The sequence below is a fragment of the Canis aureus genome, chromosome 8 (genome assembly GCF_053574225.1).
Source record: "Canis aureus isolate CA01 chromosome 8, VMU_Caureus_v.1.0, whole genome shotgun sequence".
Classification (NCBI taxonomy): domain Eukaryota; kingdom Metazoa; phylum Chordata; class Mammalia; order Carnivora; family Canidae; genus Canis; species Canis aureus.
The window spans coordinates 35,569,503-35,638,527 of record NC_135618.1 but is presented as its reverse complement, the minus strand read 5'-3'; the positions used below and the strand labels follow the sequence as shown (position 1 = coordinate 35,638,527).

Here is a 69,025-nt window from a genome sequence, read left to right as displayed (position 1 = left end):
AAGGATGTCCAACATCATTAGCCATTAGGAAAATAGTTATTAAAACTTCAATGAGATAACACAACACCGGGATGCCTGCATGGCTCAGCAGTTGAGCATCTGCCTTTGGCTCAGGGTGTGATCCTGGGGTCCTAGGATGGAGTCCCATAGCAGGCTCCCCGTGGGGAGCCTGCTTCTCCCTCTGTCTATGTCTCTGCCTCTCTCTGTGTCTCTCATGAATAAATAAATAAAATCTTTTTTAAAAAATGGGAGAGCATAACATATGTTGGAATGGCTAAAATAAAACCCCTGACAATACCAAGTGCTGATGAGAATGCTGTCATACATTGGTAACATGGTTCCAATTCATTGCTGGTCAGAATGTAAAGGGTACAATCACACTACAAACAAATGGATAAATTATTATAAAATGAAACACAAATTACCATATGACCCACCACTTGTGCTCATGGGTGGTTACTCTAGAGAAATGACAATTTATGTTTTCACAAAAACCTGTACAGGAATATTTGTAGCAGCACTATTCATGATTGCCAAAACCCGAAATAATCCAAATATATTAATGGAATAAATGGATTTAAAAAAACGGTGGTTCATCTATACAATGGACTAAAAAGGAATAAACTATTGATACATATATCAACTTTGATGACCGTCAAAGGTATTATGCTGAGTGAAAGAAGCTACTCTCACTCTCTTTTGGTGTATTGGCATGGTATATCTTTCTCCATCCCTTTGCTTTTAATCATATTTATTTGTATACATTATCTACATGATGTTTAAAATGGGTTTCTTATAGACAGCATTTAATTGGGTCTTGTTTTTTGATCCATTCTGAAATGTCTTTCAATTGGCATGATAGATTATGGACATTTAAAGTGATTATGGCTATAGTTGTTTTAGTGTCTACCATATTTGTTGCCATTCTCCATTCATTACCCTTGGTCTTTGTTCCAGTTTTTGTCTTCCACTCTTTTTCTGGCTTTCGAAGTTTTAATCGAGTATTTTATATGATTCCATTTTCTTAGTCTGTAAATTATATTTCCTTTTTTTTTTTTAAGATTTTATTTATTTATTTATTCATGAGACACACAGAGAGAGAGGCAGAGACACAGGCAGAGGGAGAAGCAGGCTCCATGCAGGGAGCCCGACGTGGGACTCGATCCCGGAACTCCAGGATCACGCCCTCGGCTGAAGGCAGGCGCTAAACTGCTGAGCCACCCAGGGATCCCAGCTTCAAATATTTCTTCTGTTCTTTCTCTTTTTCATCCTGTGGTAGTCCCATTATATAAATGTTACCCCTTCTGTAGTTTTTTCAGTCTTTTTTCCCTTTGATTTTTAGCTTTGGAAATTTCTATTGACATATCCTCAAGCTCAGAGATTCTTCCCTCAGCTGTCTCCAGTCTACTAATGAGCCCATCAAAGGCATTCTTTATTTCTGTTACTGTGTTGTTGTGTTTTTTTTTTAATCTCTAGCATTTCTTTTTGATTTTTTTTTAAGATCTTCCGTCTCTCTGTTTACATTACCCATCTGTTCTTGCACGTTGTCTACTTTTTCCATTGGAGCCATTAGCATATTAATTGTAGTTGTTTTAAATTCCCAAGCTGAGAATACAACACCCTTGCCATATCTGAATCTGGTTCTGATGCTTGCTTTGCCTCTTCAAACTGATTTTTTTTTTTTCCCTTTTAGCGTGCCTTGCAAAGTTTTTTTGGTTGTTGAAAGTCTGACATGATGTACTGAGTAAAAGGAACTCTGGAAAATAGGCCTTTAATGGTGTGGTGGTCAGGTGTGGGGAGAGAAGGAGCACTCTGTAGCCTGATGCTTTGATTGAGGCTGTACTCCTGTGTCTTTTAGTGAAACTTTCTCCAGGGCTGTGAACTTCACATAGGCTTCTCAATTCTTAAAGACTTTTTTTTTTTTTTTTTTAATGATAGTCACACAGAGAGAGAGAGAGAGAGGCAGAGACACAGGGAGAGGGAGAAGCAGGCTCCATGCACCAGGAACCTGACGTGGGATTTGATCCCGGGTCTCCAGGATCGCACCCTGGGCCAAAGGCAGGCACTAAACCATTGCGCCACCCAGGGATCCCAGGCTTCTCAATTCTTTCTCCCTTTAGGTGGAATAGGGGGCTGGAGTTGGGTACTTCTTTTCCTCCAGTTAAGGATTAACCTCTGGGAAAGCCCCAATAGGTTAGGCTCTGGTAAAAGAGTTTCTCTTGGGAGCAGGCCTTTGTTAAGCAGAATGGAATGCTCTGGCATAATTCAAAATGGTCACTTTTCCCCTTCTGCCAGAAGGAGACACAAGGGGATTTTTCTCTGCTATTCTCAGCAATAACCTGATGAGGTTATGGCTGATATGGTTTCTAGAGCTAAAACTCCTCAAAGCATGGGCATCCCCCATGATTACCCCCCTGGAATTTTAAACTCTCAGACTTGTCCACACTGAGCCTCCAGCAACTTGTCAGCTACAGCTTCGGGTTTCCTCCCCCTGGACTGAGTCCCACAGAGGTTTCTGCTCCACAAAGTAGTGATTCTTTGTGTCTACCTGTCTGTCTCTCCATTCTGGAGGGCGGCAGTTTGCTCTGTGACCTCACTTTTCTGATGGATCTAAAAAGAGCTGATTTTTCACTTTGTTCAGCTTTTTACTTGGTTGGATGGAGTGATGACTTCCAAGCTCCTCCCATACGGAGTGGAAGCCCAAAGCCAACTTACATTAACTTAAAAAACAAGACTCTGAACATGGTTCAAAGTAACTTTTATGTTAGGTATATTTTATCACCATACTTTTTTTTATTTTTCAGAAAATAACAGTTAAAAAAGAAATGAATGAGACATTTAAGAATGAGACATTATAAATGAGGAACGAAGTGTAAGGGATAAGGTGAGTATTCCAAATGCTTGCAAAAAAATCTCTATGTGATATTGCCATCAATACATCAAACTCAACATAGTTTGAATTTCTTTAACTTACTTTACCTCCTCTGTTCTTCACTTTCATTATAGTGCTACCTTTCCCTTGGTCACCCGTACTCCAAACCTTGGGCCATCTTTGGCCACTCTGTCACTCAATTGCTATGTCGTATCTGTTATGTATCTGGAATTCAGTTGTACATCTGTTTCTCTTTTCCTTCCCTCCTGCCCCTCTTCTAGTTCATCACCACTTGTCAGGATTTTTCAATTACTTCCTAACATCTCCCTCCCTTAAGAGTCCACTTTAGACCAACCTGAGTTTAAACCCTGGCTCTGCCATTTAACACTTTTTTTTTTAAGGTTTATTTATTTATTTGAGAGAGACAAAGAGAGAGCATGTGCATGAGAGAGGCACAATGGAGAGGGGCAGAGGAAGAGGGAGAGAAGAGAATCTCAAGCCGACTTGGTGCAGAGCCCGGATGTGGGGCTCCATCTCATGGCCCTGAAATCATGACCTAAGCTGAAACCAAGAGTTGGACGCTCAACTGACTGTACCACCAAGGCACCACTGCCACTTAACACTTCGATCTTGAACATCATTTACTTAACCTCTTTGCACCTCAGGCATTCTCTGTAAAATTAATAATAATATTCGACTCACAGGGTGATTGTGGAGATTGGAAAACTAGGACCCAGGCACTAAGTCTTAAATGCATTATCTGTTACTTTTATTGAATGAGACAATGTGTATAAAGGGCTTGGCATGGTGCGGGGCGCATAGTAAGTACTCAGTCACTACTGGCTGCTCTGTATGATTATTCTTCATAAAATTAATTTTCCTAATGAACAGTTTTGATTACATTCACCTTGCTCAGAATCTTTCTTTGACTCCCTCCTGCCTGTTGAAATAAGCCCAAACTCCTGTGCCAAACATTCAAGGCTCTTGATCTGTTCCTTCCTACCTTTCAAATGTTCCCTTCTGAATTTCAGTACTCACTGGACCCCATGCTTGGTTTCCCCTCTCTTTAGCTTTGTTCAAGCTGTTCTCTCTCCCTGGAATGTCCTTCCTCCTCCCATCTTGCTCAGTAAATATTTGCTGAGTAAATAGATAGCGTCCTTTGGAAAAGCTCCCCCAGAGAAGACAGTTCTAATCCGTGCTGTATGCCCCTCCTGTGGTAGAGACACACAGGACAGGCTATGTTTATTTTCAGCAGGACTCTGTGGGAGAGACATATATACAAACAAAGAGGTTTTAAACAAGTCAACCCTGTTCTGTGTCTCCTAAACCCCTCCTGAATACTGATGCCACATAAAAGTAATGCCAAGAGGTGGTATATTGCTCGCTCTTGCTCAGCTAACCTCTCCATTTGGGGCATATTTATTGAATACCTGCGAGGTGCAACTTATTGGAGATGGTGGCGGGGGTGGGGTGGGGAAGTCAGAACACAGTTAAGACCATCTGGTTGACAGAGAGAAGGCTGGCACAACAATGGCCAACAGGGCCTAGGAATTCAGAATCAGGTTCTACCCTCTGTGATGCCCAAGAGAACTCTCTACAGGATGAGCCTGTGCACTAGAGAAGGGGTTACAGAGGCTACGGCCAGAGGAAGCTTTGTGACAGCTGCGCCTAGGGAGAGTCTTCACGACCCCTGTGCTTGGAGAATGTACGGTATGCTAAGGCAAACATCTGGTGTGTGCTGGGGAAATGCAAACCAATGACATTTTCTATTAGGTGAAGAGCCAGGCCCAGGGCAGTTTCCAAAAAGGTGGCTGTCCTCAAACCACGTGACTTGCTGCTGCTGGAGGGATAGGTGCAAGGGGAGTTTTTTTCCCCCCAAAGTCCACTTCCCCACACCCAGTGCAGTCCATGTGGTCCAGGCGAACTCAGTTGTTTAAATACTAAGACATCATTAATGATAAGCATGAGTTCATGAAAAAAATGAGTGTATCTGTTCTTGTAATTTTACATAAATTAACTCAATATCCAGGTTCTTGACAGGTTTCTTACCTAGGTTTTACTCCCAGAATATTCTTACCTCCTGGGTTACTCAGGATAGGGTAGGAGCTCAAACCTAAAGCAAAGCTTTCTTTTTTTTTTTTTTAAGATTTTATTTATTTATTCATAGACACAGAGAGAGAGAGGCAGAGACACAGGCAGAGGGAGAAGCAGGCTCTACGCAGGGAGCAGGATGCGGACCCGATCCCGGGTCTCCAGGATCACACCCCAGGCTACAGGCGGCGCCAAACCGCTGCACCACTGGGGCTGCCCTAAAGCAAAGCTTTCAAGATGGATTTGCATTGAACTCGGCTTAATCACCTACTACCTCTGTGATCTTGAACCTTAGAGAAGCCTTTGTGACTTCTCATTTGACAAGAGGGGTAATACCAGTGATACCACCAGTGTTAAGGGGTTTATTGTGAGGATTTAAGGAAAGGATGTGTGTGGAATGCCTGACAGTCAGTGCTCGGTATCTGCTGGGTATGATCACCACAGCAATTATCGGAGGTCTCCCCACTATCTGTCCCACCCCCAAACTCTCCTCCAAAGCTACCTAAACTATATATGTAACAGCTTCCTCCATGCTTCCCTCACAACTCTAAATAACCATAGTAGTAAATAATAAATAATAACAGCAGCAGCAACACGGCTATTAGAGAGGGCCTAAGACACACCATGCCCTGGGTCTGGGGGGGGGGGGTACTTGGCAAATCTCATCTCCAATCCTTTTATATCTACTCTACAGTGCAAGACACCGAAGCTCAGAAAAGGGAAGTGACTTCTTCAAAGAAAGTGGCAGAGTTGGAATCAGAACTCAGCTGTGTTCTCTGTCCAAAGCCTATGCTCTTTCTGCATTTTTCTCTTCCAGAAAAATAATCTCCTTTCTAGAAATGAAGATCAGAGACACCAGCTAACCCTTAGTAACATTCAGAACTTTTCTAACAGTCTTCCTACAGACCATGTGTTCATTCACTCACTCCTTCACTCCGCAAATGTTTATTCAATGTTTACTAGGTGCTAGGGATATAAAATTGATTAAGATAGTTCATGTGTCTAAAGAGTTCACACTGTCATGGAAAAGAGGGATGCATAAATGGATAAATGGGGAAGCCAGCAGTTAAATAAAAGAGCATGGTGGGCCGCCTGTCTAGGTAGGGTTGAAGGGAGCAGTGATGGTGTCAGGAAAAGCATCACAGGAGGTGATCTGAGTTGATTCATTATTCTGCTCTTTATTTCATTCATCCCAGAAACACATTTTAAGTGACAACTATGTTTCAGGCTTTAGGCTAAATCCTGGCATTAAGTGTTCAGTCTACGCCCCTAAGAAATTCATGTCTAGCCAGGAGGGATGGATCATAAATCAATCAATGTCACTAAAATTGCATTGAGGGGCACAGGGTCATGGTTAATGCTCTAGGCCAAGGGTGGCCTCAGAGGCCTAGTTTCTTTTAAAAGAACTGTTTTTCCCCCTTTTTCCTGTCTTATTGGTGTTTAGGCACTTTAAACACCTTTGAGGATATCCCACAGATATGCCAACTAAAAATAGCATATCCAAAACTAAATTTATATTGTACGATATTCTCCAGGGAAGGAAGCCATAATTCAAAGTTCCATCTCCTTCATTTCTCCAAGATGTTGTTAGTTATAGAGATATCACCCCATCTTGACGTATTGTAGTTCAAATCTTTACACAAAATGCAGTATTATGTTAAAAAATAACACAATAAGAAAATAACTGCCCACAATTGCCCTCTCTGGAGTGAACCACAGTACCGGACAAAGTGGAGCTCTGTTAACTGCGTGACTCTCCTCTCGTAAATCATCCCTTCCATTGAGTGAGTCTCAGACCCAGTAAGTGAAAGCAGGTTCAACAAAAAGTCTTCAAAAGTGTGACATAAGACATCAATTTAAAAAAAAAAAAAAAAGTCTTCAAAAGTGTGGAAACTTAATATATGATAAAGGTGTCCTTGCTCAACTGTGTGGTCATTTGGAACAAAAATAAAGTTGGATCCAGACTATATGCCTTTATACCAAAAAACAAAACAAAACAAAACAAGACGAATACGGGATATTTAAACTTTGAAAAATGAAATCTAGAAGCACCAGAAGGAAACATAGGAAGGTATTTTTCCTCTTCATAATCTCAGAGTAGGAAATGGTTAAAGCCATAAGAGAAAGTATTGATAAATTCAGTCACATAAAAATAAAATTTTTCTGCATAGCAAAAAAATCACCATAAGTAGTCAAAATCAAATAACAAACTGGGCAGAGGGGAGTATGTGAAATTTAGAATATAGCAAAAATAATATATAACATCATTGATATGTAATATATATAATATATATAATAAAATATGTCCTTATCCTATAGATATATATTATATATCCTATATGTATATAATTACATTTTATATATATATATATAATTATCCTTTATCCTTTTTGGATATTGCAGGTATATCTAAGCAATTGTAGGGGAACTATATGTATAAGATTTATAATTTTACATAAAATGTATATATAAAATTTTCTTCAGAATTGCTTGGAGCTGCTTGGCTCTCCAAGACCTCAGTTGCTTGCTTGGTGGAGTCCCCTGGCCACTGCCTTCATTGCTTTGTCCCCAACACACTGCCTGGCTTGTCCTCCACCAGCATGAAGGCCGGGCAAAGGCCACAGTTGCACTGGTGTTCAGATCTGGGAGATATGCCTCTGCCCTTTTCTGCACTCAGAGAAACACCAGGCCACAGGATGTGAGATCTGGCTTCCCCACCAGATGTGCTGGGCCAGCAGAGCAATTATCACCCTGTGGGGCAAATATTGACCCCAGAGAGAGATTGCAAAGGGTGGGGGGGGACTGACAGGGGATATCCTTTTCTCCTCATTCTCACCAGCTGTGGCCCCTGATATTCACATAACTGTGCAATGGTCTGTTTCCTCGTGAAGCTGTGACCAACTTGGTAATGTGCCACCTTGTATTTCCTTTCCTTCCTTCATTTTTGCTGTCCTGGGATTGCACTCCCCCAGGAAAGCGTTAGCATGTAAGCTTTGTCTCAGCCTGTTTCCTAGGGAATCTGAGCCAAGACCATGTATAAAGAACTATTAGAAGGCAATGCAAAAAATCCCAATGCTACAGAAAAATAGGCAGATATGAATAACTAGTACACAGAAAAGTAACTGCAAAGGCAACTGTAAATAACTCTTTAAAAACATGGAAAGACCCTCAACTCTACTCACAATAAGAGAAACACAAAATAAAATGATAATGACCTATATTTTTTTATCTATCACACTGAACAGTCTGATAACATAGTATGCCAGCAAGACTGTGGAAACCATAGGCACTCTTGCTGCTGGTGGAGATAGATATTACCATGACCTCTATGGAGAGTAATTTAGTAATACCTTTAAAAATAAAAAAAAAATTCACATGCTCTTTAACTTACCAATTTAAGCTCATGGTTGTTTTCTTTGTAAAAAGATTGGGAATAACCTAATGTCCATCACTTAGAAACTAGTTCAGTAAATTATGGTACAGCCATAATGGGACAATTATACAGCTATTAAAAAGAAGAAAGAGGAGAATTTTTTAAAAAGTGCACTGATATGTAAAGATCATCACTTTTTATTATGTAAAAATACCTCCAGAAGGGTACACAGGAAATTGGTAACAGTGGCAACCACTTTGCACCTTTTGTACCAAATGAATCTATTTTTCCTTGCCTAATTTATTGAGCTTGTTGTACAGCCAAACCACATCCATTTAAAATGCACAATGCGATGAGTTTTGAAAATTGTATATGCTGTGACATCACCACCATAATCTGGATACAGAACATTTACCTCATCCCCCAAAGATACCTCATGCCCTTTTGCTGATGTCCAACACTCTCTCCACCCTGGTCCCCTACAACCACTGACCTACTTCCTGTCATCAGAGGCCAGTTTGTGTTTTACATAAATGGAATCAAACAGTATCTCTTTTGTATCTGGCTCCTGTACACTGTGTAATAGCTTAGGGATTTATTCATGTTATTTTGTGCATTCAATAGACTGTTCCTGAATAGTATTTTCTTGTATGATTTTTACCACATTTTGTTTATCCAGCCAACTGTTGATGAATATTTGGGTTGTTTACAGATTTGGGCCATGCAAATAAGGCTGCTGTGAACCCTTGTGACTAAGTCCTTGGATGGAAATATGTTTTCATTTCTTTTGAGTAAATACCTAGAAGTGGAAATGCTAAATTGTAGGTGTGTGTATGTTCACTTCTTAAGAAATGCCAGTTTTCCAAAGTGATTGGACGCTTCTCCATCTTACCAGCAGTGCATGAGAATTCCACATCCTTGCCAATACTTGATGTTGTTGGTCTCTTAAATTTTATAATGAATGTGTAATGGTATATTACCTATTTTATTTGTTTATTTTTTTTTTTAAATTAGAGAGATTGGGAGTGGTAGAGGGAGAGGAGAGAGAGAATCCCAAGCAGACTCCATGCGCAGTGCAGAGCGTGATGCAGGGCTCGACCTCATGACATGGAAATCATGACCTGAGCCAAAATTAAGAGTCAGATATTTAACTGAGTGAGCCACCCAGGCGTCCCTTACCTATTTTAAAAGATATAGTTAAGCTCAAAATAAATAAATAAATAATAACTGATAGCCTCTACCCTCGAGTCTGTAAATAATGTGATAAGAAAAGTAGGTGTTGAAATTTTGAGAAGGGAGGTGTATTATTTTTCTATTGCTGTGTAACCAATTACTGTAACGTAGCAGCTTAAAACAACCTGCATTTATTATTTCACAGTTTCTGTGGGTCAGGAGTCCAGGCCTGGCTTTGCTGGGTCTTCTGCTCAGGGTCACACAAGGCTACAATCAAGGTTTTGGCCAGGGCTACATTCTTTTATGGAGCCCAGAGTCCTCTTCCAGCTGACATGGCTATTGGCAGAATTCAGTTCCTTGGTTGTACGACAGAGCTCCCTGTTTTCTCGCTGGCTGTCATCTGGGGCCTGCTTTGAGCATCCAGAAGCCACTCACATTTTCTGGCATGTGGCCCTTTCATAGGCTTCCACGACATGGTGGCTTACTTTGAAGGCCAGTGGGAGACTCTCTCTCCAGTCCTCTAAGAACTTGGGCCATGGTTCTCAGATTTGGGTGTGCTTGAGAACCACCTGAGGGGACCCATTCAATTAAGATGAAGTTAAGATTCCTGGGATATATTGCCAGAGTTTCTGACTCAGTAAGTCTGAACTGGGGCTTAGAAATTTGTTTTCTTAGTGAGCAGTTCCTGTCTCAGATGTGTCTGAAGCAGGTGGCCCCAGGCCACATCTATAGAAACACTGTCAAGGAGGTTACTTCATGGCTTTGGAGAGGGGCACTCTTGGCTCTGAGCTTCCTCTTTGCCAATTAGCAAGTGAGATTGACCGGTTCCATCTTTTCTTCTTGAAGACCGAAGGAGAGGCTGGGTACAATTTACCAGCAGAACCCTACAGAGGAAAAGACCACAACCACAGACAAAGGAGACCAGGAAGCAGAGAAATCCTGAGGACAAGGTAATCTAGTAGGCCATTGCTGAAAGACAAAGACAAGGCTAATGAATCAAAGTAAAGTCAACTGGTAATATAGTAAAATTGGTTACTATGGTTCTATCACTTATTAGATGTAAAACGTTGACGAGTCACTTAACCTCCCGGAGTCTCAACATCTGCAATATGAGGATAATAATACCTGCTTCCTAGATCTGTTACCACATATCAGTGAGATACTGCTGGGGGAGAAAGAAAAAAGGCTGCATTCAAATATCTGTCAAATCTTACCTGAAAAACTAGAAACTCAAAAAGGATTCCAGACTGTCAAAATATTATCACAAAGGTTGGTGCTTCCATTTCTCCACAGAGACAAAGTAAAGAAAATAGTAAAGTCAAAATAAAAAGCAATAAAGATAAATGTAAAGGGCAAGGAAAGATTATACAAGTATATCATTTATATTACATGTCAAGGAGATAAGCCTCCCTATGAGAAGAAAATAAATTTAAAGTCTACGTTACAAATAAATACAACTATTCATTACCTATAAAAGAACTAATTAAAACCAAAAGACTTTTTTAAAAAGTGGACTAAAATGATGGCATATTCTAAGTTCTGCTATGAGTGCATAAAAAACTAGGTGTCAAATAAAGTAGATTTACAGGCACAAATATTAAGGATAATAACATACATCCAACAATGAGTGCCTAACGGTTCTCAAGTTTTAGGTCCTAAATGATGCAATAATAAACACAAGCCCAAAGCTGGTAAAAATTAAAGAGAAAGAAAGAAAAATATGATTGCATTTGAATCCCTTGGCATTTCATTAACTAGTTAATTTCCATTTTAGCAAGAGAGAAAATTGAACAAATTAAATCAGGAGTGAAAAAGAAAAGCAATTTTTATGTACTCGTTTATTAAACAATTGGTGAAAAGACAGTAAGTGAAGGCTAATATTTATTCCTCATTAGGGCTTTGAAATAAGATGTGGAGATTTTTATTCTTCAATGAGAAGAACAATGTACTTCTGAAGAGCCAATGTCACACTTACTGGAGATTGCGGACAGTTCCTTCCTTTGAAAGCAGGAGCAGAAGTTTCACCCAGCACTACTCTTTCAACATGGTATTGGAAATGCTGGTAATAGCTATTTGGGCAGGACATAAAAATATAAGGATAAAAAAGTACTACTTTTTGTAGTTGACATGTCAACTACAAGTTCCAAGAAAAGCAACCCCTAAATTACTAGAAATAATAAATGAATCCAGCAAAGATGTAGCCAAAAGAAACCACATAGAACAATTGCATTTCTAGCTTAATGAAATACAGCCGCATATTAATAAAAATATAAAATAAAAAAGAGAAAAAGATTCCATTTATAACCACAAACTAAAAATAAACTTGGTTGAGGATTTTCTTTGAGCCACAGTATTTATTCCAAGATGATTATTAAACCATAACAGGAAAAGGAAAGGAGGATGTGAACAAATGGAGAGATATAATGGATCATTACTGAAAAACAAAGTCTAGTAAACCTAACAGTGTTTTCAAAGTTGATAGATTTAATGCAATATTAGCTTAAGGCCTTATAAAATACTTACAGAAGCTGAATAATCAATATCAATCTTAGAGAACAGTGGGAAAAAATAAGGACTCTCTCAGAGGATTGAAAATGCATTATAAAAAGCACATTTATCAAAACAATAGGTCCCCAGGAGAGAAAAAACAAACAAACAAACAAACAAACAAACCAGAAGAACATCTCCACTTGGTATGTAGCATCTTAAGCTTAAAATAGAACCAATTTCTTTTCTCTTTCCTTCCTTTCTCTTTCTTTCTTTCTTTCTTTCTTTCTTTCTTTCTTTCTTTCTTTCTTTCTTTCTTTCTTTCTTTTTCTTTCAAGATTTTATTTATTTATTCATGACAGACTCAGAGAGAGGTAGAGACACAGGCAGAGGGAGAAGCAGGCTCCCTGAGGAAAGCCGGATACAGGACTCTATCCCAGGACCCCAGGATCAAGCCCTGAGCCAAAGGCAGATGCTCAACCACTGAGCCACCCAGGCGCCCCCAAACAGAACCAGTTTCAAATTCCAACTGTTCCTCCTTCAGTCTGTTTCATCACAGTAAATGCAAAACCACCCTTCCAATGGTCTGGCCAAACTATGTGGAGTCATCTTTGACTTTCTTTATTTCAGGTGAAAACTAGATCGAGAACCAACCACTGCTGGGCCTCCCCTCCCCCCGGCCCAGGCCCCTGGGCCCCGGGTCTGTCCCGCAGTGGGAGCTCCTTTCTCGCCCCCGCAGCTGAGCTCTTAAGCATCTTCCTCCGCGCTCTTCTCTTCTGGAACCTGCTTTCCCCCACATATTTGTGTGTTGTGTGTGTGCTTGTGTGTGTTTTAAAGATTTATTTATTTACTTGAAGGAGGGGGTAGAAGGGGAGAGTGAGCCCGCGCCTGAATGGGGAAGGGGCAGAGAGGGTGAGAATCCCCAAGCACAGAGCCTGGCTCGGGGCTCCATCCCACGACCCTGAGATCAGGACCCCAGCAAAAACCAAGAGTCAGTTGCTCAACAGCCCCCCAGGACCACCCCCCCGCCCCATATTTCCATGCTTACTCTCTCCTTTTCTTCAGGTCTCTGCTCAAATATCATATTCTCAGCGAGGTCCTTACGTTTGTCATTGAAAATTTAAACTTTTCAACCCCATGCCAGGCTCCTTAACATTTTTCTTACCTTACTTGTTATTTATCCATCTCTCATTTTTTTCCCTTTTGTTTCCCTCCGTCCACTCCTGCACCAGAATGTTAGTTCTGTGAGGGCAGAGATGCTTGTTTTGTTCACAGCTGCATCCTTAGTACCTAGAACAATGCCTGGCATATAGTAAGTGCTCAAAAAAATTTTTTTTTGAGTGGACAAAACAAAATAGAAATTCCTATAGCTCCTATATCGCTATAGGAGAAGCGATATAACAATGCAGAAAGATTTCATTGCTTACTAATTGTTCAAGCAATGGAATGATAGGATGATTTATTTATTTATTTATTTATTTATTTATTTATTTATTTGACTTTATTCATTTATCTGACAGAGAGGCACAAGCAGGGAGAGGAGTAAGTAGAGGGAGAGGGAGAAGCAGGCTCCCTGCTGAGCAGGGAGCCTGACCAGGAGCTTGATTCCAGGACCCTAAGATCATGACCTGAGCCTAAGGAAGACGCTTCATCGACTCAACCACCCAGGCCCCCTGCCATGTATTACTTTAGAGTAATACATTATATCATATTCCATAATAAATTTCAAAGTAAAACATACACTAATGTTTTTAAAAATAGGAAAAAATCTTGTGTTTGAAGGGGTGATAAAGGTCTGACTACTGAAGAAATGACAAATATTGAGGATAAGATAGAGAAATACAAATATATAAACATTATTCTTTTTTTTAAGGATTTTATTTATTTATTCATGAGACACAGAGAGAGAGAGAGAGAGAGGCAGAGACACAGGCAGAAGGAGAAGCAGGCTCCATGCAGGGAGCCCAATGTGGGACTCGATCCCAGGACCCTGGGACCTGACCTGAGCTGAAGGCAGATGCTCAACCTCTGAGCCACCCAGGTGTCCCTATAAACATTATTCTTAAGAAATAAAGATTATTTTAAAACTTATGGTAGACACAGGCTATAGAAAAAATATATGTGAAGAACAGAATTTTGGAAGCTTATTCCAAAATAGGAAAGAACTGCCATAATAGATAGTTGTGTCCGATTCCAGTCTGTAAATTGCCATAGGAGATGAGTAGTTTATTAACAAATAAAAAGGAAGAATAAATATCACATAGAAAAATATCACATAGAAAAATACACAGCCTTGATAGTAATAAAGAAAAACATATTTAAACAACTTTAAGATACCACTCTGGAACTATTAAACTAGTAAAAATAAGTAAAAATGATAAATCTCATATTAACAGAATTGTGGGGTAATATGTACTTTCATATTGCTGATGATGATATGTTTGTATAATTCTTTAAACAATCAAATGATATGCACCAAAAGCTATAACAATTTTCATATGGTCCAGTCATATCTTCTGGACTATTTATTCCATTGTAGGAAACTTACCCACAAGGAAGTAAATAAAACATTAAGACTCTTGTCATTATTATGCCCTTGGAGAGACCTGTCCACACAACAAAGTGCCTACAAGCAGAGTTTGGAGTGTCAGGACGGGCTGGATCATGTCAGAGCACCAAGAATTTATAGCCAAGAGTTACTAAGCCAACTGAGATTTTACTCAGACACATCTTTTTGGTGTTTGACCTTAATCTGGAGGGAGGAAGAGGGAAGACCTTCAAGGTGTTCATACTGGGGATGCTGGACTGCCTTGGGGAGGTTGCATGTTCCAGGATCCTGGGGCCACAGGCTGCCAAGCAGCTCAGCTCCCCTCACCTCTCAGAGTCAGCCTCAGGGCTCTGGCTGGAGGCAGTTCTTCTTGAATTGCTTCCTGGGACAGAAGGCTGGTCCTAAATATGGTCCAAATGGAATGTCTGGGAACTAGACACAATGCCTTGCAGAACCTGCTGTGTGGCAGATAGATCCAGGAACACACCCAGAATTTAGGAAGTGGATAGTGCTTCTTTTCTTCTTCTCTTAGTGAGAGCCTGCCTATTGGTTGAGAATGGGTATTGTCGAAATTGAATCCTGATGGTCCCGGGAACAATGACAAATCTGGCTGCTTGGGGCAGTGGATGCGCAGAAGAAGGGAGAGACTGAGTGAAGGGATCCAGAGGGAAGGGAGGCATATCTCCTGGGCATTTTTAGGAAGCTTTGCAATGTACTGTGCTGTGTGACCTCCTCCTCTACGTCCCCAAGAGAATTTTGCTAAAGACTGACTCATCTTTTAAGGCTTTTTGAAGTCAGATTTAGATTTCTTTGGAATGTTGTACTATGATGATCCTAGGGCAGAAGCAATCCACAAATCTGGGATTATTTATTCACATAGTCATTTATGAAGCCTTTACTGTATGTGAAGCCACATGTATGTGGAGCAGAAAATATCAAGGTAAATAAGACACAGTCCTTGCTCTCAAATTGCTCACAGCGTTCTAGAAAGACAGACACACAAAAAACGAAAAGGTAAACTGTCAGTATAATAAGGATAAATGTGGTAGGCTGTATAATGCTTCCTAAAAATATGTGAATCCTCCTCCCTGCGGATGTCCTCTGATCCAGGTGAACTTACATGGAATTGCAGGTGTCCTTACAAGAAAGAGGCAGGCGGAAATTTGACCCCAGAAGAGAAGGCCATGTGAGGGAAGAAGCAGAGGCCCAGGGATACGCTGCGAATGCAGAGGCAGGGCCACAGGGCCAGGGATGTGGGTGGTGTCCCGGCGTTGAAAAGGGCCAGGAAAGAGATTGTCTCTTTGGAGCCAGTAAGGGGCACAGAATGGAATGGATGCTCTGTTGCCCTGTTGACACACAGCGCATAGGCGACTGAGGGGAACTTAGGGGGGCGCCTGGGCGACTCAGTCAGTTAAGCATCTGTCTTTGGCTCAGGTCAGGATCGCAGGTCCTGGGATAAGCCCTGCATTGGCTCCCTGCTCAGTGGGGAGTCTGCTCCTCCCTCTTCCTCTGCCTCCCCCCCTCCCCTACTCCCTACCCTCCCACTTGTGCTCACTCTCTTGCTCTCTCTCTCTCTCTCTCTCTCTCTCTCTCTCTCGAATAAATAAAATCTGAAAAAAATAGTAAGAAGGGAATTCGAGAAGAGAGGTGTTACCATTGACTCTTCTCCCAGCACCCTGAGGTGGGGAGTGATGAAAGCATCGTCCAAGCCCATACACATGCATTCTCCAGGCAAACATTTATTATCTGCTCTGAGCTGGGTCCTCTCTTGAGTTCGATGGGGATCTGAAGATGAATAGACCAGAGTTCTTGTCCTCAAGGAGTTTCCGGTCCAGCAAGGGAGAGTCTGGCATTAAAAGCCCTGGGGTGTCCTTACGTTGAATCAGTTCCTTAACTTCTTTGGGTTCAGTTCTTTCTGTGTAAATCATAAAAAGAGCTGCTTCACCAGATGTTGTGAGGACCAAGCAATAAAATGTGTGCAAAGCTGTTTTGTAACTTATGAATCATATTCTAGGGCTGAATACCAATCTTTCCATAAACCTTCTAAATCTGGAGATCTCCCCGCTTCCACCACCTTCACCTTAAGGAGGCTCCCAGGTCCTCCTGAGGGTGTCGGGAGTTGAACCCAGGCTGTGTGTCTGCAATCAGGGCTCACCTCACCATCAGCGCTGTCTCCACAGCAGGCACAGTTAGGGGTTGGGCTTCGTTCATCCTTTTTTTCCTTTTCTTTAAAAAAATACGGCTTAGGTGAAAACTTTTTTTTTTTTTTAAATGAGGAAGTTGCTTATTGTCAAATCATGTGAAGGATGAAGAGAATAGTTCCTGGGAAAGATGATCTGTTATTGTAAGCTAGAAAATCAAATGCTGTGTAAAGTATGCTCCCTTTGGCCCTCTGCTAATATTCCCTTATCAGATGACCTGGTGCTGAAAAATTGATGGTGAATGTTTGCAGTGGAACAAAAGTCCCAGCTCAGAGTTTGGCTCCTGGTGAACAGTAAAGAGGAAAATCATTGGTTTACAAACTGTATTTGCCTGTCTTTCTGTTTTGTTCCTTTCGCCTCCACGGAGGTGAAATGAGTGCCTCCTCCATCCCGTGGTGTGCGGCGCGGTGGGCGGGCTCTGAGGTTGGAGTTCAAACCCAGGGAGGCTATGTGTCATATGTGCTTCCTCTACATCGGTGATTGAACTTTTAAATCAAAGGGCTATAATTTTTTTTAAAGATTTTATTCGTGAAAGACACACACAGAGAGAGGCAGAGACAGAGGCAGAGGGAGAAGAAGGCTCCCGGGACTCTATACCAGGACCCCGGGATCACACCCTGAGCCCAAGGCAGACGCTCAACCACTGAGCTACCCAGGCGTCCCAAAGGGCTATAATTTTTAAGGAAGATTCTAAAGAACATCCCAAATCTTCTTCCTCTGTGTATCTTCACTGATCCTTAGCTAGAACAACTCTGTCTCTTTTTCTCTGCCTCTGTTTCTTTAGGTCTCTCTTGCTTCCTCCTTTCCCATCACCCCTTCCTCCAACGGAGGCCTTTACCCTGTATCTCCCTGGACACTTCATATTTCAAATATTTTGCTCCACAATTCCTACATTAGAATGTACTAGAAATGCAAATATTTTGACAACCAAGCAACAACTTCTGAAATACTTTTGCATCCCCCAAATAATAAAAACAGCAAACACTTGCATAGTGTTATTTTCCAGGACACTTGAGAAATAAGTACCATTATCATCCCTACTTTACAGATGAGGAGACAGAGGCAGGGGGCTATTCGATGACTTGCCTGAGTCTCCTTGGTCAGATCTTGTGGACCAATTTCCAGCTCAGAAAATATGGTCTCCACAGTCACCTGTCCTGTCTCTTCCACTCCTCCTTGGCCTTGTCTGAAAGCTTTGCACATCTGTGTTTTCATCTGCTCATTGGGCAGAAACACTATTGTGGTCTCATCCCTCTGAATTCTCCACCGTGTTTATCTTGTCTATAGTGGAAGTTCAAATAATTGTGGATTAGGTGAATCAGCTGAGGAAAAATATAGAAGCCAAAAGAATAAAAGAATGTCTGGGGGCGCCTGGGTGGCTCAGTGGTTGGTCTCCCTTCGGCTCGGGGCGTGATCCCGGAGTCCTGGGATCGAGTCCCACATTGGGCTCCCTGCATGGAGCCTGCTTCTGCCTCTGCCTGTGTCTCTGTCTCTCTCTCTCTCTGTCTCTCATGAATAAATAAACTCTTTAAAAACAATAAAAAAAAGAATATCTGTAAAAGTTATAATGATGTGGGAAACATTTCATGATGACACTATTAAGTATAAAATTGATATAAAACTGAATATACATTATGATATTAACTATATAAAAATATAAATATAGTACTATTAATATTCTGGAAGAAAATACAAGAAAAGGTTGGCAGTAGTTGTCACTGAATGGTGTGGTTAAGAGTAATTTTTAATTTTCTTATTTATACTTTTTATATCTTCCTATTTATGTATATTTGGCTTAGGCTAACTTCATAAACAGGAAAATGAAAGTTTTCAAGTATATCATACACTCAAAGGAAAGCAAGGAGAGCATGACTGGAAGTTTGCTCTAGTGATTTGTGGTCTCCCCAGGGGATTGAGTGGAATTTGGGTTGTGGTGTGGATTTCACAGCTTCGGTGTATGTGTGTCTGTGACATCTGTGTTGCAATCTGATGGTATTCATGTCAGGACATAGTTTAAATGATTACTTATGAATGAGGAAGTGAAAGATCTCTCTCTTTAATATAGTTCAAATGGCCTATAGGCTTTGGAAGAAACAGGTCCTAGAAAAGACTGGAATGACAGAGCTGGAAAAAGGCCACAGAGTTCCTAAAATCTAATTTCCTTCTTTTATACATCAATATCTAATGCCTACTTTGTTCAGGGAATGGATCTGGGTTAACTAGATTGGAAAAAGGAGATTGAAATCATAAATGGAATTCTCACTTCTTGCTCTGTGTGGGTCAAACCTGCAGCCTGGTCCTGCTGTCCTGGCAGAGGTCCCCTCAGGCATGCCTCCAGCGGTGGGCTGCTGCCCTGGTCCAGCCCTTCTCCGAGCACCTGTAGCTGTCCCCAGTTGTCTCTGTTGCTGGGGGCACTGTGTCTCTGTGGCTGTGCGTGAGAGGTCTTGTAATGAGTAATTTGGAGAAGTGCACAGAGCAGTGGGACTGGGCTCTCTGAAAACCCAGGCCCACCGGCCCAGTTGGCTAAGCTAAAGAGTCTGCTCAGTTGGCCTTTCTGATTAAATGTTCTCTACTCTTTTTAGGCCCATGTACACCAGCAGTCTGCTGTTTGTGACCAAAATGACCATTTGGAGACATCAAACAACCAGTCCTCAACCAGCAACTGACCAGTAATTTGTCCTATTGGTCAAATTACTTTTGCATGTTTAGATCTTGCCTCAGAAGATTTTGTGGTCTAGCAGATGGCTTCAGGAAAATCACGTCTACTTTACACACGGAAGTAGACGTTTTACAAAATATTTTAATTATATTTTCTTATCATAAAAATAATATGAGAATTTTATTAGAAATTAGAAAATGTAGGGGTGCCTGGGTGGCTCAGCCGGTTGAGTGTCTGCCTTTGGCTCAGGTCATGATCCCAGGGTCCTGAGATTGAGCCCCGCATCAGGCTCTCTGCTCAGCAGGGAGTCTACTTCTTCCTCTCATTCTCCCTCTGCTCTGTCTCTCAACTAAATAAATAAAATCTTTAAAAAAAAATTAAAGACTAGAAAATACAAAGAAAAGAAAGAAAATAAATCCCTCATAATCCTTACCTTTAGTAATATCCCTTATTAACATAATTGTTTTTCCTTGCAATTAGTGGTTTCTTCTAATCTTCTCCCTCTGTACAGATATATAGCATACGGTATGTATTTTTTATTCCTGCTTTTTTCCCATAAAATTATATGATAAGCTTTCCCATGTCACTCAATATCCTTTGAAAACTACGCTAAGGACTGCATAAAATTCCATTCTGACAATGAACCATCATTATGTAACTGTTCTCCTGGTATCAGACATTTAAGCTGTTTCTATGTTTCAAAAATAAAAATGTCATGAAAAAAAAAAGAGACAATCAGCCCTAGATATCTCCTGATCAAAGCACACATCAGCACCTATGAAGAATGCCTGTCAAAAAATTGAACTTGAATCTGATAAGGTCTCTAGATCTAACCTCCAATTTATTAGAAATGAGTGACAGAGGAACACATGAGTGACATTATGACACCAGAAAAATCTGGGTTCCAGGAAACTACAGGACAAATTAACCAGATTTTTCAGGAGGGAAACTGCCTGGGGGAAGAGATAAGGGAAGGGGAATCTATGATGCCAAGAGGCTTAGAGACATAGCAACCAAATGCAGTATATGAATGATATTTGGGTTCATAGTCAAATTCTACAAAAATATTTATGAGACAAAATTGAAACGCTTACTTCGATATTTGATAATAATAAGGAATTATTAATCTTTCAGGAGTGATAAGAGTATTCCTGGTTATATTTTAAAAACAAATCCTTGGGGCACCTGGGTGACTCAGTGGTTGAGCATCTGCCTTTGGCTCAGGTCATGATCCTGGGGTCCTGGGATCGAGTCCCGCATCAGGCTCCCCAGAAACCTGTTTCTCCCTCTGCCTGTGTCTCTGCCTCTCTCTCTGTGTCTCTCATGAATAAATAAATAATATCAGAAAGAAAGAAAGAAAGAAAGAAAGAAAGAAAGAAAGAAAGAAAGGAAGGAAGAAAAAAGAAAGAAAGAAAGAAAGAGAAAGAAAGAAAGAAAAGAAAGAAAGAAAGAAAGAAAGAAAGAAAGAAAGAAAGAAAGAAAGAAAGAAAGAAAGAAAGAAAGAAAGAAAGAAAGAAAGAAAGAAAGAAAGAAAAGAAAAGGGGCAAAGGAAAAGGAAGCCAGCATCTCTGATGGCCAAGGGCTGAGCTGAGCTCTGGAGGAAAGAATCCTACACTTGAATAGGAAGGACCTCATTTTAGTCCCACCTTTCATACACTGGCTCTGTATTCCTGGACTGTTTACCTAACCTCTCTGAGCCCTAGAGCCCTCATTTATAAAATTGATATTATAATGTCTGCCAAAAAGTTGCTGTAAGGAGGAAACATGATCTTATCTGGGAAAGTGCTTGGAAAACTAAGTAACATTGGGTATTTTATCTCAAGAGATAAGTAGGACCTGAAGTCCTGGAGAATGTACCCCTTTCCTTCCTCAGGAAGTTAGGAATCCTCAGTTTTTTTTTTTCTTCCTTTTTTTTAAAGATTTTAAAAATTTACTTATTCATGAGAGACACACCGAGAGAGACAGAGGGAGAGGCAGGCTCCCTGTGGGAAGCCTGATGCAGGACTCGATCCCAGGACCCTGGGATCATGACCTGAGCCCAAGACAGAAGTTCAACCACTGAGCCACCCAGGTTGTCCTGGATCCCCAGTTTTTCATTGACAGCTAAGAGTGAGCTTTTCACAGAAAAACACTGGTACACCATTTTAATTCCCTTTTAAAAAATTATTATGTTTTTGCATTATTTTCTTTTTGGTTTTGGGGGGAGGGATGGTTGAATTTTTTTGCTTTGTTTTTGTTTTGTGTTGTGTGTGTATGCTGTGTGTGTGTGTTTTGAATTGTTTTCTTAATGGTTGTCCTGGGGATTACTGTTAGCATTTTAGAACAATCTGGCTTAGATTACACCAACTTAATTTTTTAAATATTTGTGATGTCTGACTTTTCTCAAGCATTATGATGTGAACAGTGAATTGAATGTACTATATATATTAAAATATTATTCTGAAAATTTTCAAAAATCTGCAAAAGCAGGGATTAGAGAAAACCAGTTCCTATCTGGTTTTCTGGCATCTGTCATTTTACCTTAAAAATTGTCAACTCATAAATGATTTGGGTCCTACTCGCATGGAATGAACCTACAGCAGATTCCAGAGAGTGCATGGTGTTTTTAAAAAGATATTTTAAAATTTATTTATTTACTTATTTAAAGAGCAAGTGTGGGGAAAGGCAGAGGGAGAGGGAGAGAATCTCAAACAGACTCTGTGCTGAGCATAGATGTCCATGCCAGGCTAGATCTTACAACCCCAAGATCATGACCTGAGCTGAAATCAAGAGTTGGATACTCAACCGACTGAGCCACCCCAATGCCCCATGTATGTGAAGTCTCTTTCAATCTCTGTAGCTCATCCATGCTGGGTCTTTACAGGACATTAAATATTTATAGATAAATTCATGCACTCTCAGTGGGCACCAGGGTGGCTCAGTTGGTTAAGTGTCTGACTCTTGATTTCGGCTCAGGTCATGTCAGGGTCCTGAAATGGAGCCCTGCATTGAAATTCTCTCTCTCTCTCTCCCTCTGACCCTCCCCCCACTTGTGTGTGTGCTCTCTCTAAAATAATAGAAAGGAAGAAAGAAAGAAAGAAGAAGAAGAAGAAGAAAGGAAGGAAGGAAGGAAGGAAGGAAGGAAGGAAGGAAGGAAGGAAGGAAGGAAGGAAGTCTTCAAGAAATAAAGAGACTTCACATACAGATCAATCACTTGTGAATTATGGAGCTTATAAAAATCTTGAATCAAATGAAATGGCAAACCAGGAAACAAACAAATGAAATAATTGGGGAAATTAACTTAATTTTGATAGTACACCAGAATTTTGCTCCTATACTGCTCCCATACTCCCCCTCCTTAATGCTGTTATTTTCACAAATGACATTTTTACACACTTTTTGCCCATTGACATAGATTTATAATTATTACTTTATGCAGTTTTCTTTTAAATCAGGTAGGAAAAAAATACTGTCTTTTGTATCTACCTATATATTTACCTTTACACACCACTTCTTCATGTGGATTCAGGTTACAATGTATATTTTCTTTTTTTTTTTTAAGATTTTGTTTATTTGAGAGAGAGAGTGTGCACACACATGCACGAGAGTGAGAGAGAGCACGCATGAGTGCACGAGTGGAGTAAAGGAGCAGAGGGGAAGGAAGAAGCAGACTCTGCTGAGCAAGGAGCCCAACATGGGTGCTAGATCCCAGGACCGCAGGGTCATGACCTGAGCAGAAGGCAGAACACTTAATTGACTGAGCCACCCAGGTGCCCCATTATGTAGCATATTTTCATTTCAGCCCAAAAACTCCCTTGGTATTTCTTGTAGGTCACATCTGCTTGGTGGAAAACTTTCAGTTCTTGTTTATCTGGAAAAGTCTTAATTTCACCCTCATTTTTGAAAGCTGCATATAGAATTTTTGCTGGATATAGAATTCTTGGTAGATAGGTTTTTTTTTTCCCCCTTCAGCACTCTGTGTATGTATGTCATCTCACTGTCCTCTAGCCTCCATGGTTTCTGATGAAAATTCAGCTGGCAACATTATTGAGGGGTCCTGGTACTGTTTGAGTCATTTCTCTCCTGCTGCTTTCCAAAGTCTTTTTCTCTTTTGAAAGTTTGATTATGATGAGTCTAGGTTTGGAAGTCTCTGAGTTTTCCTACTTGGAGTCCATTGAGCTTCTTGAATGTGTAGTTTAATGTTTTTCATCAGATTTGGAATGTGTCAAACTATTCTTCAAATTTCTTTCTACTGCTTTGTCTTTCCTTTTTTTAAAAAAGTTATTTATTTATTTATTTATTTGACAGAAAGAGAGCATGAGCAGGGAGAGTGGCAGGCAGAGAGAGAGGCAGACTCCCCTGTGAACAGGGAGCCTGATGTGAGGCTTGATCCCAAGACTCTGGGATCATGACCTGAGTGAAGTCAGATACTTAACTGACTGAGCCACCCAGAGTCCATCCTCTCCTTCTTGGACTCCTATTATGCATATGTTGGTATGGCTTGTTGCTGTCCTGTTGGTCTCTGAGGCTTCCTTGGTTTTTCTACATTCTTTCTGTTATTCAGACAGGAAAATCTCAATGCCTTTATCTTCAAATTCACTGATTCTTTTTTTCTGGCTGTTCAGGCCTACTTTTGAGTTTCTCTGATGAAATTCTCCTTTCAGTTATTGTGCTTTCCTTTTTTTTTTTTTTTAAAGATTTTATTTATTTACTCATGAGAGACACAGAGAGAGAAGCAGAGACACAGGCAGAGGGAGAAGCAGGCTCCCTGTGGGGAGCCCAATGCAGGACTCGATCCCAGGACCCTAGGATCATGACCCAAGCCAAAGGCAGATGCGCAACCACTGAGCCACCCAGGCATCCCTAGTTATCCCCAGAATTTCTATTTGGATCCGTCTTTATAATTTCTGTATCTTTGTTGACATTCTCTGTTTGGTGAGATATTATTCTCATATTTTCCTTCAGTTCTTTTTTTAAAGAATTTATTTTTAAGTAATCTCCACATTGAATGTGGGGCTCAAACTGACAACTCCAAGATCAAGAGTCACATGTACCACCAACTGAGGCAGCCAGGCACCCCTTCCTTTAGTTCTTTAGACCTGGTTTCCTGTAGTCTTTGAACACACTTTTAAAAAACTTGATTTAATGTCTTTGCCTGGTAACTCCAATGTCCGTGTTTCCTTGGGTATGATTTCTCTTGATTCTTTTTATCCCCTCATGTAAGGACTAACTTTCTTACATCTTTACACACCTTGTAATTTGTTGTTGTTAGAACTAGGTTTTCAAAAGAATATAATGCATCAATTCTGGAAATCCGATTTCTATTCCCTCTCCAGGGTTTGTTGTTATGGCTGCTATAGTAAAATATTCCAAACATAGCATAGGCCTTGGGCCAAATTCTCTTCAAGACTAAAGCTGCTCAAAAAAAAAAAAAAAATACGAAAGCTGCTCTTTGGGAGAGTATAGATAGAGCTTCTTGCATGTGAGCATGGAGCTCATTTGAGGAAAACCAATGTGGATTAAGTGTCTACAGTGTTTTCTGATAATGATGCCTCTGAAGCTCCCCCAATATCACAGGCAGAGGGAGGGTTATGTCCTCAGCCCTTCCCCTTTCTCCCCAGAATGACTAGAGTGTGTTGAACCTGCAGATGTAACACTCAGTGATCCTGATTCAGCCTTGCTCATGCAATGCCAGCCTATGACAATCTCCTCTGGAGATTTGACAGGTTGTATGGTGAGCAAATTTCCAGTCTCTTCTCCCAAGAAGGTCATGATCAGGCAAAATAAGAATAATATCAAAGCCTGCTGCCAGCTAAAGCAATCAGTGCCCAGATGTCTCCTGGGCCAGGGGCCCAGGAGACGCCCAAAGGGTGGGCAGGAAGCAAACACAAGGATCACAAAAGATCTAGCCAAAGGAAGTCAGTGAGGGAATTGGGAGTCAAGAAGGGCCTTTCCCGGAGGCCTAGGCGGTGGGCACATCACCCTGGAAGGGCCCTTCCCCTTTTCCTGGTACATGTGGGGTTAGCAGCAGGGCCAAATACAAATCTGAGTAGGGATCTGTCATAGGTACCCCTGCCCAGTGCCAGACTAAACAATCCTTCTCAGGGGAAGAAGAAGGAAGATGTTAAGGCCCTGGGGGACCCTGAAAGCCTGCCCGACTGGCGCGAAGTGTCCATTTGTGTAACAAGCACCTGTTAGATGCCTACTAGAGTGTGATCTGACAAGACTTTGAAAATAGCCAGATCGGAGTTCAAAGGTAGGCTCTGCCACTTACCACCTGCTGTGGCCATAGCCAAGTTTTAATTAAGAGTCTCTAAATCTTAGTTTCTACATCTATAAAAGGAGCATATTAGCACCCACTCATGGGCTATTGTAGGATGGAATGAGATTGCAATTTTATAGAGTGCCTCACTCACACCAGGCAATTAGTCAGTGAAAGCTAGTCATCTTGTTGGCAGTGTTGGAAAAGGAAGAGAAATAAACCACACTGCACTGCTCGAAATGCTATGGCTTTCTCTGCCTTGACTTTTCTGAAAGCCTGCATGGCCTGCGGCCTTGGTCAGGTCCCCTGTTACAGGCTCTCCCAGCACCTGTATCTGCCCTACCTCTATTTCAGTTTCATGGTTAGATACTTATTTATGTAACTAACTAATGCCTGTCTCCCTCACTGACTCTTTTGCTCCCTATTTTGTGCTCAGTGTCTAGCAATACATGGGGAAACGAATGAGTAAATGAGGATGAGGCTGTAGCCTTCACAGACCTCATTAGATGCACATACTTGAAGGGGCTAATTAGCAAGGTAGCTGGGGGCAGGTGTCCAGGGCATCAGAGCAGTGCTGGGACCTGGGGGCAGGAGCGGCTGAAGTCTAACATGGGGGTGTCACCCAGCTCTCCTCCAGGGGTTGTTTGAACAACTCCCTTGACCCACTCTCCTCTACCACCCCCATCTGTAACCTCTCCCACCCCAATGCCACCCTGTCCCAGAGCCGCCTCAGTGTGGACTCTGCACAGGGCCATGGGGGTCAACCTGTGGGTCTTCCTGTGGTCTCACACCAGAGATGGGGCCACAGCAGCCACAGCCCTGCAGGCTTCAGACTGAGCCTCTCTGTGGGTCAGTCACTTTGCCATGGAGCTTTCCCGAGTGGTGTGCTCCACCGTGTTCCCTCAGCAGTCCCAGCAGCCAGGCCAGCAGAACCTGGTCATCTCCCCTTCCCAGAAAGTGAAGTGGGAAACCAGGGGGCGAATGTGCTGCTAAGGCAGGTGGGGACTTCGCTGGAATAGGGGAATGTGGGCTCCTTCCCCATGCTGACCTGGGCACCGCCCCTGCCTTAATCACTCTAGCACCTTGTTCAAGGGGTCATCAGATGCCCACCCCGACCCCAGGCACCCCGCACCAGCTCCTTCCTCGCCGTGGCCCGCAGTCTGTACAAGGTTAACCTCAGGCCTCTTCCTGGTCGCTGGTCGCCTCTGATTCACTTTCCTGTCTCTGGCCGGATAATGGTTTGAGGTTTGGCTGGGCCATTCTGCTCACTTACTCAAAGACAAAGTTCCTGACCCTGCCTGCTGACTGGCACCTACTGCCTCCAGGGCCGCCTTCCCCTGGGTCTCCTACCTGTCTCCTGCCTCCAATCAGAAATCCCTGAGCTACGAGGTATCAGAATCCTCCCCTGGGGAGCACCCAGCTCTGCCACTTTCGGCTGAGAGGGGTCCGGGGGTGGTGGCCTCCTGGCTCCCCAGTGCCTGCCCAGAGGGGAGCTGTGTTTAGCGTGAGCCCCGTGGGACTATTTGGCAAGGGCAGCACCAGAACACGCTTTACTTGGGTGCAGCCCTTAGGAGTCCACACTGTCCTTTCCGATGTGTCCTCTCAGACCAGGTAGGCCCGGCTTGTATCCGAAATCAGTTCTAAGGATGAGGAGAAAGCTGAAGGTCAGGGATCTACACGCTTGCCCAAGTCCATACTGCTGGGCAGTAAGGGATCCAAGCAAACTACCTACCTTTTCCTGCTCTGAATCCAAAGTAACTGTTGTTCCATAGATACCCTTCTCAAGCAGCCACTTGCAGCCAGGGAAACCCAGGAAAGCCCTGCTGAGATTCTCTGGCCTTTTTTTCTGGATGCCTTCTGGGCCTTCTGGAAAGGCAGTGATGGGCAAGTGTGTTTTTTCTTGTTTGGTTTGTTTTTTGGTTTTGAGGTGGTTTTCTTTCTTTCTTTCTCTTTCTTAATTTCTTTCTTTCTTTCTTTCTTTCTTTCTTTCTTTCTTTCTTTCTTTCTTTCTTCTTTCTTTCTTTCATTTCTTTCCTTCCTTCCTTCCTTCCTTCCTTCCTTCCTTCCTTCCTTCCTTCCTTCTTTCTTTCTTTCCTTTCTTTCTTTCTTTTTTTGTCAATCCTTGCCTTGAAGTATCCATTCCATTCGCAGCCCAGTGATTTGTTGGGGTTCTAACCTAACCTCGTCACCATCAGAAGCTAGGGAGAACCTTCTGGCGAACGTCCCGCTACTTGGCTAATGAATTAGTATAGTTGATTGATATACATTCCATTGGTTGAGACAAGCAAGGCCCTAGAAAAGGACACCTGTGAACTCTGGTTGCAATTTGCGTTATTATGCCCTCATTCAAACGTTCAGCATTAACCTTTTGACATGCATTTATTAAACATTTACACTGTATGCGGGACACTCTTGGGCACTGGGATGCAAGGAGGGTTGCAAAACAGTTACTGCTACTGTTCATGGCCCAGTGGGACAGACAGACACATTTCCAGGTTCTCAGTCTGTGGAAGCACAGGGGAGGAGGGAACTAAGCCTAGGTGGGTCTCAGGGACTGGCGTTGGGCTGGGAAGGCTTCCCGGAGGAGGTGACTTTTGCATTGGGACTTGAAGGGAAAAATACAAGTAAGTTTCTTCAAAAATCCTTTCTGAGGAGTTTTTAATAAATTACGGGAAATGCTTGAAGGAAATGATGAGGGGATAGGGTGGTTGTAGGGGTTAAGGGGACAAAGAGGGATGACAGGACAGAGGCACCTGGGCACTTAGTCCCTGACCAAGTTTGTTTGAGGTCAGTCCTGGCCCCATAACCTTGGTCTCCTAAGTGCAAGGACCCAACCTTTTGAGTCAGCAGTGTCCAATAAGCTTTTGGCGATGGAGCCAAGGTTCTGTTTCCATACTCTCCAGCACAGTAGCCATGTGTGTGGCTACTGAGCCTTTGAAATGTCGCTAGCATGACCGAAGAACTGGATGTTTACTTTTATTTCATTTTAAGCCATTTGGACTTAAATGGTCACCATGTCAGACATGCACCTCTGTGTGCTTCTCACCCTGGATCACATTTGAATCACTTAAGATGTCTTCCAAAATTTCTGGTGCCCCGTGCCCGAGCCTTACCCCTGAGATTCTGCTTTTGTGGATCTAGGGTGGCATTTGAGTATCAGTATTTTTGAAAACAACTCAAGTGATGCTCACGGGAGCCAGGGTTGAGAACCTCTGATCTGAAGCTGTGTTCCCCACACTCACAGGTGGGGAGGCCCTGGTTTCACAGGGCTACTTAGGGGGAGTGTTTGGGTTTTCCTCAACACCCCTCTACCCCTCAAGCTACAATGCCCAGTGGGAAGATTTAGGCCCTAAGGCCCTTCCCAAAGCCTGCTGGCTCTCCCCCTGCCTGCCTTACCCACTTCCTAGCCGAGGCAGCACTCATCCACCTGAGCCCTGCTAGGACACAGCCACCTGCCTCCGGACAGCAGGGGATAGCAGGGGTCAGTGGTCAAGGAGCCTGGTCCTTGCAGGCCTAGGGCCCTTGGACAGAGCCCCACCAGCCATTTTCCCAGGCTGGGCGAGGCTGGGCTGGAGCAAGGGCCACTGGCCAGGCCTGAGGTTTGGCTGGTTCCTGTCTACTTTCCCCTGAAACAGATCTGCTGTTGAATGTGTTTGGGACAGCAATGATGCGGGTTTTGGTAACGAGACTGACACTTGGAGAGAACCCTCCTTCCCCATGTATCCCGGAAAAAGCTTCCTGAGCTGGGGCTCGCCCAGCAGCTGCTGCCCGCCCACCCCCACTTTTGCCACCCACACCCCAAAAGCACTTTTGCCATGACTCACACGTGGCAGCTTGTGCACTTCTTTTATTATTAAATATAAAAGCAGCTTCCTATTTTTTAAATAGATATTTCAATGACTTTATATAAAATAATTCATCACTTCCAAGTATAAAAACAAAATCTCACAGTGTGTGAGCCAATGTTCCCTCTCAGCTTTCTCAACGAAGGGATTCCTGTGCAGGTAGCCAGGGGAGCCACCCAGAGGGCTGGGGCCCCTCCTATGCCTGTGTCACCAAGTGCCCACAAAGAACTTCTGCAGTGGGTTGGACTTGCTTTCTTGACTTTTAAAATACTATATGTTTGGGGTGGGGAAGGAATGCCTTTTTTCTGTGTTTTTTTTTTTTTTTTCCCTTTCCCTTTTAAATACATATTTTCTAGCATCAAATATAGAGTCTGAGACTAGAAGGAGCCCCACAGGGCAAGTTCCCGGCTGCCTCCCCTTCAGCTGAGAGCAGCAGGGCCGGGGTGGCAGGAGCCACGAGACCCCCGCTTTTGAGGGCAGGAAGGAAAGTTCATGGGCCCCGGCTCAGCGGCCAGGAAGGGTGGCATCTCTCGGTGGAGGGCCCAGGGCAGCAGGAGAGGAGAGACACAGCAGCACAAAAGGACCACGGGCAATCGGCCCCATCGCAGACCGCCAGCTCTCAGAGCGGTGGCCGCGGGCCGGCCCAGGAAGCTGAGGCTTCACACGGACTCCAGCTGCCTGGTCCCTCTCCGTCATGGCTGGCCTGTGGCCCGGTGGGAGACACAGTGTAGGGGCCGGGCTGGGGGGATCCCTGCCTCCCCGGGGAGGGTGGGGAAGAGAGGGCGGGAAGGGGACCGGAGCGGCGCTGTGCTGGGAGGCTGGAGTGAGGCCTGCTGCTGGGATGGGGCCGGGCCGCATGGGGAAGGGGGCCAGGCTGCGGCCCGGGGCGCGGACGCCTCCCCCAGCTCGGAGGATGCCCAGGCCTGCAGAGACCCTTGGGCAGTCGGTGGGCAGCAGAGCCCCTGTGGGCCTATGCGCTCCCGCCTCCTCCCTCCCGCTTGTCACCTCCCCCTAGGGACGTCAAAGTGCAAGATGCAGAAACCTGCGAGCGACATAGCCTGAAGACCAGCTCCGGCCAGGGCGCCCCTGGCCCAGGCGGGGAGCCGGACAGTGGCGCTCGCAGGGCTGGGCGGCTGTTCAGCAGGCAGGTTCGGGGTTCACAGTGCAATGGCCTCTTAGCGGGCCTCGGCGCCCCCGGGGCCCTGGCAGGGCTGGGGCGGCGGCGCAGATGCCAGAGCTGGCCTGCCCTTGGCAGTGGAGCCAAGCCGCACGGTCCGGGGCAGAGCTGCGCGGCCGGCAGGGGCACCAGGCAAGCGGGTGGGTGAGCCCAGTGGCGCAGGCCTTCCCTTCCGGCTTTGGGCTGCACGCCTCAGGGAAACCCGGCCGCCAGCTGCCCTGCCCACCTCCGGCTTCTCTCTGGAGACAAGTCCCTGCTTGTTGGCATTGGGACCCCTTGGCACCAGGCGGTCCTCCGAGCCTCGGTGCCCACCCTGCGCTCCCACAGCCTAGGGCCTCTGGGTCCCTGGCCCGGGTGAGGCTTGGAGGGGAGACGCAGCAGGACACAGCCCCCGAGGTGCAGAGGGTCCTCGGCCGAGCTTCCTCGCCTTCCTCCAGTGGGTGGGCGCCTCCAGGGCCCACGATAAATATCAGCAGCGTGGGGAGCATCTCCAGCCCTCTCCTAGTCAGTCCAGTCTGAGGGGGCGAGGGCAGAGGGACCCCAGCCTCGCTGCTCTGGTCTAGTCCTGGCAGGCAGGAGCTCTTGTGGTGGGCAGGCCACACTCCCAGGAGAATGGCTGGGGATGGGTGGTGGTGGACACCCCCATAAGGTCTCCTCCCATGGAGAGACTGTCCTGTGCGCCCAGCTGTACGGGAGAGAAAGAAAGGCCAGTCAGCGAGTGGGAGTGGAGGGAGGGGTCACTGAGGACATGAGTGGGGGAGGCACAGCGTTCCTGTGGGCTGTTGGTGGTGCTGCAGGCAGGACTTCCTCCCATCCTCTCCCTCGCCTTCCCAGCCACCCCAGACACCACAAGGGACCAGGCGGCTTTTCCTGGCAGCAGCCCAGACCTCTGGCCAGACTGGCCTCACCTCCTACCTCCTCCTGGGGAGCAAGGGACCACAAGGGGAGGTAATGGGACCTGGTAGTGGCCTAAGCAGGGCTGGGAGAGGGGACTGGCCACCGTTCAAGTGGAGGAATCTGACAGGGAGGGAAGGTGCACCTGAAGAGTCCTTAGACCATCTCACTGGCCTTGGGCCAATGAACCCAGGGTGACTCCTGCTAACTCCAGCAAAGAAGACTTTCTCATTCCCCCCTCTACACCATTCATCATGAGGGGTCATCACACATGACACTCGGGATAGCAGGTCATAGGTAACTAAGAGGAAGAATTAGAGGCAGTTCTGGAACAAGGAAACTCCCATCCTGCCATGTGGTATGTTAACCCTGAAGCAACTCAACCTCCTTCCTGATGGACCAAAGGACTTGCCTCCCTGCATCATCCATGGGAATCAGGGCCCTGCTCTTTCCAACCCCACCCCCATCCTTGTCCTTTGCCCAGCATCCTCAGAAGGCTTTGTTCCCAGAACAGAAATCCCCTGGACTCCATCCAACAGTGCGACTTTGGATCCTGTGTGGAGCTTCCCTCCCTAACCATCCATAGGCCCTAATGGCAAAGTCCATAATGGACGAGAAGGGCAGATGGGACCACAGCTTCTGGCTCCCAGCCCATTCCCATGCTCTGGAGGGGGAAGAAGGGAGAACCATAAACTGGACACGAGCCATGCTGGGTATAGCTGGGCCCTAGGACTGGGCCCTAGGACCTGCTGGGATTAGGTGGAGTGAAGGGCCAAATAGGTGAGCTTCACTGCCCCTATGTCCCAACTCCTGGGAGTAGGGGGCTCGTGTCCGTCTTCTTTCTGACTGTCCCTCTAGCAGGCTCTCTGCCTCTGTGTTTTCCTTTCTCTTATCAGAGCAGTAGGTAGTCTAAGGGCTGGCCCTGAATCTCCTGAAGCTCCTGGGGCCTGGGCTGGACCTACTGATCCAAGCGGGGTCTGGATGTGGCCCCTGCCCTGGGTTCTCTTTCTAAGTGAAATCTTGAGGGGAGGAAGAGAAAAGCTTGTCAGGGCTTGAGAAGAGACAGGCAGGGAAAGCAGAGTAGGAGTGTGGAGGAGATGGGGCAGAGGGCCCAGACCAAGGGGCGAGGCTGGCAACCAGCCAGAGGTGGGCACAGCTCTGAGCTACACGGAGTCCCTGTGGACCTTGGTGCCTCCTCTGCTTTACCAGTCCTGAGGAGGTCTGGATCATCCTTACAGCCCTGCCAGTGTCCCATCTGACCCACTCATCCACCTTAGCCCACCCTGTGTTGCTTTGTGTTCTTTTCTAAATAGGCTCCCCTGGTTTTTTGAGCGTTCGTTATATCCCTCTTCTGTCTAGAAGTGGCCCAGACTTGTCACTGCACACATGGAAAGACCTTAAGACACTCACTTGCTTTTGGCATAGGGTGTGACTGGAAACTCAAATGGGTTACCCCAGCTAGTTGGCCAGCCAGCCAATCAGCAAACCAAGCCATTAGCCAGCTAATCAGTTAGCCAGTCAACTCACCAATCAATAACCAGCCTATTAAAAGCAGTTACCAGCTAGTTGGTTACTCAGCTAAAGTCATCTAGCCAGCTGATCGGCCAGTCAGACAGAATCGATTAGTTAGCTGGTTAATGGATGACCCAGAAGGCTGGTCAGTTAGAGACAGCTGGCCAGGGTCAGGTGGTCAGTCAACCCTTAAGCCAATCTAGTCAACATTTATTGAGTTTTTGGCAAGTATGGAGAAGCCCTCTCTGTATTAGAACATGGGATAGAAAAAAATGCAAAATAAAAAAAAGGGGGAAGACACAGTCCCTGCCCTCAAGGGGCTTACAGCCTTCTTAGGGATGCAGAATGTACATATACACATAAAAGAAGGTTTTAAAATGTATAAAAACGACATCCAAATGAGTGCAAATTGATATATATTAACCAAATACAAAAGAACTGAGGGGTAGGAACTGATAAGCTACCAGCCGGTGTTGGAAGCAATCTGGAAGAACAGGAGGTGGTGGTGGTGGGAGCTGTCTAGAATCAGGGAGCTGCGGATGAGGAATGATAAAGGGTACATCCTTACCAACAACATGGGTGAGGCTCATAGAAGGCACTGACCAATGTGCAGGGGACACACCTGGGAGGGCTATGAAGCCAGACTTGGGATTTAAAACAATTTCCACTTGCTCAAGTGATGGGCAGAAACCAAAAACGTGGTTTTAACAAGAACAGACATAAACTCCTGCACCCTGGTTAAAAAACTAAGTTGTCCAAGTACGGGACAGAAAGCCTGGCTTGCCAGAGGTTTATGGGAAATGGAACTAGGGGTTTTAATAGACCACAAGCTCAACATATGACAACAGTATGATGCATCTGTTAAGGAAACAAAACACAACACTAATGCAATCTGAATCTGCATTAATAGAAGAATATTGTCCAGATCAAGGAAGGTAACAGTCCAACTGTACTTTGAGCTGGTCGGACAACATCTGGAGCACTGTGTCCAGGGCTGGGTGCCACATTTTCAGAGGGACATTGACAAACGAGTGTATCCAGAGGGCGACCAGGATGGTGAGGGGTCTGAAAACCATATCATATAAGGAATGTTTGAGGGACTTGGCCACACTTAGCTTAGAGAATTCTTAACAGGGATATGGATAACTGACCTGAGACACTAGAGGGCTCTCATGAGAATAGAAGGGAGGACCATCATGGAGGGGGCAGGGAAGCTCACTCATGGAAAGATGTCCTCACAGCACTCCTGGGAGACGGCAGGGAGCTTGCCTGGGACTGAGGGCCCAGGGCCCAGCAGCTGGCTGACCCCATGTCAGGGGCGCAGAGAAAGGAGACCCCTATAGGGTAGGATGCTGGCCAAATGACCTCTAAGAGCCTTTCCAAGACTAAGGCTCTATGGATCCATGAATCTAAAAGCAGGGACATGGTGGGACACCTGGGTGGCTCAGCAGTTGAGCACCTGCCTTCGGCTCAGGGCGTGATCCTGGGTCCGGGGATTGAGTCCCACATCGGGCTCCCTGCATGGAGCCTGCTTCTCCCTCTGCCTCATCCTCTCTCTCTGTGTCTCTCATGAATAAATAAATAAAAGCTTAAAAAATAAAATAAAATAAAAGCAGGGACATAGAAATGATCCTGGCTGGGGAGAAGGCTCAGATAGGGTGCAGAGCAATAGAAAGCTGGCAAGAGGTGGGTGTTAGGGGCGGCTGCTGGAGGAGCCTGGGAGCCAAGCTGAGAATGTCGGGTTTGAAGTGAATGGGTATGCAAATTCCCTAGGAGGGTAAAGACTCTAGGCAAGCTTTTGGTTTCTCTGGAATGGAAGGAGGCAGCAAGACTAGAAGCTGAATACAGAAATAATAACCGGATGCACAGGTGATAGTGCCTGGCCTCAGACTGGCAGGGGGTTGGGGGCGGTGGTGGTGTGGAGACCTGAGGACTCCAAAAGGAGACAGTTGGCGGGATCAGTGATGGATAGAAAAGGGAGTAGGAGGGGAGGGAGTCAAGTGTGGGCCTCAGGGAAGTTGGTAGCATCAGCCAGCCTGAGTAATTGGAAAGGGGGTAGCTAATTTTAAGGGGTGGAGAGAGATCCAAATCAGAGTCTTACCTTAGAAATGCCCCTACACCGGCAGTTCCACCTGTCTCTCCTCATCCTGGGTCAGGGGGCTGCGGGTAGAGCATAGGACTGGCATAAGGCTTCAGCAGAGGCTGAGGAGTGAGGAAACCCCTTAAGTTTGTCCCTCAGAGGGTGGCATGTGCTCCAGCCAGAACTGCCTAACCCTAAGGAGAAATCAGCAAAAATCCCAGATAGCTAGGAAAGAAGAAACGCCCTTCCTCCTCCCTGCCTCCTATCCTGTTCTGAGCTCCACTTCCTCAGAGCAAGTGAAAGAAAGTCTCCCTCAGATCTAGAAGGGAAACAGATGCCAAGCCAGCCCCCCCAGCCCCCCACACCCCCATGCCTTCCTGAGCATCCCCACCCCCTGCGAACTCTCACCTGCCCTCTGGTTGCTCCACGGGAGAATCCGCTGCCTGAGGCTCTCGATGACTCTGGGAACAGACCGCAAAGAGCAGGCTCGTGGAGGAGCCAGGGATCATGTGGGGACTGTGGCCTCACCCCCAGGCAGGGTTGCCCAGGGGAGTAGATGACAGTTATCGAAGTCTCCCCCAGCTACCCAGACGTGGAGATGAGCCGCAGGGCCAGGAGAGCTTCGTAAGGCCTCCCTGCTGGTGGTGCCCCCACTCCGCTCCCCACGCAGGCTGCTTCCTACCCCAGGGGTGGCTGGGCCCAGGCTCTGCGGAGCTCCCAGCGAGCGCCCCGCCCTGAGGCTGGCACAGCATCACCCTCCTCTGCTGGCTCCCTCACCGGTGGGTTCTCTTCCACTCTCAGCCCGAGAATATTCTCTCCTGGTCCCTTCCCGTTGGCCTTATAGCCTGGGTCTCCCCCAGTTTTGAAGAAACCCTCCATTTCAACCTCCTCTGTCCTGTGTTCAGGTGGCCTCCTGTCTTGGCACCTGAAGAATCCGGGCAGAGCCCAAGGAATCCCCTGATGCGCTTGCCCCGCTCCTCCGCCTGGGCTGTGCCCCCCTTCCGCCCTCCTCTCTCGGGGGCTCCCCTTACCCGCCGTCTCCGCCTGTACAGCAGGAGGCCGCCGACGGCCAGCAGGACCAGGATGACGCTGGGCACCAGGAGGCGGAAGGCAAACCTGGGGAGCTGAGGGCCAGAAGGTCCCTCCTGCTGCTTCTCGTGGCCTGCGTCAGTCAAAGGAATGGCGTTAGAGTGGGCCAGGGCCCCGGCCGCCCCCTCGCTCGCTTGTCCTCCTTCCGGCTGCGCGGGGCTCCTGCGGCCCCGGGTGCTCCTTCTGCCCTCCACGTCCCCGAGGGGCAGCGCACGGCCCCAGGAGAGCCTTCTGGGGAGCCCTGGCTGCTCGGAGCGGGCTGCGGGGCTGCTGAGGCCTCTCGGGGGCCGCGGCGGGGTCCTGGCAGGGCCTGGCTTCTGATGGTCTCCGGGCGCGGCAGACGGTCGCTCGGTCCTCTCAGGCGTGCGACTCTGGGCCGGGCCAGCGGGTCTCGTGGGGCCCGCCGTGGGCGGGGGTAGGCCGGGCACGTCCCCTGGCTGCCGGCCCCCGGCTGAGTAGGACAGCAGAAAAGATGCTGACGAGAGGTCCCCGGGCCTGGCGGTCGTCTGGGCTTGGCCTCTGCCTCCTCCCAGCCTGGAGGGAGAAAGCTCTGCCCCTTGCGGCGCGGGACCCTCACTAGCCTCTCCGGAGGCCTCTTCTAGGGTCCAGTTAGTGCCCAACGCAGAGTCCAGAACGTCTTCCATCCCAGGGACGGGGGCCCTGACAGAGGGCAGAGCCTGAAGTGAATCTCCGGCGGGGCTGGCCTCCACACCTGGGGGCTCCGGAGAGTCAAAGCTCTGGCAGGTGCTTCTGGGTGGTCGCTGCTTGGCATTGCCCGGGTCCAGGTCCACTGTGCGGAGGGGCTGCTCACTGGGCAAGAGGGAGCTGCCCTCTGTCCCCTCAGAGTCGGCCCAGGTCAAGCCAGCCATAGGGGCCATGGAGGGGGCAAGGGGCTGCTGAGGGGAGACAGAGGCCAGGTCACTGCTAGGGGTGGCTGTGGGGTACAGGCAGTTGCAATCAGGCTTGGTCACCACATCTGAAAGAACCACAGAGAGAGGGAGAGAGAAAGACAGGGAGGAGATAGAGTCACCAGCCTTCAGCACAGCTTTCCCGGGGGAAGGGGGGTGCCAGGGGGATGTGGGTCTGGGGGTCCCTCATGCCCCAGTTCAGCCCTGGGGCTCAGGAGAGGACAGGACTGGAGCCAGTGCTCACGACACAGGCCTCAGGCAGTGAAGGGACAGACACTGTAGGGTCACAGGCAGAGAGCAAAGAGTGGGGTTGAGAGGCACAGTCTGGGGGCCAGGGTGAGTGAAGACCAGGGAACGGCCTTTCCTGGAGTTCCAGCTGGCTAGGCGCCATGCCAGGATCGAGCAGCAGCTAGCCAGGAGGTTGAGCAGTGGCCTCCGGGACCACCACAAGTCACCCTCAAGTCGCACAGACAGTGTTGGTTGGAAAGCAGCAAGGTGGTTTCATGCACAGCCAGGGGCCACACAGCCACAGCCACGGGCGAGATCAAGCTGGGGCTGGAACGTGCCCAAGACTTGAGGCCTTGGGATTGAAGCCACGAGACTGGACTCGGCCACTGGCAGGTCGCAGGGCCTCAGCCCCTGCCTCAGGGAGCAAGGTTGAATGTAGGAGGGTAACGTGGCACAGGACGCAGAGACGAGGACACGCAGGGTACCCATGTGTGCGGCTGAGCCTGCACTGGGAGACTTTGAACGATGCTCAGACTTCAAATCCAGCCTTTTCCCTTGAGGGGACACTCAAGGCATCCTGGGGACGTCTGAAGCCAGGGTCTCCTGGTGCTTCGCAGCAGGGCTCCTGGTGCAAGGGCCCTGGCTCCCAGATCGAGCCCGGCTCTCTCCACGGAAGCCCCTGTACGTTCAGCCAGCCTGCAGTGCCCGTGGGGAAAGCCTCTGTGCCTACAGGGCTCTCCGAGAGGGGCCCCATTCCCCATCCCTCATCTCACAGCCACCAGCAAGATCCTTCTTGATGCCTCCACATGCAGACATATTCGGTGTGCATGCACACACATGTCAGAAAAGACATGTGCTCAGGACTGCCCACAGGTACATGAAGCCACACGTGTACACAAGAAAAGCACATCTACACACACAGGAGCACAAGTAGCAGCCAGGCTGCCTCCCCAGGGTCCCTCCGGCCCCCACATCTCACCTCCTCATCCCGGCTCGGCTCCCTACACCCTCCCCTTGTCCTGCACTCACTGGGCCCTCTGGTGCTTACCTTGGCTGGAGCACTTAGCAAAGCTGTTGTTGCAGTTCTTGCTGAAAATGTTCCAGTCCTTTTTAAGGAGATTCTTTGTTTCATTAAAGACATTCTTGATCTTTTCTAGCAACTGCAGGGGTGTCTCATAGAAAGTCCGGACACAGGCCTGGAAAGAGAGAAGCACCCCACCCCTTCAGTGAGGATGGGCCGTGGCCCATGTCTCTAGCATATTTGCCAAACTCCCTTGGCCTTTCTCACATCTGTCTTCTTTTTCATTTTTCCCTCCCCTCACCCTTGGTATGTGGTGGAATCAGTCCTGAGATCTGGAGATTTGTTATTTATTCGCAGATCCATTTAACACATATCTGTGTGCCAGGCATATGGCAATTATTTGGGAATCATGCAACGAACACCAGGGACGTGGTCACTGGCTGAGCTGGACACTGAGTCCAGCAAGGCACTGGCATTAAACACACTGTTACAAGTGCAGTGAGTCACATGGAAAAGTGTGGAATGATCTGAGAATGTACAGCAAGGGGAACAGGGGACGCCTGGGTGGCTCAGTGGTTGAGCGTCTGCCTTCGGCCCAGGGCGTGATCCTGGAGACCCGGGATCGAGTCCTGCATCAGGCTCCCTGCATGGAGCCTGCCTCTCCCTCTGCCTGTGTCTCTGCCTCTCTCTCTTTCTCTCTGTGTCTCTCATGAATAAATAAATAAAATCTTTAAAAAACAATAACAAGGGGAACATAGGGCTCAAGGGGAGTTTCCTCATGGAACCAGCTGAAAAATGAGCAGGAGTCAACCGGAAAGGACATGGAGTTGGAGAGAGCTGTCCCACTGGAGAGGAAACAGACTGTGCAAAGGTCCTGAGGCAGGAAAGAGCCTATAATGTCAAAAGACTAAAGGCCGGCTAGGGGGGCTACAGTAGTGCCATCGAGGAAGAAAGTGGCAAGAGATCCTGAGAGAGGTCAGCAAGGACCAGGTTCTGCAGGTGTCAAAACCTGTTAACTTGATCCACAAAGCAAATATAAAACATCTGAGGGGCTTTTGGGGGAGGTGGTACGGTAAGACTTAAGTTTTAGAAGACTCATCCCGCTGTGCTGTGGAGCAGGCCAGGGGGCTGTGGGTCCTTCTCTGGCCTCTGAAGCTGTCCCAGTCCTGCCTGTTGAGCTGTTCTGTTCTCTTCCGCGCGTAGGACCCAGGCTCCCTACACCCACTGGAACTCTGAGAAGCTTCGCATGCTCCTGGTTTCCCTCCCACCTCCTGAGCTGCTCCTCTGTCTCCTTCCCAGGCTCCCCTCCTCCACCTGATTTATAAATTCTGGCATTCCTCCGAACCGTCCTGGAACCATCTCTCCTTTCACACTAGAAGGTGCCACACATGCCCACCGCTTCATCTGCGGCCTCCTTGCCAATGACTTCCAAGTACCAAGTTTCCCTTACACCGAGCTGCACAGGGAAGGACCCCAAGCGTCACCGGCCATGGAGTCCCAAGCCATCTCTGAATGCTCACGGCCTGTGCACAGCAGGCCCCTGATCGATGGTGACCCCCCAAATGAATGAATGGACACAGGCGTGAGAAGACTGGGCTCAGCACCACCACCAGCTAGGTGGCACTGGCCAAGCAGACCATGAGAAAGCGGCAACCATCAGATAGACGCACCTGCCAGGTGCCCACCTATGACACGGAGGCGGCGCCTTCTCTCCTCAGTGGCTCTGAACCCCGGCCCAGCCTTCTCCAGCCTTCTCCTCTCGGGGGGCTGGCTCCTCTCGCCTCTGGGGCTCCCTCCCTTCTCAAGTGCACCTCACTGCTCTCACACCATGGGCGGCTGGTGAAAATGCAGCTTCCCAGGCCCACCCACAGACCCAGTGAATCCGACCTTTAGGGGTGTAGACTGGGAATCTGGAATTTAAACAAGCCCCCCAAGTGATATGTCCGAACCTTAACACCTCTCAGTGAAAATGTTGTCTCCCGTGATCCCACACCTGCTCTGGGGACCTCTCCCTCCTCCGCAGGTGCACTCGCCCCCCCCACCCCCCCACCCCCCCCACCCCCCCACCCCCCCCCCCCCCCCCCCCCCCCCAGCTGCCACCTACCCCAGCTGCCACCTGCCCCTGGCGGCGACCGCACACTACTGGATCCGCAACGCTGACTTCCCGGGAGAGGGACTGCTCTTCCATCCTGACACCCTCGCCGGGTTTCCCTCCCTCCCCCAGGCGGTTCCCTCCGGGTCCCCTTGCCGGGTGCCCCCCTGTGCCCGGCTGCTGAGGCCGGGGCTCTGGGCTGCCCCGCACAGGCGGCCACGTCCTACACCTCCTGGCTTTGCAGTGACTTCGGGGCCCCTCCTCCGTGTGCGCCCAGCTGCCGGCTCCGCATTTCCGCTTGGCTGCCTCTCTAGCATCTCGGGATTCCTGTACCCCAAACTTAGCTGCTGCTCCCCGCTCCCCATTCGGCCCTCAAGCAGGGCTCAGGACAGAGGGGTCCTGGGGCCGCCCCTTCCCTCCGCTGCTCACCGCCACCTGCCACCGAGTCCTGTGGGGCCTGTCTCCTGGGGCTCCCCATGCACCCCCTAGACCTGCACCCCTGCCGGCCTCCCAGCCCCCATTCCTGTGCCCTGCAGGGCTACCACACACCTCAGACAACATTGTGCATCCCTCCAGGCTCCCGCCGCCTCCCCTCTCTCCCAGGCTCTCCCATGCCTCCAGCCGAGATCGGGTGCCCGCCTTTTGAGCTTCTGAGTGTGCACAGCTGCTGCTCACCTCAGGGCTTGGTGTGCAGGCTCCGCTGGGCTGGAATGCTCTGACCAGCCTCGCTGCTTCCTCTTACTCCTCTTTGGACCTCAAATAAATGTTCTCTTACCCAGAAGCCTTCTCTCCTTCCCTTCTTCCCTACCTCCCCTTTTTTATCTTTTTAAGATTTTATTTATTTGAGAGACAGAGACAGAAATAGCGAGAGGGCAAGAGCGGGGAGGAGAGGGAAGAGCCCAGCTCCCTCAGCAGGGAGCCCAACATAGGCCTGGGCTGGATCCCAGGATGCTGGGGTCATGACTTGAGTGAAGGCAGCCACTTAACCTACTGAGCCACCCAGCACTCCCTCTTACCTCTCCTTTTTATTTATTCATTTTTAAAGATTTTATTTATTTACTTATTCCTGAGAGACACACACAGAGAGAGGCAGAGACAGGCAGAGGGAGAAGCCGGCCCCATGCAGGGAACTCAATGCAGGACTTGATCCCAGGACCCCAGATCACGACCTGAGCCCAAGGCGCACCCTCAACCACTGAGCCACCAGGGTGCCCCCCACCTTCCCTTTTTAAATGAGAGTGCCATTTATCTCTCAGAGCACCAGGAGGCCTCCTTCATGGCTCCCTCCCTCACCCCTTTCAGGTCTTCTCTTGCCTGGTGTTCCCTTCCAGGGATGCACTTATTGCCATCCTAAATCCTCCCTGTTTTACTCATATATTCTGTTAACTGTCTCACGCCCTCTCCCAAAGTAAGCTCCATGAATGCGAGGGGTTTTGTCTGGTTTGATCCCAGCTGCTTCCTAGTGTCCAGAACAGTACCTGGCACACAACAGGCACTCAGTAACTATCTGTTGAATGAATGAATAGTCCTCACGCTCTGGAATTCTATATAGTTGTGTCATTGTTTGTTTAATTGTTACCAGCCTCCCCTAACCCTAAGCTCCACGAGGGCGGGAACCATGTAGTTTTTGCTCACGAAGACATCGTCAAGGCCCAGTACTGTGTCTCCCGCATGGTATGTCTTTAGCAGAGGTGTGTAGGGTGAATAAATGAATGGGAGAGTGAGTGAACAATGACACGGGGTGAGAGGCAAGCAAACACACTCTGCGTGTATGGGCAGGGATGGTACCCCCAAAGCCACCCGGGGCTCTTAGAACTCAGTGCTCCCCAGGACACTCCTACCTTGTCCTGCTCTTCGTAGTCCTTCGTGAAGCAGCTCTTTAGCCTCAGAGAGAGTTCCTGGAGCTTAACGATGACATTGGCGTTGGGAGTATTGTCTTTGAAGCGCATGGTGTCCTCCATTATGTCTTGCATCAGGACAAACGCCTTCTTAAGGTAGCACACGGGATCTTTCTGGAAAACCAGAAACGGGAGTTGATGGTACTCCTGATGTGGTCTGAGAACCCAGGCTCTGTGACAGATGTCCCCAATCCTGGCAGATGGAGGGCTGCAGCCTGCCTTACACCTGCCCCTGAGGTGAGGGCCAAGCCACTCTAGTATAAGAAGGGAGGTGCTGACCTTGGCTGCTCTTTCACTCTGTCTCTTTGGGATCTGGAATTGGGGTAGAGGGAAGGAAGTGGCGGCTCTGATTAGAGACCTCCTCAGATTTCTGGAAGATGCGGCTTTAATCAGAATGGGGGTGCATGGGTAGGGTGGGCTCTGGGGAACTGCTGTCTTTTTGCTTGCTCTCACAAAAGTCCTTCTAAACCTCCAGGCTGCAGGGGAACTAGAGGACACCAGAGGGGACAAAGAATAACCTCAGTGTTTTGTCTTCCCGAGGGATGGTGGTTGCCTCAACAGACAGCCTGCTTCAGCTCTCTATCCTAGTACCTGGCCCCATCATTTCTGCGTGAGTGATTGAGTGAAATACTGAGGTTAGTCTTTGGGCCGTGAGGTGGTCAGGGGGTCAGAAGCTCAGAGATGGGAGCCCCTTCTGGGTGCACCGCGGTGATTTTGTATATGGCACAAGGATGAGCCCATGTGCAGTAAGGGACAGGGTCCAGGCAGTTGGAAAGGCGTCACAGGCACGGGAGGAGCGTGTGCACAGGCTGGGAGGCAGGGAGGGGAAGGCAATGGCGGGGGCGGGCCAGGTGATGTGCCCCCGAAGCTGAAGCTGACCCAGCTGGGCTTTCTCACCCAGCGAGGGGGGCCAGAACAGGTTCGGGAGAGGAAGTGAAGGCAATAGGCTGGAGTTCCGAGAGCTCCCCCTACGGGCTGGATGATGGGTGCAACTGGAAGGGGAGAGGCCTCTTAGGAGGCGCTTGGCACTGTCCAGGCAACTGGTTGGGCAAGGCTGGGGCAGAACCCAGAGCTGCTGGGAGACAGAACAGCAGCTCACGGGGGCTGGCTGGGTGTGGGGTAGGAGGAGGAGGGAAAGGGCTGGACCGACTCCCTGGCTGCTGTGCTGTCTGTTGGATGGAAATGACATCCTTAAGCAAAGCATGTGACGCAGAAGGCCTATTGGTGTGCCTTAGGCCTTAGAGCCAGCCTGCCTGGGTTCAAATCAGGCCTCCACCACTTAGTAGCTGTGCTCCCTTACCCTCCCTGAGGACAATAACCAAGATTAGCAGATCACATAGTTGTACCGTCAGGATTAAATTAGAAAGTGCCTGGCACATAGTAAGAGCTTGATATGTGCCAGGGCAGGAGAAGGGAGCAGCAGGGGACTTGAGGCCTGGACCTTGCTCAGCCCCAGACCCTGGCATCCCAGGACTGAGAACCGGCAATCCTCCCACCCTCAAATCCTACCTGCTCAGGTAGAGGATTTCTACCCCCTCCGTGCTCCCACATATACCCACCTCGGAAAGCTGGCACCCGGGCCTTGTAAATAACCAGAACTCACCAATAGCTCCTGGTCTACAAACTCAAAGGCAATCTGGCACGACGTCTCCATCTGACTGTCAATCTGTAAGAGAGAGCAGGCCAGTGGTGGCAGGGTGTCTGTAGCTCCACTGGGCCCACCTAAGAATGAGGGCTAGAGTCCCTGGCTGGATCAGGCTTTGAGCCTCTTCTACCTTCCCACCAACCACACTGGGAAAGACAGAGCCAAGGGAAAGACTTGTGCCTCCCACATGCCCAGCGTGGACTGTAGAAGAAGTCTCTTCCTTCCACCTCCTACTCCATGAATCTGACAAAGACCAGTTAGTTATAAGGAAGAACTATCTCAGAGGATATTGGGCATAACCTTCCATGATAGGTAGTGAGCTCCCTGTCGTGGTGGGAATTCAAGCATAGACTAGACAAGATCTGGGGGTTCAGAATATATAGGGGCTGGGGCTAGATGTCCATCAAGCCCTCACTGGCCCCCCCAGAGCAGTGGTTCTGTGATTCTAAGGCTCAGAGAATGCTGTGGCTCTTGGTCTACCTGGGAGAGCTGTAGCAGCTGTGTGCAGGAGGAAAACCATAGCGGTAAGAGAGGCAGCAGGCCCAGCCTACAGGCCCCAAGGAGCTGGCCTTAGCCAGTGCTGCCCCACCCGGCCTGGCCGGCTAGAGGGACGGTAAATTCTCTTCTGAGCAGGACAGTGGCCATCATGGTAACCTGACTCTGCCTCCCTGAATCACATTTGGAATTGTTGACATCCCTGCCTGCCCAATTAGAACAAGGCACGGGCTCCTCCATGGCGGCCTGGGTGAGCAGTCCTTCCCAGCCCCGGGGCTCAGGCAAGAGCCAGGAAAGTGAGGGCGGAGGGCTGGGAGGTAGGCTGGAGCCTCCACTCCAGATCTGGCTGAGGCCCTGGTGCCAGGTTGGTGGCATATCTGGGAGTCCAGGAGTTAGAAACAACATCTGGATGCAGCAGGCAGACACACTGGGCTGGCTCCCTAGAGGAAGCATCTCAGCGAGGGACTGCAGGCCTCACAAGCCTTTTCTAAGTCCATGGTTGACACCCTGGGCGATCATTAACCCAGGCCAGCGGCTGGAAGCCCACCCTGTCCATGGTCTGGACAGGCCCTGACCCCGAGAAGGTCACTGAGGAGAGAATCCGTGGGGCTAGGTGGGAGCCACAAACCACATCCTGCACAGCCATACCTCACTGCCTGCAACCCTTGCCTTTGACCCTGCTGCCTGGCTCCTGCCTCAGTTTCCCCAGTGAGGAGAAGGTAGACAGTCACGGCCCCACACTCACCAGCTGCTGGAGGAACTGCAGGTGCCCGTTCCCAATCATGTGGCTACAGTGCTCTGACACCTCCTCGGTAGTACTCCGGCTCACCAGGAGAGAGACCAGCAGCAGCAGGGGCATCAGCCATGTCTATGATAGAGAGTGCATCATTATTCCCAGCTCTCCGTCTCCCCAGGAACCCCCATGCCCTGAGGAGAGGGGAAAACCAAGGACCTCATACCTACAATGCTCCAGGTTCTGCCCTTTACCCCAGGATGCAGTGGTCCCTGAATCCAGCTTTCTCAAGATTTCCTCACTGGCATGCACTGTCTTGCTCTCCCTTGACAACCCACATGTCATCTTCTTCAAGAAGCCTTCCCTGATTAACCCAGGCCAAGCTTGATCCCACACTGAACTTCTCACGAGTATATGGAAGGTGTTCCTACCAGTCTAAATTTCAATTACACAGGACACTCCTCGAGCACAGGACTTGCATCTGCTCATTGTTGTGTCCCTGTGACATGCAACACCGAGCCAGACATCTTGTGGGTTGTCCACTCCTCTCAAGTTCATGTTCATGCACCCACTTCCAGACTTCAAGCCAGAGACGATTTCCCTGGGCCCAGCCCTTCCTCCCACCTGGTTCCACACAGGTCTGGCTCTGCTACTGGAAAAACCAGGGCCCCAAACTCAGTTTCACTGGGAACTTATCCCATGCTGGAGACCTTTTGGAGCTGTGGGTGTGTATGTCAAAAGGAGCCCAACTGCTTAATCAGGGGTGGCAGTGCCGGCTCGAGGCCATCCTGCCTATCGGAGCCCCATCAGGCTCTGCCTCCAGGCTGCCAGCTCTTATCATGACCAGGAAGTTTCCTGAGATCTCTCCTCCTTCAGCTCCCACCTGGCCCATGAGCTGTCCACCCTCAGAGCACTGGGACTGGCCCCTGACGACCCCCTGCCATCATTCCCTTCCTTCATCTCTCCCTCCTCCTCAACCGGGGTCTCCTTAGCCCTCTCCCTGGCTCAGAGCTCCCCTTCTCCGGGCAGGGACAGAGGGACTCTAGAGCTTTCCTTCCCCAGCTCAAGGTTGCCTCCTGGCAACTGGATGTCCCCAGATTCAGGGAAACGCTGTCAGGTGGGGTGAGAACTGGTACCTTCCTGTGCCCTGGGCTCTGCCTCAGTAATCAGATGATGACACAAATGCCACAGATAATCAGTACACTGGAAAAACAAGGAGGGCTAGGAAACAGCACAACATGCTGGTTGACATAAAACCCCAAAAGTTTGTTAGCTGCTACCAGAGGGGAGAGGCCCTGGCCGGGCTACCAGGGAGGGTCAGGGAGGAGAGGCCACACTGAGGCCTTGGAAATGATAAGATGTTGATGGCAGAGAGAGGGAAGAGGCATGGGATGGTCCAAGGCCATTCCGTAACAGGGATCTGGTGAGGGTCCTGGCCTGATCTAGGGGAGGGAGGGTGGAGAAGAGGGAGGATGGTCATGGGGGGGACTTCAGGCCCTGCTGGGCAGTAGAAGAGGTAGCCCTGGGTGGGAACAACTGCCCAGGCTCTCCGGTACCTTTACTGCAGGACCCGCTGGAAACCGGATGGTGCAGAAGATGTGTCTCTGTTCCCGGCCGGCTGCCACAAGCCTGTGAGCCCCCAGTTTTAGACAGTATGGAGGACAGAACCCGCGGGAAAGGGGATACTCAGGAAGACAGCCTTGTCATAGACACTTCAAGATATTGATGTCTGAGGACAGCTTAACTCAAGGGCTGCCTGGCTTTCTGAGCTATGTCAGGCATTACTGTGAAGAGAGTGCGGCCACCACGTGGGAAGCTGACTTTGAAGGTGGCTGAAGAGGCCCTCCCCTGGCCTGCCCCTAAGGTCCTAGTTTTGCCTCTGAGGAGGAGCTGGATGGGCACCCAAGGGTTAACATTCTAGCTTGCAAGTGGCTGGGCTGGCTCTTCTCCCCTCCATTCTTCCTCCCACCCACCGGCCTCAGCCTTGGGGACAGCCAGGAAGGCTCCTTCTTCTGTAGGCCCACAGACATCTCAGCCCCACTGTCCAGCCTCACCTGTCCCATCGTCCTCATCAATGGGGGCTCTGGAGGGACCTCTGCCTGATGGGCTTGATCAGAATTTCCAGCTGCTCCTGTCTAGAACCAGCCCCCACTGCCCCCCCCTCCCATCTGCCCATCTTTACTTTCCTCCTGGTCTCCCTGGAGCCTTTATCTTCGTCTTGTTGCCTATCAGTTCCCCTTCCACAATTTCCTCTCCCATCCCTGTCTCCTCTCTCTGAGTTGGGCTCTTCCTCCCCTGTGGACTTGCTCTTCCCCTTCTCTCAACCCCACCTGCAACCCCCTCCCATTCCCCTCCAAATATCTGTCTGCTTCTCTCCCAGCCAGGTTTCTCCTCCCATTCTCCTCTAGTGCTCCTCAGAAGTAAACCTACTGGGAGAGCACGAGACTATTCATCAACAGTGCCACCCTGCTTCCTAGGAGCCACCCTGCTTGTGCTCACAGTTGGGTCCAGACATCACCCAAGCAGCCCAGAGCAGCCCCTAGCACACCTAAGACTGCACCATTGAACCCCCTTCCACCTTCCTCTGCACTGCTAAGCCCGGGACCTCCCCAGCTGACGGAACCAGATTTTGCAATAAAAAAATTCAAAATTAGCCCCAGGCAGCCCTGGAGTCCAGTCCCCTGCAAAATAGACTTGATCGGGCCACCCGAGTCCCCCGGTAGCTCCTGCCCCTGTGCTGGAACAAGTAGCGGCTTGCCTGGCTCCGTCCTTCTGCCAGCAGGTTCCCGGGCACAGGCCTTGGCCTTCTGGGTGACCCCGGGACGGCCCCCGCCCAGCAGCGATAGCCAGACCTCGAAGCGTGTGTGTGGCCCACGGGGAGGGTGCCCCCGGGAAGGTGCCACACTCGGCCCACAGCCAGGGCGCCCGTCTCTTGGTGGTGTCGCACAGAGGCGACAGGGGCAGGGGCTCGTGCGGGGCTGGGACAGAGCCCTGGCCGCGCGAAGCCCTCTCTGCTGCCAGCGCGCGGCTCAGTGTGCGCCTCCGTGCAATGGGGCGAGCAGCCTCCGCTTCCCGGGGAGCTCCCGCAGCCCCGGGAGCCGCCGCGGGGAGCCCCGGCCCTCGACCGGGGCGCGCCCGGGACCGGCAGCCGGCAGCCAGCCCGGGGGGACGTCGGCGCCCGCGGTCCCGGCGGGGGAGCGTCGCGGGCCGGCGCGCGGGCAGGGCCCCCGAGCAGCCGCCGCCCCGCCGCCCCCCGCCCCGCGGCCGCCGCTTACCGTGGGGGGGCAGCGCCCGGCGGCGCCCCGCGCGGTCATGCGGGCAGCTGGGTCCCGGCCGGCGCGTCGGCCGCCCCGGCTCGTCCGCTCGCTGCCGCCGAGGAGCCCGCGCCCCGGCCGAGGGCCGCGCTGCCGTCCGGGGGTGCGGGGAGCGGCGGCGCCCGGCGCCCAGGCAACTTTCACTTTCCAGTGGCCCCGCTCCGCCGCCGGCTCCTCGGCACAGCCTTTTAAGCGGACTCGCGGGGCATGTGGTTTATGGGAAATCACCTTGGACAGGCGCCAAACAGACACACAGACACCGACACGCGCGCGCGCGCACACACACACGCGCGCGCGCACGGCCGCACACCCGACGCAGACACACTCGGGAGCCCCGCCGCCCCGCCCCGCCCCGCCCCGCCGCCCCGCCGCCCGGCCCCGCGCTCCTCGCCGCGCCTGCCCGCCGTGCTCCGCGCCCGGCCTCCGCCAGGGGCGAGGCCCCCCGCCACCCCGCGCCCCGCGCCCCGCGGCCCCCCGCCCCGCACCCTCCCTCCCCACAGCCCCCCGCCCCCGCGCCCTCCCTCCCCCTCCCTCCACCCTGCCCCCTGCCCCCAGCCCCCAGCCCCCCTTTCCCCTAGTCCCCCGCCGCGCGCGCCCCCCCGTCCCCCGGCGCCCCCCCCGCCCCCGTCCCCCGGCGCCCCCAGCCCCGCGGCCCCCGCCCCGCGCGACCCCCGCCCTCGCGCCCTCCCTCCCCCATACCGCTCCCCCCCCCCCCCGCGCCCCCCGCCCGGAGCCGCGGCTCCCCTTTTCCTTCCTTCCTCGCTCTCCAGGCAGATCCGGCGCTCGCTCGCTCTCGCCCTAATACTCCTCTCGAGGGACTTTCCCTCCAGGCCTGAAAATTCCCAAAGCTGAGCGGGCGGTGGGCTGAGAGTAGGGGCGACGGCTGGAGCCCGGGCCTCCCCAGCCTCCCCAGCCGGGCTGCGGCCGCCGCACCTGGTGGCGCCTGAGGCCGGGGTCGGAAGCAGCTCCTTCCTCCGGCCGCCCGCCGGCCTCGGCTCGCGCTCCTTCCCGGGCAGGGCACACGCGGGACGCGAGACCCGGCGGGAGGGGAGGGCCCGCGGCCGTGGCACTGAGCTGGGAGCCTCTGCTCCGTGCCAGGAGACACTCCGGGCGCTTGACCTGCGCTACGGGTGATGCACACGCTGGCTGATCCCCCTGCTCCTTCCTGGCCGCCAGAACCCGGGGTGATTGGCACCTGGGCCCTAGATTTCCACCGATGCTTTTGGAAATGCATTTACCGAGATGCTTAATCACACTGTCTCTACAGGAGAGCGAATCTAAATGAAGCCTAATAGGATGAGCCTATTAATTATAACTCCTACCTCAGGCTCTTTTTCTCTCTCTTCGATTCATTGTGATTCATGTTCCAATCCCTCTGGGAAGCCACCCACCCTCAGCCCCTGGGAAATACGTGATATGTGGCCTGGTCCCAAAGGGGCATCTTTTGTCGCTGGCTCCAACCCCAAACAGTAATCCTACATCCTCATGCCCTTGCTCATACTGGCCCCTCTGCTTGGAATGCTCCTCTTTCCTCTTGTCTTTAAGGCAAACTCTTCATCCTTCAGGCCTGAAATAATACCACATCCTCCTCCAGCAAAGCCTTCTTTGACTCGCCAGGCAGATCAGTGGTTCCTATTTCTGTATTCCCACCGGACTCGCCTCTTTCCTTCATGGTGGTCCTGAAAAGTTGTTACTCATTCATTCTCCACATTATTCTCAGAAGTATCTAAAGGGGAACTGAGAGTTTTACTGGGCCCCCACTCTCACTGAGACTCCCTTCCGGCTGGTCCTTTGCTCGCTTACCTCAGGACAACAGTGCATAACACATAGAAAGTACCCAGTTAACCATGATTGAGTCAAAGGAGACCATTCGGGGAGTACGCACCATGTGGCTACTGCGTGCCAGGTGCTGTGCTGGCCCCAGGGATATGATGATGGACATGCCCACATGTCCCGGACATGTCCCGGCTTCCCTGGCCTTGGGGGCAGCCAGAGCTCAGGAGTGGGCCAGCGATGGGTCCTCAGAGCCTTGCGGAAGGAAGATAAGAGACAGGGCTCAGCCAGAGGAAGGAGGTTAAGGATTTACTTCCTCCGGGCATGTTTTGTCAAGTGTCTCTGTACAAAAAAACAAAACAAAACAAAACAAAACAGAAAAAAACCAACAACCAAAAAATCCCTACACAACACAATAGTGCTTAGGACTGATAAGTTAGAGGAAGTAATGTGAAGAGAGAAACCTCTTGACTTGTTGAAAGGTTGTCAAATTTTACCTGCTCCGTGTCCTTTACCACCTCCACCCTGCCTCAGGCTCCCTGGAGGGCCGCTGTCCTCCCTGTGGGCACGAAGCTTGGGTCCTCCTTCTCCCTCAACTGAAATCATTTGCATGATCCAGGTTTGAACCCGACCTCTGCCCCTGAGACATTAATTTGCCTTTCTTACCAAAGTGGTGAGGATTGAAAGGGATGGCACACGTCAGTGTTCCCAGGAGGCCCGCAGGGAGTGAGTCCCACTGTTGTAGTTACTCTCGTTACCATTTTTGTCTGTCCCCCCACGGCAGCCTTAAACCATGACACAGCCAGGGCCTGTGGACCTAGGAGCCCCAGCGCCAGATTTCAGTCCCAGCTCTGCCACTGCTTTGCGGTGTAACTTTAGACAAAGCCCTTAATTCTTCTGAGCCCTTCTTTCCTCAAGTGTACAATGACCATGGCAAGCCCTTTCCCCAAGGAATGGTTGTGAGGTCAAATGGGCGACACATGGAGGTCTCTAGGGCAGCTGACAGCACAGAACGAGGGCTTGGTTATGAAAGAACAGTTTGGAATCGAGGGCTATGGTATGGGGGGGGTGGGGTGGGCAGCTCTGTCTACGTGGAGCTGCAGAGGGATGAGCAGGCCCTGGATCACAGGACTCCACAGCGGGACTCACGGCCGGCTTGTCTGTGTTACCTTCAAAGGGAGGTACTGGGGCGCCTGGGTGACTCGGTAGTTGAACGTCTGCTTTAGGCTCAGGTGATCCTGGGGTCCTAGGATCCAGTCCTGATCAGGCTCCCCACAGGGAGCCTGCTTCTCCCTCTGCCTATGTCTCTGCCTCTCTCTCAGTGACTCTAATGAATAAATAAATAAAATCTTTAAAAAAAAAAAAAGAAAAGAAAAGGAGAGGCTGTGAATCTGCTTGACTTCAGATGTGCTTTACCACCAGACATGGGGAAATTGAGGCTACAAGAGCTTATGTTACGTCTAATGGGCTTCCCTGGGCTGCATCTCCTGTGCTTTTTCCTGCACTGGGCCAGTACTCCTGCCCCCTCTCCTTGCCTGGCCTGGGATGCCTTGGGTAGGCAGGTCGTCATTGGATATCAGGGCTAATCCTACAGAACAGTGTCCATGTGCATCTAGCTTCTTGGCTGTTCACACCCGTGTAGGCCTGCATGTGCCCAGCCATGGGCAGGGAGTGTTGGAACCACAGCACTAGAAGCATTCCCATCCCATGCTGCCTTGAATGAGCAAGTGAAGGCCCAGACAGGCCAAGGCACCTCCTCCAGAGGATTGCATGAATTGGTGCAATCCGGGGTGGGGTCTACAATCAGGAGTGAGACTCGAAGTGAACTAACTCTGAGTCCCGTGTGCTCTCCCTGGTCAGATTAGCCACTGTTCTCCACACTGACTTCTGGGAGAGTCATGTCCGGAGCTGGGTCACTGGGGAGGCAAAGAGGAATTTGGAACAATCCAAGATTTTGGTCTCGATGATTTCCTAATGTAGAATCATCAAGAGGGCAGCACTCAGCTGACCCTGGAGGAGGGCAGAAGGGAGTATGAGAGGGACCCTGCTGGCCAGAGGAGTGAACCAGGGGTGGGAGGAGAGAGGTTGAAAAGAGAAATGGAGGTGGATGGCAGGAAGTGGGAGGAAAGCCTCATTTGCTGGGCGTTGACATGTCATTTCCCTGAAATTATTTGACAGGCGATATCCCCTTGAGATCCTTGAGATCCAAGGAGTTGACTTCTATCGCAAAGGGCTTCCTTGCTGGTTCTTTCTTCTGTCCCTTTCTTTCTTCTCCTCTCCTCGCCGCTCCTCTCCTCCTTCCTTGTTCCTTCTTTCCTTCTTCCCCTCAACCTTTTTTTCTCCTTTTCTTTCTTTCCTCCCTCCCTTCCTTCCTTCCTCTTTCCCTCCTCCTCCTCTGTCTCCTCCTCTCTTTCCTCCATCAAAGTGGCCCCCGTGCTGTGGCGGGCCAGGGTGTACCCAGACCCCTGGCTAACCAGGTTAGGGAAGCTAGGTATCCCATCTCCCGTCCTGCCCCCTGCAGGTCTTTGGTGCTGCCAGCTGCCTTTTTAAACATGTCTTCCCCCTCTTTTAAGAGGGTGGGTGGGCACGAAGGGTGGTAAAGCAACCATGATGGACAGATCTTGGGCTGGATTTCTCATAAGTTAAATGGGAATGGTAGCTCCCTGCCAGCTGGCTTCCCAGGGCTGCCATGAAGAGTTTGTATCTGATAAACTACCAAGGGGGATGGTAAGACCACTCTTTATCTGGCTGGGGGGGAGAGCCAGCTGTCCCCCCTGTCCCTGAAGCTGGGGAAGTTCCTGTGCTGGTTTATGGCATGCCACCAGGAGTCTTGCCCCCCGGAAGGAGGGCATTGCTGGTAGGCTCTCTGCATCATTTTCGGGGCTCAGCTCTGCCCTCTACTTCCTGCCACTACCAGGCTGGGCACCATCTCCTGGATGTGGGCAGGAATGGGCCCTCTCAGATTGGTGTCACAAACTTCTCAGAGCTGATCAGTGTAACCTAGAAACAAAGCAACTTACCTTCAGTGAGTTTGGGGTTCCCAAGTGCTCTCCCTGCCCCCCCTAGAGTCACAATCCCTCAGCTGAGGAAACATCTAGAATGAAATTTTGTTCCAATACTCATTGGAAAAAAAGAACCACATTGAGGATGATGTGTCTGCTGGTGTCCAAGCAGCTCACAAGCCCACTTCCTATCTTTGGTACTGTATGACTTCAGAGCGAAGGAGGCAGAGAATTACCTGGAAACAGGAAGTTAAAAGCCTACGCTCTCCATGTTCATCTGTTAATGCAATAAGCTTGTTCCCTGTTGAGTGCTTCTTGCATGCTGGGCCCTGCCTGCGCTCATCCAGTCCAGCTGAATTGCATGCCCCTTGCTCAAAGACTGCCAGGGACAGTCCAACAGGAGGCAGGGCGAGTAGTGATGGGGAAAGGTCTGAGGTGCGCCAAAGACCAGAGTGGCTTGGCTTCTGGAAGTCACTGCAAGGAGCCAGAAACCTGGAGAGAGAAGAGCGTGAGGGTTGGAAGAGTTCAGGTGTCAGATACCGCTGGCTACAGACCCCTTTCTTCCACTCCACGTGATTTAAGAGGATTGCTTGCCTGAGGTCTCTATGTTGGTTTGCCTGAGGCCACCTGGGAAATCTCAGAGGAGCCTTTCACAATGGCGGTGGGGGTAGGCTGGCCAGGCTGGGGCAGCCTGGATCAGAGGGCGTGAATGTGGAGGGAAAGCCTTTCCAGAGTTCCCCTGGGTGAGGGAAAGAGAAGCATGAGTGACTCCCACTCTGGCCTGAAACATCATCTCTGTGTCTGCCCTAAACCCCAGGCCAGGCCCTCCCTCCAGCCTGGTGGCAAGTTTTCCTGTTGGCAGGTGCTGTGCACCTCTCCCCAGGGAGGAGGAGGAGTCAGTTCAGAGTAGCCAACACCAGGGGAGCCGTGGAGGGTGGGGAGCAAAAGATTATTTCTGTAGCCATATTGCTTGGATTGAAACTCAGCTCTGCCTCCTGCTAGCTCTATGACCCTGCGTCATAACTTAACCTTTCTGTGCCTCAGTTTCCTCATCTGTCAAATGGGGATAATGATGGCATTTTCCACAGAGGGCTTCTTTAAAGTTGTTATTATGTGTAAAATATTTAGAACATTGCCTGGACTCCAGCAGGTGCTCTATAGTGGGGAGAACTCCTCAAGCCGAGAAGGCAGTGCATCTGTTGACCAGTCAGCACTACCCCGTGCGAAATTAAAAGAGGACTCCAGAGTGGCTGTGCTAATGCCTCCTCAGCAGTGCCTGGGCCCAGGAACAAGAGGGGGTGAGTAGGAAGGCATGGCCAAGGCTGCCTGCTTCCACCTCAGGAAAGCCCTTTTCCACTGTGGGCGCCACGGCCTTGTTCCGGAGCCCCCAAGAAGGGGGCTTAACCCTGCATCCCGGAGGATGGATGGGCCCGTGCTCCCACTGGGTCCAGAGCTCCGGGAGTTGCTGACGGGAGCAGGAATGCAGTGTTCCTTGGGAGCCTCTTCCCTCTCCTAACCACAATTGGCCCAGTAACCGCAACCACCAATGGTCCATTCATTGGAAAGCCTCCTGCGCGGCAAGCCGGCCCGGGCAGCTCCCCCCCGCCCCACATTCCTGCTCTCAGCTGGGCTCCTGGCCCTAAAGCAGATGCTGGCAGGCCTGGAGGCCCACACTCTCTCTCTTCCCAGGAACAGCATCTGGAGCAGAGTCCAGGCAGGGCCACGGTGTGGCACGAGGGCTCTTTCGGGCTGGTAGGTGAGAATTCTCTTCCTAGAATTAAATTATTTTCCTAGAATTCTGGTGCTGTGCTAGAAGCTGAGCAGGGCCCAAACCCGATGATCCAGTCCCCCATTCAGTGTAGCAGAAGGAACACAGGATTTGGCTGCAGCTCAAGTCCTGTAATAATTTACAACAGGGACTTGTGGCAAGTTGCTAGAACCCCCAGAGCCTCTGAGCCTCTGTTTGCTCATCTATAAAATGGGCATTATAATGATTGGGGCCCATAGGATACAGTGATAGGATCCAATTAGACATTTCCTGGAAAATATTCTGTACCCTTGGAAGACTCCTGCAGATGTTGGCTGTCACTACTAAGGACTTTGGGTCTAAAACTAGAGAAGCCACTTTCAGATCCCAGATCTGCTACGCTCCAGCTATGAGATCATGGGCAACAGATCTCTGAGCCTCAGTTTTTCTCATCTGATAAGTAGAAATAATGCTACCTGCCTTAGAGAGTTTGTGAAAAGTCAATAGAGGATAAAAGCAGACCCTTGTCGCAGGGCAAGAGTTGCACTGAATGTTAGTTCCATCATGCATAGGAGTAGTAGTGATGATACAGCCCGAGGAACTTGCCATGGAAAGTAACCCAGGCTCACAAGCCTCTTCTGTTCCACTCAGCTGCATCTCCCCATGCTATAATCACTCAATAAATATTTGCTGATTGATTGAAGATGACTGATCCTGGACTCTGGTGCCAAAATCTCTCAAAAAGCTGGAAACTCCAAACCCCCTGGGTGCCAGGCCCTGGGTTGCTCTACGGGAGATGGAACTATCTTGCCTGGAACCCCCCACCCCTCCCTGCACCCCAGCCTTAGATCAGATACTTGCTTCCCTGAAAGTTCACGAAACACTATTTCACGAAATTGTATTTTCACTTATGCAAGAACATTGTTATGCCAAAGCTATTTTATTATGAAGAAGCAAAAAAAAAAAAAAAAAAACCCATAGAAAAAATATTTTTAGAACACAACAATAAAAATCGTATTCCGGTTCTTCCTTGGATGTTAAAAAATAAGACCATGGGCTATACACCTGATGTTTTTAAAGCCAACTTCAAAGAGGGATCTTCTTAGAGTTGAGTTTTGGGGGATCCTGGATCATGGGCTCATGTCATCCAGGATAATGTGTCTTTGGGGGAATTTGTCCCCTTTCTGCCAGTGGGAGCCAGGGCCAGAGAGAAAAATTAGACACGTGCCTCTGAAATCATTAGCATTTCTTCAGGCATTAATTAAGTCATTCATTTAATGAACATCCGGGGAGCACCACCAACTGGTCAGCCCTTGACACTAAAGCTAAAATCATCAAACAAGGCTCGTCCCTACCCTCAAAGAGCTTGTAAACCCACAGTTCCTATAAAGAACAGCAGTGCCCTACAGTGTTAGGAGAAAATGTGAGTTGGAAGAGAGCCAGGAAGGCTTCCAGGAAGAGGAGAGCTTTGAGCTACCTGAGAGCAGAAGTGCCCCATGTGCAGAAATGAGGAAAGGCCATTCCAGAGGGACGAGCACACACAAAGGTCAAGAAAGGTAAGCAGTGGACTTTGGCAGTATAATTATTCTGGAGTGACTGGAGCTTAGGTGGGAGAACACAGTGGGAGAGAGGCAGACCAGACCCGTTCCTCAGGTGCCTGTAGGTCACACGTGACATTTGACTTTACCTTGAGGAGCCACCGAGGAAGCTGGACTGGATGACAGGATCAGATCCATCCATTCGATGACTGTTTTTTGAGCTTCAGGTGCTGTTCTTAGTTCTGGGGGGCCTAGGAAGAGGCACATGTTGTACCATGTGGACTCTTATCCTCAGGAAATGCAGCATCTAATCAGGAAGCGAGGGGATTTGGGGGGTGTGTGTGTGTCAGAGACCTGACCACATATATTAACAACTACAGGGGAAGGGAGCCAGGTTGCTAAACAGATGAAGTGAGTAAGGCCACGGAAGGAGAAAGGTCCTAGGGGCGGGCAAGGTAAGATCGAGGGCACAAGGAAAGGTTCTTGAGAGGTCAGGAGGAGGGATGTTTCACTTTCCAGGCCTAAGCTCTGGGTTCGGCAGAAGGAAAGGGGCTCAAGAGACTAAGTGCTACTGAGAGAGAAGTGATCAGTGGTGGGTGATCAGTGGGGAGGGGAGGAGGAGGGTCCGAAGTTCACTACCTCGTTCAACAGGGCAAATGATTACTGAGTATGACCAGGGGGCCAGGGACACAAGCCATGGCTGTGGGCTGTGCCCCCACCTCTGGGAGCTCCTGGCCTCTTTCTGCCCAGCTTGCTGCCCCGACCCACCCCTCCCAAGTCCTTTTGTTGAAATCACATCTCTGAGGGTGCCTGAAATGGCCCCTCCTCAGAGAACTTTCCCATTTGCCATCAACACGGATGTTTTCTCCCTCTGCTGGGCCCTGTGGTGCTTTGGTCTCTGTCTCTCCCTTTTGTGTGTATGCTTCTCCTCCTTCCTCCAACTCAACTCTGAGATTCTTAAGGATAGAGACAGCAATTTGTGTCTTGCAGCACCCAAATAGACGAGGGGCTCCATAGAAGTTTGTTGAATTGGATGACTGACTGAATGAATGAATGCATGAATGAATGAATGGACTTCAAGAGCCCAGGTCACTCCTTAGATGGAAAAGACCACAGCTCCCCCCAAACCCAACTTTTACTGAGCTTCTCCTTTCCATCCGGCTGCTGCTTGTCCCAGGGCTGGCTGCTGTGTCACATGCTGTCATAGGCCCTCTGCACTAGGGTGAGGTCAGGGCTCTGGCAGGAGGCCAGAGCTGCTGGGTTTGGACTCACTCTGTCCGTGAGCCCAGGTGACAGTAGAACCCCGAGGGTTCCTGCAGGCTCACCTATGCCCCCTGAGACCTGCTGACCAGGATGCTGGAGCAGCCCTCAGGCCTTCCTCCCCATGATCTCCGCTTTCTCTGCGCCTGTCCTCATGTCCCTGCAGGACAAGCCTGTCAGTGGACACCATCAGCTACCATGCTGGCCTCGTGCTGCGCTGGCTCCCTGCGCCACCCATCCCCACCCCCACCTTGCCTGATGGGAGGCCTCCCTCCGGTTGGTCCCAGTCTTCTGCTTGAGCTTTGGCTTTCATTATCCACCTGCAGGTCCCCCCCCCAAAAAAAATTAGATACGTACCCACTCTGTGAATCTTTTTTTAATGTTTTATTTATTTAAGTAATCTGTACACCCAACATGGGGCTCAAACTTATGACCCCGAGATCAAGAGACGTTACTACTACTACTCTGGCTCCTTCGACTGAGCCAGGCAGCCATACCCACTAGATGAATCTTTATTCAATGTTTACTACGGCCCAGCTCATGGTTAGTTGCTGGAATTTCTAAAATGAAAGACAGTCCATTCTCAAGGAGCTCATGGTCCCGCAGGACTGGATGGGGTTAGGCAAGGAAGTGGCCAGTTCCAGTGTCGCCTCATCCCATAGTTAGAGCCGAAGGTGGGAAGCCCAGGTTGCCATGGGAGCGCTAGGAGGAGGGGGTCTGGAAGGCTAATAGGGAGGGGAGGGGCATGCCCAAGGGAAGAAGAGAAGGGAGGGAAGAGAGGGTGTTCCAGCCGGTAGGAGTGGTGACAGCAGAGGGCCGAGGGGAGACTGGTTTGGTATGGCTGAGTGTGGGCAACTGGGGGTTTGATGGTCAGATAGGCTGGACTGGGCCACAGGACTGTCACTATGCGCCCATGCCCACCTAGGGAAAGAAACCCCTCCTTCAAGCCCTCTCAGCTGCCACCTCCTCCAAGAATTCCTATTTCCCCAGCCCATGTGGTTTCTTCCTTTACAGCAACCAATGGCTGTGTATCCGAGGGCCCTCTTCATGTTCTAATTTATTTGAGCCTTATATGTGTACCTGCCCCAGCTCTCCCACTGGACTGGGAACTCCTCCAGAGCAGGGACACATAATTTCAACATTCTCCATAAACATCTAGAGGGGATATACTCTGGGCCAGGTCTAGGGTCCCTCGAAGGCAGCAGAGATGTCCACAAACTGAATAGAAATGCCAAAGTCCCCACCCAGATCACCTCTGTCCCTTTATCAGGCTTATCGGTGAGTCATCTGGAGGTTGCTTGATGAGCAAGGGACCCATCCAAAGGAAGGGCAGTCATCTGATGCCACTTGCTGTGTGACTTTTGGCAAATCCTGTAGCCTTTCTGATAGGAAAAAAAGTAACTCCTCCTTCAGGGACTTGTCAGGAGCAAGTGCGCTAACAAATATGGAAGTGCTAGGTGAACTTTAAAGCAGCCTCCAAAGGCCAAAAGTTTGGGAGTACAGTGCTTTTCCACTATTCCTGTCCTGCCTGGACAAAGCTGGCTCAGCTCAGCTTGGCCCTTGGCTCACTACTCCTCTCTCTCTGGTTTGCCTTCCTTTTTTTTTTTTGCATTTCTTATCAGCAAGGAAAAGCTTCCAGTTCTGCTAGGAGGCCTCATGTGTAAGGCTGTGATTTCCAAGGCTGCAGAGCATCCTCTGTTTCTAGAGGCTCTACTTCTTGGTTTCTTTAATCTCTGTGTTGAACTAATCTGCATTTCAACATCGGGAGAGTGGGAAGTTCTCAAACATGTTCACATGGTGGAGCCTCTAGAAGCCAAAACCTATTTCGTGGAACTTAAAAAAAAAAAAAAAAAAGTAGCACGTGCCACCTCAAATCATCCTTAGCTGTGCTAAACCAGAGACCATGTGATCTTTGGTTCTCCTGGAGCAAAGCAGTAGCAGGGCAACAGGTTTAAGGTTGAAGAAGAATGTCAGAACCTCAAGTCCTAAGTGGAGAGCACTCTACACTCAGCCTTCGGATGGGTCTTTATGTTTAGGGGTAGGACTTCTGTTCAAGGGAACAGAATTTGAGAGCTCTGAGTCTCAGAGTCAGACCAAACCTCAAAGAAACGGCCGAGCATCCTGAGAGCTCTCCTGGCCTCTTGGCTGCCCTAGATTTCCTTACTTTCCATTTTCCTTTCTTTTCATTCATTTCCTTTTTTTTTTTTTAAGATTTTATTTATTGAATCATGAGAGACACACAGAGGCAGAGACACGGCAGAGGGAGAAGCAGGCTCCCTGCGGGGACCCCGATGCGGGACTCGATCCCAGGACCCTGGGGTCACGCTCTGAGCCAAAGGCAGACGCTCAACCGCTGATCCCCCTCAGGTGCCCCAGCTTTCCTTTCTTAGATGCTCACCCCCATGATGCTCAAGACTATCTTGAACTTGCATCTCTTCTTGTCTCTTCCTGGAAAGGTAATGGCACATGGCAGCTAGCCAAGGACAAGCGTCTCGGTGCAAGACTATCTGGATTCAAATCCAACCTCTGTGCTCACTGTGTAACCTGGGACAAGCTCTGCCGGTGCCTCAGTTGCCCTATTTGTAAAATAGCAATAATAATAGTGCCGACCTCCACAGTCCTGGCGAGGACAGTTAGCGCCGGGGCCAGCGCACCCTTTCCGTAAAGGGCCGGCAAGTAAATCGTTCTGGCGTGCGGGCCTACGGCGAGCCCCAGCTGCCCAGCTCGGCCGCCGCCCCCAGGACGTCCATGATCGGTGAAGTGGGCCCGTGAAACTTAATTTCTAAAAGTAGGCGGCGAGCCAAGTGGCTTGCTGACGCCGAGTTAATGCATGATGAAAGTGTTTGTCAGAGAGTAAATAAGAAATGTTAGCAATTTTTTTTTAATTTATTTATTTATGATAGTCACACCGAGAGAGAGGCAGAGACACAGGCAGAGGGAGGAGCAGGCTCCATGCACCGGGAGCCCGACGTGGGATTCGATCCCGGGTCTCCAGGATCGCACCCTGGGCCAAAGGCAGGCGCCAAACCGCTGCGCCACCCAGGGATCCCCCAATTATTTTTTTTAAGATTTATTTATTTGAGAGAGTGTATGTGGGGCTGGGGGGCGGGGCAGTCAGAGGGAGAGGGCGAGAGAGATTTCTGAGGGGGCCCCCCCGACTCTCCTCCTGTCGCCTGACTCAGAGCCCTCAGTGCCCCTGGCCAGGCACCCAGTTCTGCTCTTCACATCTGCCCCGGGGTCCCAGGCTTGCCATAGCCCCCTCCCCACTACCTGCAGCCAGAGGTGCTCCCTTCCTGCCAACCAGCAGGGCAGCAGGAGGGTCGGATTCCACTTCCTTCTGTGCAGGGGAGGCTGGACCTCCAGGCACAGGGAATGGGGTGAGCTTCCCTGGAGCCACTCCCAGAGGCAGACCCTGGAACTGGAAAAAACCTTGGGAATCCTGCCCTCGGGTGCGGGTGCGTGGTTCCCTAATTCTTTGTTGGTTGACAAAACGCCTGTGCATGTATATTCTGGACAATGTTCCAAGTCCCCTCTCTTCCTTTCCTTCACACCCCAACTTGCAGCTTCTCTTTCTCTATTTTTTAAAAGTATTTTATTTATTTATTTGAGAGAGAGAGCATGAGTGGGGTGCTTCTCTCGCCCTTTCTTTCTCTCTCTCTTTTATGTTTTAGTTTTTTAAAAAAATATTTCATTTATTTATTTGAGAGAGAGAGCACAAGGGGGGTGAAGGGCAGAGGGAGAGGGAGCCCAACATAGGGTTGGATCCTGAGCAGAAGGCAGACGCTTAACCAACTGAGCCACCCAGGTGCCCTGTCTCTCTCTCTCTCTCTCTCTCTTTTTTTTTTTATCTTTATTGAGGTATAATTGATAGAGAAAACAAACTGTGCATAGTTAATGTATACTACTTAGAGAGTTTAGACCTAGGCATGTACCTGTGAAGCCATCATCACGATTGGGTAGTGGACAGATCCACCACTTCCAAATGTCTCTTTGTGTCCCTTTGTGTTTTGTGTTGCTTTGCTTTATTTTTGTGGTAAGAATAGTTACCCTGAGATTCACCCTCTTCACAACATTTTAAGAGCACCACGTCGTGTTGTTGACAATAGACACCGCAGCCTTCCCTTACTAGACGCTGTGGGCCGTGTGACACGACTCTTCTGCAGAGAACACAGTCTAAACCCCAACAATGTCTGGAGCTGGAGCCAGCCTGCCATGGTGGCAGCTGCAGTAGTTTCGCTCTTGCCAGCCTCTGTGTCAGAGGGATGGGTTTCCTGACCCAGTCTCAGCTCCAGGTTACACCCTTCTGGGGGCCTGTGGCCCTCTGTCCCCTCTTTCAATGCTCACTTCCTTAAGAAGCCTTGCCAGACATTGTCCCCAGCTCCGAAGCCCTCACTGGCGCTAGCATCTCCCTCAGAAGGTATGCCTCAGAACCCAGGCCCAGCCGGTGTCCCCTCCTCACCCTGACAGGCCTGGGAGGGCCAGAAGGGTGCCTTCTCTCTCCTTCATGGCCTTCACTACCTCCCTAGCTGGCTGGAAGAGGTTTCTAGAACTGCCTGACTCACCCACAACTGGTGTTGTCAGGCTGGCTGTCATGTGGCACGGTGGGTCCCAAGCGGGTAGGCGGGCAGCACGGGTTGGGGTGGGTGTGCTCCCAACCCATTCGGGGGCCTCCCCCCTTCTCCATGTTGTCCTGTGTTGCTGTCTTGGTGCCCAGGAAGCTGGCTGAAGAGGGGAAAGTCTGACCCCTCTTCCTGTCAACAATGACTTTCTGCTCAGAGCTGACCCCTCTGCGGTGAGTCACCGGGAAGGGCAATCAGCCTCTGCCAATGGAGGAGGAAGCATCAGTGTTAGAGCTTTCCTTCCACAGCCCAAGATAGCCAGAGGCCTGCGGCTTACTGGCTTAGTCGAGGGCCTTCCATCTGAGAGAGGAGGCTCGCAACCCCTCCCCCAAAGTGGGGGTGGTCTCTAGTCCATCTGGGGTTCTTAAGCATGGCTTTGACCCGCGTCAAGCTTGCTTGCAGTCTTTGGAGGCTCTTCATTTCCTCTAGAATAAGGTCCAAATGCATTAGGTTGGCCCCAACCTTCCTTGGCTTCATCGCCCTTCACTCCTTTCATGCCCTCGGCTCCAGTCTGGGTGGCTGGCCTCCTTCACTCCTGCACGTGAGAGTGCCCACAGCCACCTCCATACCTTTGCCTTTTGCATGCCCCTTCCATGCTCTAATGTCTTTTTCTTTCCAGATGTACCTATACTTTAAACCCCACTTCCACTCTCACATCATCCATCCATTCAAAAAATATTTGTCGAACACCTTTAACTGTCAAGCCTTGTGCCAAGAGCTGAGGTTTCGGCCACCAACTAGCTAGACAAGCTAAGCATTCATGGGCCAGTGAGGCTTGTGGAGGGTACAGAGACATAAACAGGCACTTGCAATGAAGCAAGGTGGGCTTAGGGGGCTAGGGAAATACCTGGGAGGAGCACCTGGCTCCACCTTGAGATCACCGAGGACTTGCCAGAGGAGGTGACACTGCTGATGTCTTGATGAGTGAGGAGGAGTTAGGTAGGCAAGGGAACCAGGGAGTGAAGGGGGCAGCCAGGATGTTGAGACCAGCAGAAGAGGAAAGGAAGAAGGTCCAAGGCAAGTGATGGTACATTCCAGGAACTGAACGTTGGTCATTAAGTCTGGAGTAGATGGTGCAAGGGGGTATGGGGGGAGAAGAGGTTGAAAGCTACCTAGTGACTGCACAGTTTGGATTTTATCCTCAGAGCCATGAGAAGCTGATGGAAGGTTTACAGCAGAGGCTCACAACAAACAGACTTGCACCTTAAATGGTCCAGGTGGTCCACGGGAGGGCTGAAGATCGGATGAGGGCAAGCAGCAGGCCCTGGACACTGGTTAGGAGGCAATGTCTGTGGTCTGGGCTGGAGGCTTGGTGGCTGGAACCGAGTGACAGCCCGGGAGCTGAGCACAGAGAGGAAGCTCCAGCGCTCCTTCCAGCCACCAGACTTGGTGATTGCCTAGCTGGGGGTGGAGGGGAGGGGACTCAGCCTGGCTGTTAGGTTTCTGAGGAAGCAGGGGGGAGTTTGTCTGCAAGAAGCAGTCTGCGGTTAGGAGGATGATGAGCTCAAACTTGAACCCGTTCCGTTTGGACTTTCCGAGGGGCAGCCAAGGGCAAGCAGGTGCCCCAGAGGTGGGCAAAGCTAGATCTCTGGAGAGAGGTTCCTGTGGAAGGACAGACTTGGAGGCCCCGGGTGCATATGGCCTTTGAACTGGGAGACGATGAGATGGCCTCTTCCACGAAGCCGGCCTTCGCCCTCTGGCCCACTGTACCCAGCCCTAGGCCTCCCTTGACATAGTACGTGCTGCCTGTGGGAGTAGCTGTTCTCTAAGTATGTGCCATCTTCCCTATCAGAGTTCTCAGAGATCAGCCAGTTAGGAGATCCCTGCAGTAAGTCCTCACAGCAGGGGTGAGAGCCTAATCCAGAGACAGAGGACAGATACAAGAAATATTTGAAAAGGGGTTTTAGTGGGACTCATTCATGATTTGTGGGGTATGTGGGGTGAGGGAGAAAGAGAAGTCCCAGCTACTCCCAGTTTACTGGCATAGGGGTTCCTCTAGAGGACAGGAGGAGGGACAGGTTTCAGGAGGAGGAAAATAGGTTCAGTTTTGGACTTACTGATTGTGTGGTGATGCCTGCAGAAGGAACCTCTAGCTACAAGTCCAGATGGTCACAGGACACAAGAGTCTGAGGCTAAGAGGAGAGTCTGGAGTTACACATGAAGCAGCCTCATCCACCAGCCCTCTTCCTGCCCCAGCCACATCGGCCTTCCTTGCAAGCTCCTTTGTCACCTCAGGGCCTTTGCAGGTGCTCTTTCCTCAGCCTGAAACATTCTCTCCTTACACATTCACATGGCTTGTGTGCACAGGTCATTCAGAGCTCTCTAGAGTAGCCCTTTACCCCATCACTCGCTATCTGCTGGCTCTGCTTCTACTTTCGCTGCAGCATTCTATTGTGAATCATTTATGTGTTTTGCGGTCTCTACACCTGGAACTTAACTTCTTTCAGGGCAGGGGTTCGGTCTGTCTGGTTCACCCTCACCTTGAAGGCACCTGAGGGTGTTCAGAGCAGGCACCTATAAACACAGGTAATAGAATAGCTCACCGGGGAGGGGATGGCTGTACCAGCTGCCAGCACCAGTGCAGAAGGGTGCCAAGTGGACGCAGAGTAGGAGAAGGGGCTGGGACAGAAGCTGACACCTCAGGCAGGGGAGAGGGGCCCCAGGTGGTCAGTGCAGTGGCAAGATGCCCAGGGGATGGCGAACCCCAGCAAGAGGAGGGCACCCCAACCACAGAAGGCATGAGCTGCAGACTGGAGGGGAGAGGAGGAGAGATGCGAGCGGCACTGGACGCTGTGCCACCTCCCTGATGGAAACTAGGGTGGGAATGGAGGTACAGGACAGCCGTTGTGATGAGCGATGCCTGCAGCCCCCTGACTGCTCTCCTGGCCTCACTTCGGCAGTGAACTCCCCGTGCGGAGTAATCTCAGAAGTACAAATCAGATCATGTCACTCCCCTGCTCAAAAACATCGCTTAGAATAAAACTCAAACTCCCTAGTGTGATAAACAAGGCCCTCCAGGCCCTGGCCCTGCCTTCTCCCCTGACCTCATCCCCCCACGCTGGCCCCGCTCACTGCACTCCAGCCACACGGGCTCCAAGCTGGTCCTTGGGCCAACAGCCGCCCTGCCTCAGGGCATTGGCACTGCTGTTCCCTCTGCCTGGAATGCTCCCTCCCAGACTGTCACCTGGCCCTCTCCCACGTCTATAGTCCGTCTCTGCCCAAATGTCACTTCTGCAGAGAGGCTTTCCTTGAGCATCCCGAGATGGAGCTGTCCCATCTGCTGCTGCCTTACCCCGCTTTATTCTTCTGCACAGCAGAACATTGTATCTCCTTTTTATTAGATCTGCATTTATTTATCGGTTTCGTGTTCACCTTCCCTACTAAAGTGCACGTTCCAGGAGGACATGGAGTTGTGTCTGTTTTGTGCCCGCTACATCCTCGGCACACGGAAGAGTGCCTGGCACGTGCTCGCTATGGGACGGATGTGGGAGCAGCAATAACTGGATGTCGGAGGCAGGTGTGAGGCGGCGTCCTCCCCTGCAGTGGCTCTTCATGACAGCTTTGCGAAGGGTCATGCTTCTCGGACAGAGAGAGCCCAGGCTCGCAGCCAAGCGGCTTGCCAGGCAGCCAGGGCCCCGCTGAGCGCCACAGGGCGCAGCCCGCTCCGAGGCCCTTCTCAGGCGCAGGGGGGCCTCCTCTGGAGGGGGAGCCCGCCCACCCGCCTTGCTCTCTCCTGGTTTAGGCGGGAGATGAAGAAGGGCCCCGGAGAGGTGCTGGGAGGGGAGGAGAAGGAGGAACCCAGGAGCCCAGAAGGGCAGGGAATGCCAGGGAGGGATGGGGGCGGCCTGCCCGTGTGGGCACCGTGGGCTTCCCCGAACCCTGAGGGGACACCTTGGACCCCGCGGCCCAGTCCTACCTCCAGGGGATAAACAGGGACTTGCCTCAGGAAGGGATGCTCCTGCTCATGAAGTGCTGACCTGGTCTTGCCTTCTTCCCTCCACCCCTCCCCTCCGAGCTGCTGGGAATTCCCCCATTTCCTGGTAGGAACAGTAGAAGCTCGGGGGGGATTTTCCTCGGCCCAGGAATGTGGGACACTTTCCAGCTTTTGTCATGGCTTCTTCACACTCTGCAATACGACTTCTCCACGCTCTCCCCACAGGTAAATTTGGAGATGCTGGGCTGAAAGGAGAGGATAGTCTCCCGGAGACCTCTGTGTCTGCTCTGGGAGCAACCCTTTCCCCTCGCATCTCCCCACACGCAGGGAACAGGTCGGCTCTGTCTGTCCGCCCCCTCCTTAGGGTGACTCAACGGCTCGGGCCAACCGCAAACACACGGCCCCTAAAACCAAGATGGTGCCTGGTCGGTCGCGGCTAGAGTAGGAGGCTTCTGCTGGGGCATCTCAGTGCTCCGGTCCACTTGCCCAGTGAGTCACTCTAGCCGGCTCCTCTGTAGTTCCCGATGCTGCCTCTGCTAGCTGGAAGCTTCCCTGCCCTGTGCCTGGCTCCACGCGGGAGAGAGTGGCTATAGGGTGGGCTGGGAGGTGGCGTCAGTCTGCCGGCCTCAGGGGGCCCTCCAGGACAGGCCGTGACCTGCTGGTGCCAGGGGTCTAGACAGCAGTCACATGAATCGTGAGCACTCGTCTGGTCTGAGACATCTCCCAAGCCAACTGTTTACTCACAGGTCCCCAGAGCACTTGCTACTTCTGAGCAAGTCTTTCTCTGTTCATTTCAGCAAATGTTGACCCTGCCAGGCCTCCTACAAGGCAGTAGAGGGAAGAGGAATGAAGGAATGAAGTAGACACAGCTCCTGCCCTCAGGGAGACTGAGGCTTGTGCTAACAGATCACCCAGGGGGGCTTTTTTGACACACAAGGCTCTGGGCAGGGGCATGGGGCCTCAGATGAACGAAAACTGAAGCAACGTAGGTTTTGCCTGGGAAGACAGGTGTACACTGGTAACTCCACAACGTGCCCTTCTCAGCACACGCCTGGCAGGGACCAGTGTTCTCTCCTGGGATCCCCAGAGTCTCACACAACTAGACATATTTGCAAGGTAACTTCCACAAATGACTTCTAAACAGCTGACTGTATCACAAGACTGAAAATGCATGCTAGATAGAGAGCTTGGCAATTTCCTGCCTCTGTTGTAGAGGAAGGGGTTAATTCTGAACACGAGGATCAGGTAAGGGACCCAGGGAGGAGGCGTGATCACAGCTAAGCCCTACCGGTTGGAGATGGAGAATGAATGGGAAGGACATCCTAGGCTGAAGGGACAGCACATACAAAGCCCTAGAGGCAGGAAAGAACATGACTTATCACAGCAAGTGTAAAATGGCCAGAGGGACTGGCACAGGGTACATGGAGGGAGAAGCAGAAGATGTGGGTGGCAAGGAACACAGGGCAAGGTCAAGAGGAATCATGAATACCACACTAAGATCTTTGTTCTGCAGATACAGGGTCCTCTGGGAAATATTGAGGACAGGAGTCACAGGGACTAAGCAGTGTTTGGGGAAGATTATACTGATGACTGTGACATACACTGATGTCCATGTGGCGAAAGCATTGCTAGGAGTGTCTTCTCTTTGGCCTTGGCCTCTTGAAGAGAGGAAGAAGCCAGAGAAAATCGGGGTGGGGGATGTGCAGAGAAGTCGCTTGGGAAGCCATTGTAATGTTGGGAGGCAGATGACAATGATACGAATCGGAATAGGGGCCCCGGTCATAAAAAAAAGGCAGAATTAGTGACCAACTGGATGGGAAAGTCAGACTCTTTTCCAGCCAGAGTGGAACACAAGAGAAGGTGCAGGCTCTCTGGGTCAGGGGAGGAAGATGAGGCACACGGTTCTGGGTTGTTCCCCTTCGGGCTCCTTGGGCTCCTTACGTAACATTAAGAAGAGAAGGACTCGTAGGAGATTCTCTCAGTGGATGCCTTAGCCTAGGAAGACACAGAGGAATCCATTTTGTTCAAAGCTCACACAAAATCGCTTTCTACTATGGCAACATCTCCCAGTCCCCTCCTAGTTTTAGCAGCTGCCACCTCCCTGCTTCCCACCCACCACCATAGCAACCCACGTGGCTTGACAAACAGGGACGCGTTGCCAAGAAGCAAGATGTCTGCAGGACCCACGGAGGCCCTGCCATCACTGTGGATGATGTCAGCCTCTATGATGTGACCCAGCCCACACCCTAGCCTCTTAGTTGCTCCTCTTCTCTATCTCTGACCACCTCCTGTCCTACTGTGTCATGGCCACCCACTCCCATAACCACTCCCCAGACTTAGTCACTACCCAGAACTCCCCCACCTCTGAAATTACTAACTCTGGCACCCTTCTATCCTCTCTGCTTATTCACTCAGTCATTAGCCTACACCTGTCTTCTGACTTTATCAGAAGCATCTGTTCACAGCCAACCCCCCCCCCCATCTTCCTCCCTATCCTTCCCCTTTCTTCACCCTCCTCTTTGATGGCTTAGATTGTAGGGCTCAGGATTTCATTCATTCTTCCCCATAATGTAAAT

The 69,025-nt window shown here is 50.1% G+C and overlaps 1 protein-coding gene and 1 long non-coding RNA gene across 8 annotated transcripts; one reads left to right on the top strand and one right to left on the bottom strand.

Moving 5' to 3' along the window:
- Positions 1–4,451: 4,451 nt before the first annotated feature.
- LOC144318653 (uncharacterized) lies at positions 4,452–5,856 on the top strand. Its single transcript, XR_013384714.1, has 2 exons — positions 4,452–4,582; positions 5,658–5,856. It is a non-coding gene; the product is annotated as an uncharacterized LOC144318653 (long non-coding RNA).
- Positions 5,857–29,472: 23,616 nt separating this feature from the next.
- On the bottom strand, positions 29,473–48,764 carry CSF1 (colony stimulating factor 1). Of its 7 annotated transcripts, none has more exons than XR_013384713.1 (9): positions 48,538–48,762; positions 45,275–45,397; positions 43,993–44,055; positions 42,333–42,503; positions 38,427–38,574; positions 36,185–37,218; positions 35,562–35,614; positions 35,175–35,275; positions 29,473–31,352 (listed from the first exon to the last, which is right to left on the bottom strand). XR_013384713.1 is itself a non-coding variant. In XM_077905794.1 (9 exons), exons 1-8 carry the CDS (start codon positions 48,574–48,576, stop codon positions 35,188–35,190), a joined length of 774 nt encoding a protein of 257 aa, XP_077761920.1. In that variant the 5' UTR covers positions 48,577–48,762; the 3' UTR covers positions 29,473–31,352; positions 35,175–35,187. The 7 variants fall into 7 exon arrangements, 6 of the variants coding, with proteins under 6 accessions (XP_077761920.1, XP_077761916.1, XP_077761917.1 ...); XM_077905794.1 differs by having other exon boundaries at positions 35,175–35,233; positions 36,185–36,315; XM_077905790.1 differs by having other exon boundaries at positions 35,175–35,233; positions 48,538–48,754.
- Positions 48,765–69,025: the final 20,261 nt, after the last annotated feature.

Bases quoted from the DNA above. Each gene is read 5' to 3' on its own strand.
- CSF1 (XM_077905789.1), bottom strand. From the start codon at position 48,576: ATGACCGCGCGGGGCGCCGCCGGGCGCTGCCCCCCCACG. The intron at 44,056-45,274 runs GTGAGTGTGGGG...TCTCTCTTACAG, and splicing joins TGCAGTTCCTCCAGCAGCTG to ATTGACAGTCAGATGGAGAC. The intron at 35,348-35,561 runs GTGAGAGTTCGC...ATTTCTCCTTAG, and splicing joins GTGGAGCAACCAGAGGGCAG to GGTTAGGCAGTTCTGGCTGG.